This window comes from Brassica napus, chromosome A5 (genome assembly GCF_020379485.1).
Source record: "Brassica napus cultivar Da-Ae chromosome A5, Da-Ae, whole genome shotgun sequence".
NCBI lineage: Eukaryota > Viridiplantae > Streptophyta > Magnoliopsida > Brassicales > Brassicaceae > Brassica > Brassica napus.
In genome coordinates this window covers 19,179,121-19,240,068 of record NC_063438.1, presented here as the reverse complement: position 1 = coordinate 19,240,068, position 60,948 = coordinate 19,179,121, and the positions used below count along the sequence as shown (strand labels likewise).

Here is a 60,948-nt window from a genome sequence, read left to right as displayed (position 1 = left end):
GCATTGTAAATTGAAATTTGTAACGTGTGTACTTCCCATTCAGTTTCCAATGCATACCATTCCTTGTTGATTAGTTATTTATACGATATTATAATAGAATTGTTTATTTCCCTCGATAGCATTTATTGTTGGTAAGATATTGCATAATTCTAGTGTCATAATAGAATTGTTTATTAGTTTAGCAAAAAAAAAATAATAGAATTGTTTATTTCCACAGGAGATATTGCGGTTGGCCGAGGTGGAAAGTAAGATATGGATGGATGCACAGTTAACCGTGAATGACCCAAGGGAGAATTCCTATAATGGGAGTTTACAACAATCTGCGGATTTAGACCTCGAAGTTTCTAGAGTTTGTTATATTGACGGAACTTGGAAAGAGGAAGACATATTTACGGGACACGGTTGGTTTTGCAGAAAGAGTGGATCGACTGATGTCATGATGGGGGCAATGAATCTTCGTAGAAGTTTGTCACCCTTGCATGCCGAGTTTGAAGTACTAATCTGGGCAATGGAATGCATGAAGACCCTCCAATTTTCTGACGTAGTGTTTGCAACGGACTGTTCTCAGCTGGTGAAGATGGTGTCGACACCTGATGAATGGCCTGCCTTGTCTACACATATAGAAGAATTTAATCGCAGTAAGACTTTCTTCCCTCACTTCCAAATCAGACATATCCTTAGAGCACAAAATACCTTGGCGGACAAGCTTGCACGCGGTGCGAGGAGTTTTCCTTCAACTTTGCTTTATGTCAATTCAATCCCACCGGTTTGGCTTGCTAGATCGGTTGGAGTTTCTAGTTAGTTTTTAGTTGATGTTGTCAAAAAAAAAGCATTTATTGAGCACTCTGATGAGTGAACTAAATTTCACAACTGAGATGTCGATGGTTGGATGTTGATATCGTTACATGATTTTTTTGGAACATCAAAACATAAGCATGACAAAGTCAAATGATATGATGAACATTTTGTAATAATTTAGGTTTTGTATCTTAAATTCTTAACAAATCATTGTTGATATATTCTTAGCATATTCCATATCAAATATTAACAATAAATACATATTGAATATATATCTCAAGTTTTGAGAACCTTGTCCAGTATTTGAGAAATTACTGCATATAATTTTTAGATTTTGAAATGATTATTGAATATCTACTAATTATTTTCTTTTTAGAATAATTTGAGATATATAGTCCTACATCCATTTCGAAAAAGTGTCATTTTGACCTTTTTCACATAGATTAAAAAATAATTGAAATACATTTTAATTTTTATTAATCACATCTATTCAACAAATAGTATTTGAGATAAATAAAATTATTTATAAAATTAATATTAAGCTGAAAGTTGCATTAAAATTCTAAAATGAAAATTTTGTGTAACAAAAAAAAAGTTAGAATGACACTTCTTAAAAAATAGAGGAAGTATATATTAATATTCAGGTTTTAATTTTTAATACTTTAAGATACAAAGAAGTAGCTTAAAATTTAAGATTACTTTTAATTTTAATTTTTTTTGTTGGTATGACTGTGGTCAAATAATATGTGAAATCTGAAAAATGTGCAACAATAATTTTTTAAGGTTCGATTCTCCTTGAAACAAACTCATAGTTATATGGAAATTTTAGACTGAAAACTTGGATAGAAAAAAAAAACTAGTGTATGATCAACGGTGACAAGTAGTAGGCACCTGAGTGAGTAGACAACATATATAAACAGCCCGTTTTTAGGTAGTCGGTTCGATGGCGGCAGTAGCTAGTGCTTACTTGTTAGGGCTGCGTTTCAGGCGCTGTGTGGCGTTTCATACATTCCCGGCTTTGGTGGCATCGTGGTAAGTATTTGGAACAATCCCCTATTGCTCGTCTTGTGCTTCAAAGACAGTGACGGTTATAAGCTTTGTGGAGTTCATCGGAATCCAGCTACTCCGGAGGCGATATGGGAAGTCCTGGTATCCGAGGCAACGAGGAGAACCTCACCGTCCCGTGATCATCGTCAATGGTTGAGAACATAAACCGATTCCAAAGAATTTTGAAAAACGGTCTAGCGGAATGTGTCGGGTTTAGTGGGTGGAAGCTAGGTTGTAATATTTTGACTTTGGAGTTTTGTTCAAAGCGGGTTTGTAACCGGATGTGAATTCCTGATTATTCAGGTCGATTTTATATATATATATAATTATGTTTAAAAAAAAAAACAAAGGTAATTTAAAGAAAATAGAAGATGTTGTTAAAAAAGAGAGAATATTTTATTGTATCTTTTTCTTTTCTTTAACCTTTTTTTTTTGGTAATGCAAACAAAATTGAAGTAGTTATCCATATTATTAGTTTTCTTCTTCTTCTCCAAGACAGAGAAAGAAAAAATCTAAGGAATGTCAGTATGATGTACGTTACTTTATTAAAAGCAAAGATCAATTACGATCACGGACAAAAGTGAGTGAATATATATAAGTATTAAAGAGGGAGATAGCGAGGGAGAGCGTTTGTGGAAAACGTACAGAACAGAGAGACAAGTGTTTGGGGGGGTCAAACAGCAACTTCTGTTGGATTTGGTTTTGAACTAATACCCACGAGACAAATTCCCGCTTCTATCTCCTTTGAATATACCATTCCTTCTTCTTCAACCCTAAGAACAGAGAGAGACACAGAGAAGGAATAGAAGAGACACAGAGAAGGACTGTTCATGTGAGACTTATTGTTATAAAATGGATACTCCCCCAAAAAACGTAACTCAGATCGAGAATCCGATTTCTAAACTCAAACTCGAGGTTTTCCTCCTTTTCGTTCATCCTCTGTTCGTGTGATCGTTTTCTTGTTTATTTGAGGAAAGTGTGTGTGTGTGTTTTTATGGAATCTGTACAATACCCATCTTGCAATCAGTTTAATTATACTCAAAAGATTCAGTTTAACATTGTTTTGATTCCCACTCAATGTGAAATATTTCAACTTTCCTGTTTGGTGTTGTGTCTTTATGGAATACCAGAGGTTCACGCTTTATCGGATGGTCTACTTTATTCTCTGACCATTTCTTGTAACTGAGTTGATTTTTTTTTTTTTGTGTGTGTGTGTGTGGGGATGCAGAACTCGCCAGTGTTCAACTACATAAACAGTCTGTCTCCAATCAAACCTGTCCGATCATTATCAATCGCTCAAACCTTTGGCTCTCTAAGTTACTCATCTCCTCCTTCTGTCTTCGCTTCCCCTCACGTTTCCTCTCACAAAGGATCTCGTTTCAAAAGGTAAAATCCAAATCCTCTTCTGTTTTCCTTCTAAAATATTGTTTCTTCTTAGATGGAATGTGTTTGTGTGCAGTGATCATAACCATGTGCCTGCTTCCGTTGGAGAAGAAGAAGCTTTACATGAAACTGAATCGCCACAAATCCTACAAAATGAGTGCACTACTACTACACCTCCTAGAGGTGAAACGGATCTGCTGAAGATGTGTGACGGCAATGTTAAGCAGAAAAGTGAAACTCCGGATTGGGATGCTATGATTTCGGATTCTTCTGATATTCTGATTTTTGACCCACTGAATGATTCGGAGGCTTCTAGATGCTTCTTGGAGAGACCATCAGACTCCAAAACACGCTCATTGGGTGTTGCAAAGTCTACACTGGAGCCTGTTATTAATAGCAATGATGTGAGTATTAGTTTTGTGAAGGTTACTTTAGTAGTGGTTCTTGATTGATCATTTGTATGTGTGACAGGATCTTCGCCGTGGAGGGAGAAGACGGTGTCTTGACTTTGAGCAAACTTCGGTCGCATCTTCATCTAGATGTGTAGTACCTAGCACTGGTCTGCATTTTAACGCCATTGCATTGTCCTCTACGGACAACAATGCTGGTAACGAGTACCCACTATCCGGAAATACAGAAGTGGGTTTGCAAGGTTCTATCACTCCGGTTCTTAACTCGCAAGACAACGTGAGAGAAAATGAAACTAGAGAAGCTGCAGGACAAGGTGTAGAAGAAGGTCCAAAGTCTTTAGCTCTAGTAGAACTGAATGAGAGCAGCCCCAAGAAGAAAAGGCAAGTTTCTCCTTTACATATATTTTTGTGTAAGTCTTTATCAATATTTCTTAACCAGATGTTGGCATTACAATTCACCAGGCGCAAGTTTGGACAAGCCGGAGAAGGTGAGTCATCATGTAAACGGTGCAACTGCAAGAGATCCAAATGTTTGAAGCTGTAAGCTGAATATATTCCCAAATCCTTTATAATCTTTTGTCTTTAAGTTGAATCTTTTTTTTTGATGAGCCTCTTTTGATTTCTTTCTCTACAGTTACTGTGAGTGCTTTGCTGCTGGAGTTTATTGCATAGGGCCATGTTCATGTGTAGATTGCTTCAACAAACCTATCCATGAAGACATTGTCATGGCTACTCGCAAACAGATTGAATCCAGAAATCCACTTGCATTTGCTCCTAAAGTCATCAGAAACTCTGATTCCATCATGGAAGTTGGTGATGATGCAACAAGCAAGACTCCAGCTTCTGCACGACACAAACGTGGCTGCAACTGCAAGAAGTCAAACTGTCTGAAGAAATATTGTGAATGCTATCAGGTTTGTTTCTTTTCTCATCATTAAATTCCATCCACACATCTGTGTGAGATATTTTCTTTGTATTGATCCTGATTCATTTTTCTCTTGTTATTGTGTAGAGTGGAGTTGGTTGTTCCATAAATTGTAGATGTGAAGGATGTAAGAATGCATTTGGCAGAAAAGATGGTTAGTCTTTATTTTGTTCCATAATATTTCATAACCTTATGTATTGTATCTCAAGTCACTTGGTCTTTTAGGTTTGACATGTTTTACATATTTTTCAGTCTCTGCAGGGTCTTCATTTACTAGCATGGATAAAGAAAATGAAACATCTAGCAGAGGCAGAACAGAGAAACAACCTTCAACACCAATGCCGTTAAGGTAAGAAATAATCTCAAAACAATCAGTGTGCCATCATTTAGACTGCTGCTCTTGATTTGCTCTCTTGACCTTTTGTTTCTTATGCAGACAACCATTGGCTCAACTTCCCATCTCATCCAACAACATGCTGCTTACTCATCAACATCTTCATGGAGCTTCTGGATCTTCCTTACACATGAGCCAATCTTTCAGACGACAAGACATGAGTTTGATGTCTCATTCAAAGATTGGGACAATCACAGAGGAGAGGGCAGAGAATATTGAGAATCTAATCGAGTCTCCTATGACAAACATGATCAATGCGGTATCTCCCAACAGTAAAAGGGTTTCTCTGCCCATGGAGTTGAGTCCATGGAGAAGAAATGGTGGAAGGAAGCTGTTACTGTCAATTCCTACTTTTCCTTCTCTCACTCCACACCATTAAAATATTCTTTGATTTTTTTTGTCAGCCTTTAATTCTTTGATTTGATGGTGTCAACTTCTAGTTGGTACATACACAAACGTTTCTAGTATTCTAGTAGTAGCAACAGTTACTTTTTTTTTTCCAGTGGTTGTGTAATAAGAATGTTAAGACATTATAATACATCTTTTGGTTTAATAATTCTACTGTTTCAACATACCATGCAATTAGATAAAACAATAAAATAATAAATTTTAACAGATACTATATAAATTTATGATCCCAAAATATCACAAATTATATTTTAGTGATATTTTGTCCAATTATACATAAAAAGATATATATATACCAAAACGAAAAGTCAAACACAAAACTAACCATGATTTTTTTTTGAAACTTTCATTTGCCCTATTCATCTTAGAAGTTTGGATTATTCACAAAACAACGAATTTGAAGCTCTTAATGCACTGAAGTTTTAATTTTTACTCTTCATATTTCATTGCTTATGCACACAAACTACATCTCTTTCACTTTCTCTTTATATTCATCATTAAACCCAAGATTTTTGATTCTAAACTTTGTAAGGTTCAAACTCATGATTCTTGGTCATTAACAAGTGGATCTGTTTTGTGGTGAAGTTTTGTGTTATAGGAGAAACTAATCAAGTTATCTCACTGGTTGAAAGTATGAAATTGATTTTTTTTTTCAGATCTGTTCATCGAATGTCTTCTCGTCAATACATAAGTTAGTTTTGCAATTGACTTTATGTGTGTTTTTAAAGACGACTTCTCTGGAAGTCTTCCAACTTTTCTTTGTTAACAAAAAAATCTCGAAAATACCATAGAAGACTTCATGGTAAGTAGTCTAGGACACACAAGTTAGTTTTGCAATTGACATGACTGTGTCAGAAGTTTGACTTTCTCTAGATCACTTACACGGAAGTCTTGCGCCGGAAGACTTCCTTGTAAGTCTTGCGCCGGAAGACTTCCTTGTAAGTTTTCCGAACTTTTGGTGGAAGTCTTCTCACTGTCGGTGAAATTCGTCTCAGGTTACTTTTGCAATTGAAAAATAAAACTTAAATATTTAATTTTGATTAGACGACTTCCATGTAAGTCTTCCAGAAGACGACTTACACGGAAGTCTTCCAAAATTTTATACCGAGATTCTGGTCAAACTGTGGTTATCACAAAAGACTCACTGTGAAGTCGTCTAATTAAAATTAAATATTTAAGTTTTATTTTCCAGTTGCAAAAGTAACCTGAGACGACTTCCAGTCTAGTTAAATGTAATATTTAAATTTTATTTTTCTGGTGGAAGACTTCCATGTAAGTTTTCTAGAAAAATTCAAATTTCCGACATAGTTCGGTCAATTGCAAAACTAACATGTTTATCCAAGAAGACTTAACGGTAAGACTTCACTGGTATTTTTGAGATTTTTCCAAAAACAAAAATACACCAATATTTACAAAGGAAGACTTCCAAAAAAGTCTTCTCAAGAATGACCTAAATGGAAGACTTCCTGGAAGTCTTATGGCGGATGACTTTTGTGGAAGTCTTCTACGTAAATGTTTAAAAACTTTCATTTTCTCTAAAACTATAAAAACATTTTATTATTTTCTTGTTAATTCATGTATATTAATCGATATTGGGGCTCCTGAATGAAATTCATAACTTAATTGGTTTTTATTATAAGGCTATCAACATTCATGTTTATTAATGTTTCTAGCTACGAGAATACTTTCACGGAAGTCTTCTACGTTAGTTTTTGTAAACTTGTTAAGTAACTTTAAGATATTTTTTTTTAACTTTCAGAAGTGTTAAATAACTTCAAGATTATCAGGTTATATGGTTTAATATGTTTTCTTAGATCATAAGATATACCTTTTAATTTTCATGAGATTTAAATTTTAATTTTCACTTAAAATTTGAGTTTCATGCCTAAATTTTAATTTTCCGATTAAATTTCCCACTTATATTTAATTTTCCACTTAAAGTTTAAGTCTTCTGAGAAGTCTTCGGGAGAGAAGACTTCCCCAAAGACTTCCGAAGACTTCCCAAAAGACTTCTAGTGAAAGTGTTATATGTTTGAACTTATGTAATGTTTGATATTTTGTGAATTTGACTACGTTTTCTTAGAAGTATTCACCCTTAGTTTTAGTAAATTTGATTAATTTTTTTCGTTATTTTATGCTATTGAAGTTTAACTTCAATAAATTCAAGTATTTTTTTGGCAAGATAATTTTATAAACATGAACATATTTACTTAAAATTTCATTAATATCTCTTCAAATTTACAAAAATAAATCACAACTAAAAGAGTACACACATAAATCACGAAAATGTCATAATTAAAACTATTACACATGGAGTTAGAGATTATTCTTCGACAAAGATAAGTTTGGATTCCACTTGACATGGGAGACTCCGTCAGAAGACTTCCAGAAAGTCTTCTAGGGCATTATACCTTAGAAGCCTTCCGAAAATACTTTCAAAATCTGACTCAGATCTGAAAAACATGTATATCCAAAAACATTCAAATCACCTCAAAAAGAGAGAAAATGAGTGGAAAATTAGATAGATCTAACTTTATAGAACACACAAAATAGATATCTAACATGTATAGATCTACCTTTAAATGAGTGGAATATAAGAACCATGTAATAAAAAACCTGCAAGAACAAGATAAATTAGTAAGTTACAAAAAAAAAAAGATAAATTAGTGAGAAAGACATGAGATAAAAAAATAAAAAAATAATATACAGTTTGGTGTTTCCAAGTTCAAAGAGATTAGAGAGAGAGAGAGAGAGGTTAGAGAGTTTTAGTTTGGTAAAAAGGAAAGAGCTTTATGTAGCAAGAGGTTACCTAATGAAGAAAAATCAAATATGAAGATTTACCAAAACACTCAAATCTATTATTATAGAAGAGACATGAGAGAAGACTCCATCAAAACACTTCCATGAAGTCATAAGACTTCCAGGACGTCTTCTGGTGCATTATATTTTAGAAGACTTCCGAAAATATTTTTCAGAAGTCTTCCAGAGTTAGATCAGATATGAAAAACGTGCATATCCAAACCCAGATCTGAAAAAACTTGCATATCCAAAAACGTTTTAATGGCTTCAAAATAGAAAAAAAAGAGTGGAAGATTAGATAGATTTACCTTTATAAAACACAGAAAAATAGATTTTAAAAATTTATAGATTTACCTTTAAATGAGTGGAAGATAAGAATTATCTGATAAAAAATCTGCAAAAACAAGATAAATTAGTGAGAAAGACATGAGACAAAAAATGAAAAATTGAGTGTTTTTAAGTTCAAAGAGATTAAAAAGAGGTTGAAAAGTGTTAGTTTGGGAAAATGTAAGAGTTTTATGCAACAATAGGTTACCAAATGAAAGAAAATCAGACATAGAGATTTACCAAAACGCTCAGATCTGTTATGAAAGAGGAGACATGAACGAAGACTCCGTTAGAAGACGAGAAACATGTGATAAAAAAAATCTGCAAAAACAAGATAAATTAGTGAGATGAGACAAAAAATGAAAAATTCATATAAAGTTTGATGTTTTCAAGTTCAAAGAGATTACAGAGAGGTTGGAGAGTTTTAGTGAGAATCCTTACATTTTTGTTGCAACCATTTGTGAGGAAGATAGAGAATGTGTACATTTTCTTTATATACAAAGACAAAAATGTCTATTTAGATTAAATATTTTCGATTGAGAATATTTTCAGGGAAGTCTTCTATTAGACAACTTCTTGGAAGTGTTCTAGACTCTAAATTTATACCATAAACTGAAATAACTAACTAAATAGAGAAAAAAAAACCTTCACTAACCTTAAAATGAAGTGTTTAATATACACGAAACTAAACACATATATGTCAAATTTTAATTTCTAAATAATGTTAAACTTTCAAAATCTAACCCTAAAATACAAACAATATATATTACCAAACCTTAAACAAAAGAAATAATGTGACTCATTACATTCACCCATCTGTGTTGAAAACCTTTTAATTTTATTTTATATTAATTTATATTATTTACAAATGTTTATAATTACATGATTTTAATTTTTTTCCCATCAAAATATTTTTAATAAGATTTATAAATTATTTTTAAAATCTACAATATGAGAAGACTTCCTGGTAGTCTTCTCCGAGAAGAATTACAAACCCTCCAGAAGACTTGCAAGGGTTATATTCGTAAAACTAAATTCTGTTATTTTTGTTTGGTCATAAGGGACTGCTTGTAAGTTCATTAACATTTTAGATTAGTTTTGTATTTGATTCAAGTTGGGGTATACATTTGTGTTTAAAATCAAGTTATGGATCATATTGGGCAATTTTCTCGAAGAGATATCTGCCAAAATTCTAAAATCAGTGAATATATAAATCGTCAAATTAAAAATTATTTTGTATTTTATTAAATTTATTTTTTATAAAAATAATTAATTTAATAGAATATTAGATATTTGACGTCTGTTTTATTAATTATAGGAACATCATGTAAAAATAATGTTTTGTTTACAGTGTAATTTATGAAATGCATATATGAAATATTTTTCTAAAAAAATATTCATTAATGTCAATAATATCAAATATTTAATAAATTTATTTATAATATACTCTAATATCTTTTTAATATATATATATATATATATATAGTAAAATCTTATAATTTTCAATAAATTAGTTAAAACCTATTTCTACTACAAATAATATTTTTTATATTTTTAATTTATATTTTTATAATTAAAAAAACAATTTCTAATAAACTAAAACTTTGTTGCAGAAGTTTTTTTTTGCGATTAAAAAAGGCGGATCAGAATCTAAATGTTAAGTTGTAGATTTTACTGTAATTTAATTTTTATTTTAACCTTTTTAAATCGACTATAAAAATAATTAGAAACTAAAATATAAAGAATTAGATGGATAATTTCATTTTGAAAGAATTTGTTAGGTAGATAAAATATGTAATTTTTTTAAAATTTTATTCACTTTCTTCTCAAAAATTATCCAAACTTTTAAATCATGATTTTCAGATATAAAAAAATTAAATAAAATATTTGTTAGACGAACAAGCTTAAATATTTCTTTCATTATCTGAACCACCTACATGAATTTTGTTATTAACATTTTTTGGCTTATCAATACTATTAAAAGGGAAGGAGTCTAAAAAAATCTACCTATAAAAGTTGTTTGGACTCTTTTATTTAACTCATTATTTTTGGTCTTACCTTAAATTTATACTAATAATATGTTACCATATATTTTTCTAACAATAATTTAGTCAATTCTTTTATTTATTTAAATCTCACTCCAAAATCATAATCATTACTATTACTATATTTATCATTTTGATTTTTAATCGTAAAAGCATTGAAACTAATATTTTATATTATCAATTTTATCATATAATATATAATTTAAAGAAAGATAAATTACAAGACATATATGTGTACATTCTAACTTCATCTTTCGTTTATAATAAAGTAATCATATCATATATAAACTTTCCCACTAAAATCTCATATCATATACTAAACTTTCAACCGTCTATAGTTTGATAATATTTTCATATTTAAAAATGATTTTTCTGAATATTCATGTTACCTTCACAAAAATAAAGAAATTCATTGGTTCTATTAAAGCTAACCTGACTTCACGATATCAATATTGATTATTCAAGATTTTGAATTTGTTTAGATGTTATACTTTTATATACTTTTCACTTAAAACAAATCAATACTATTAAAAAGGAAAGAGTTTTAAAAAATCTAATATAAAAAAAGTTTTTGGAGTTATGTATAACTATTTATTATTTTTTGGATAATACATTAATCATTCTAAACATACAATATTTTATATATTTTTAACAGATCTTAATATTATTTCTTATGATACCTTTACTCAGAAAAATATTTCATCAACCATGTTTTTGTACAATAACGTTAAAAATCTATATCAAAAGGTTGTTGGACCTGATATAGACGTAATGGGTCCACATCTGTTCGGGTATTTAAGATCTTAAAATAATTTGAAATATATGAAAAATCTGAAAAATATCTGAAACACGAAAAGTATTTGAAACTTCAAACAAATACCAAAAAAAATCAAAAACCAAAAAAATTTAAAATTTTATTCAAAATCTGACACGATGAACTGAAAAATACCCAAAACTTTATTCAAATACCCAATTTTTTTTTTAATTTGAAAAATTTACCTGAAATCAAAACTCTAATCGTAAACCAAAAACTTAAAAACAATATCCATAATACCGGAAACATATTCGGAATATTCAAATATACCTAATAAACACATATTTATGATCGGGTCTAGGGTAGGACCCATATTCAAACAAAGACCTGCAGGTCAAAAAAACCCAATAGGTTATCTTCTCTGAACCTGAACTAAACCTATAATTTTGGGTCGGTTCGGTTTGTTTTTTGATCCGGATATAATTCTCATGTCGAAAAGAAACTTACGTAAAAGTGTACATATAAAATCTCAAATAAACTAATTTGTAGATTATATAACTGTTAAAAATTATGTTTTTCGATATAATAAAACTTTGTATTATAATATAATCCAACAATCCCGCGCTTGGAAAAGCGCGGGTCAAAATCTAGTTCTATAATCTAAAATACAACCGTCCTATGATTTTCAAAATTAGTTTTTGATTTTCTTGTTATTCTGACATTAAAAGTTGACAAATTCTTAATTTTAAATAGCTGAAAACATTTTTTTTCCAAAGGCAACTAAAATATTTATAAAATAGAGAAAAGAGTAGTACTAAAAACAAACACAAAAAAAAGTACAACAAAAGTATAGCAAGATCCTTGCCTTTCCTTCCAGTCTTCCACTCATAAGGACTGGGCCTGAGTGAGTGTAAAATAATGACGTCGTTTAGTGGACTTGAAGAGTGAGAAATCTGATTTGGACTTTCTAACATTCATTTTCCCACTACACTGTTTCGCACAGGCGCGGACACTGTTCCTTTTTCGTTGTTCGAAAAGCATCTAAGAAGAAGAACCCTAGCTCACCTCAAATCCCCCAATCACCCTTGTCTGCTTCGAGACAACGTTGATGTAAATTCACACTCTTGCTCGAAAAAAGAAAATGGACAACTCCCAGAAGAAGAAGATCGAAACCCCAACTCCAAAATCCAAATTCGAGGTTTTAATTTTACTTTATTTTTTTTTCTCAATAGCTTTTGCTCCTTTGACTCTAATTAGAGATATGCTTTCTGGGTTTTAAGCCTTTGGTAATCATGCAGGACTCTCCGGTGTTCAATTACATTAACAACCTCTCTCCCATTGAAGCCGTCAGATCAATCCCCACTGTTCAGACCTTTAACTCTCTCAGTTTCACTTCCCCTCCTCCTGTTTTCACCTCTCCTCACGCCTCTTTTCACAGAGAGTCCAGGTTCTTCAGATGGTAAACCCAACTTTCTCTTCTTCTTGTTGCTGTTGGTTTTGTGTTGTTGTGTAATTGTTTACTTTTATTTCGTTACAGTCATAACTCTGTTGACCGTTCAAAGGCTTTAGAGTCTCTAGATAGATCTGTTTCTACACAAGAAGTTGTCGTAGCGTCAGGTGAAGTAGATCTAAACAAAGAGGCTACTTTCGAAGACCAAGAAGATGAAACTTGTTGTGATCGTGTTGACTCTCCTGGCACTGGAGATATTGTCACCCAAGTGCTGTTGGACCCATCTGGTGGTGCTCCGCGAGGAGAAGACGATGGTTCTTCTTCTGAGGATGTCAGTGTGGGACTCCGGAAGATTCTTGATGCTCAGAAAGAGAGTGGCACTCCACGTTTGATGGCAGATGCAGATGAGCTTTTAGTATTTCGATCTCCTAATGACTCTGAGGCTTTTGGTTGTCTTGTGGATAAAATATCTAGCTCTGAGAGACGTTTCTGCGCTGGTGTCAAGCTAACTAAGCACCGTGATATCACCAAAGATGTTCCAGCCAATGATAATGAGCCTTTGGCTGTGGTTCCCAATCAGGTGAGTTCATGAATACATTTCAAAGCTAACTTGCATTCATGAGTGTTTTAATCAGTGTCCTTAAAATAGTTATTTTGTGTTGTGTTTGTTTGTCGTAGCTCGTCTCTAACTTGCACCGTGGTAGCATGAGAAGACGCTGTCTAGACTTTGAGGTGCTAGGGAAGCGGAAGAAGGATATACCTGATGATGATCAGCAAACTGTGGGTGACAATAAGGCGGAATCTTCCTCAAAATGCGTTGTACCTGGTATTGGTCTCCATCTAAACGCCATTGCTATGGCCTCAAGGGGCATTAAGATCAACACCATACATGAGGATTCAGCATCTGTAGAGATTCAAAAGAGTTTCTTAGGCTCTACCACTCCGGTTCAGTCCCAAGACATCATGCGAGAAACTTTGGACCAAGCAGAGAGTGAGCCTGGGAAAGGGTTAGCTGTAGAAGAAGAAACTCCCAAACCATTGGTGTTTGAAGAGTTGAATCAAGACAGCCTTCAGAAAAAGAAGCAAGTGTTTCTTCCTAAGAAAAGTTACATAAATCGATTTTTGTAAGTATTATTTTTCTTCTTTTTTTCTCATCTGTTGGCTTAAATACGCAGGCGTAAGGTTGAAGAACCTGGAGAGGGCGACTCATGTAAGCGATGCAACTGCAAAAAGTCAAAGTGTTTGAAGCTGTAATCTCCATACTCTTAGCTCCTCTTTAATCTTTGTTCAAAAAGTTCAAATTGGCTTCAGTAGCTAACTGTCGTTTCTTTTCTCTATGCAGTTACTGTGAATGCTTTGCTGCTGGGGTCTATTGCATAGAGCCATGTTCATGTGTAGATTGCTTCAACAGACCTATCCATGAAGACACTGTCTTGGCTACCCGCAAACAGATTGAATCCAGAAATCCACTTGCATTTGCTCCCAAAGTCATCAGAAACTCTGATTCCATCATGGAGACTAGTGTAAGAGCTCTCTATTCCATCTTCCTCTCTCTCTCTCTCTGTCCTCCATTTATCTGAGGGATGAAACTGTAATTTTGCGCAGGACGACGCAAGCAAAACTCCAGCCTCTGCACGACACAAACGAGGCTGCAACTGCAAGAAATCAAACTGTCTGAAGAAATACTGTGAATGTTTTCAGGTTAATCATTCATCATTGTAGTGCATGTTCATCTCTGTAGGTTATCATCTTCCAATGGTCTTATACTTTGTTTCTGATGATCTTATAGAGTGGAGTTGGATGTTCCATAAACTGTAGATGTGAAGGATGTAAGAATGCATTCGGCAAAAAAGATGGTTAGCTTTCTTTAGCACCATTTTCTCTGATAAATTAATCATCCCAAAGTCTTATGATTTGATATGATTACAATCTCAGCGTATTTACTTGCTATCATGGAGAGCAAACAAGAGGAAGATCTGTCCAAAATCCAACAAAACTCCGACCTGTCAAAAGAAGTCGAGCAGAATCACCCAAGTTCTGATCAACCTTCAACGCCGCTGCCACCGTACAGGTAACTATCAAAACTTCAAAGAATATACAAACAAGACAGCTTCTGATGTTTATGGTACCTTCTTTGCAGACATATGGTGGTTCATCAGCCATTTTTGTCGAAGAACAGGCTGCCTCCTACACAGTTTTTTCTTGGCGCGGGTTCTTCCTCTTTTAGAAAGCCAGACGGTGATTTAGCGCAGGCAAGGATTGAGAAGAAGCCTCTTGAAACTGTGACCCAAGACAAAACAGAGATTATGCCTGAGATTCTCAGCAATACCCCTATAACTACCGTCAAAGCCATCTCTCCCAACAGCAAGAGAGTCTCTCCTCCTCACATTGGCTCCTCTGAATCAGGGTCAATCCTAGGGAAGAGAACTAATGGCCGGAAACTGATTTTACGGTCCATTCCAGCTTTTCCTTCTCTTAACCCAAATCAGTGAAATAAAAGCCATTTGGTCAAGCTAAGGAAACCAACTATTTGTATCTTTTGTAATGTTCTCTAGATGATTTCAAACCTATCATTGTTTCATAATATAAGCAACATGTTCTTGTAATAGACTTTCTCTCTTAGCAGGTAATGTAATATCACATTCTAGTTTATGAAAAGCATTCAAAAATCGACTGAGATATGTTAAGTTCGAAACATTGGAGTCAAGCAGTTAAGCCAGAAGCTACAAGGTTACTAATTTGCTCTATTATTTCAGAAACCATGCCACAAAGTTCTTCTAGAGTCAGTTCGATGATCAAAGTGAAAAATAGAGAGTAAACTAGATGATGCTACGTTGTTATCCCATCTTACTCTTCCTTAGCTAAAGATCTCATGCAGACACAGAAACAGTTTTTCTTCTTTCTCGCTGTCCATTTCCCACCCTTGTGGATAATGTCTCTCAAGAGTATCACTGTCCTACTCACAGGTAGTTTAAGTAGTTTGTATTGTGATATATCTTGGGCTGATTTTCATGATTCAGATTCACCCAAAGCGTCAATCAAAACTAAGAAAAAATAAAAACAATCCATGAGTTGGATCTAGTGCTCAGCCGTTACAAAACGCTCAATCAAGTTTTGCATTTCCTGCTGCTTCTAGTGCTCCTCAACAATCTGTCACCTCCAACCAACCAGCCAAACATGTGAAGAAGGCTTCGTGTGGACGACCCTTGAAGATAAGAAAGATCGAGAACATCCCAAGTGGGAGTGGAACATTTTGGAGCCCCTTCACAGATCGATCTTTCGAAGTATTTGGAAGCAGAGTTTATGATCGGTCTGCCACTGATTCACAACCGCCACAATAAACAAAACTGAATAGTTGGTTTCTCTGTTTTTTTCTGTACTCTTACTTTATCTTAGGCTTTTTTTTTTTTACTATAATTCATCTTAAGTTGCTACCATATGAAACTAATGGAGTAGTTTGACTTTTTGTTGTTCTCTAACATACGAACTTTTAGATTTGCGTAGAAACCACTTCGTATCGTCTCATACGAAAAACTCTTGCTTAGATTTTTACTTTCTCAGCCGCCCTACAAACAGATTTGGAAATATTATATATTACTTTGTCGGTTAGAAACAATAAAGATATGAATGTTTTAAGCTATAGGACAGTTTTTAAGATTTTATTACATCGTAGGACAGTTTCAACTATTAGGGTAGTTTATTTTGGTTGTTTACCTTGATGTCCTCAACTAATACCAAACCAAAGTTACATTTCTAATTAATGGGACCTATCATTTTCTCTCTCCTGACTTTCTTCTCCATTAATCCCGTTTTTTCTTTCCTTTCTAACAGATGATTTCAGAAACTAAAGTTACATTTCTAGCTAATGGGACATATCATTTTCTCTCTCCTGACTTTCTTCTCCATTAATTCCGTTCTTTCTTTCCTTTCTAACAGATGATTTCAGAAACTAAAGTTACATTTCTAACTAAGGTGAATCACGTATTTGTCTCCTCTGCTTTTCATGTCTCTGGTTTTTTTTGGGTCAACTATATCTCTAGTTCTTACTGATTGATGAATCATGCTTTCTTTCTTCCTAAGTAATTAAAGGTGATTCATTTATCTTAACTTCACATAGTTATTTCAAAATTATCTATTCGTTGATTTGGATATTAAAACTTGTTTTTTTTCTGGGTTTTGGGCTCATAACTGTGGCTTTCTGAATGATGGCTTTTGGATTGATGAATCATGCTTTCTTTCTTCCTATGTAGATTTAGTGTACATGTAAACATCATAACTGTGGACAACATATGAATTTAATGTACATGTGTACAACATAGGTTTGTGGACACCGAAACAAAATAACCTAAAAACATGTCCACATATATGTAGATTTAGTGTACATGTAAACATCATATAGACAACATGTACATGTGTACAACCTACATTCGTGGACACCGAAACAAAATAATGTCTCTTTCTATATTTAGAAAACCATTTAAAATGTAGTTATACACTAAAGCACATATTTAATTGGTAGATTGTGATGGATACATTGATACTAAATAAAATCATGGGGTTGCGTGATGTGTACATATGAGGCTATACAACTTGGTTGTGTACACAATCTGAGGTGTACATGCAAGTGAATCAAAAGAATAGTAGTTGTATGTGAGATATGAACAACACATCAATGTTTGTGGTGAGTTTGTACACATGTGGGTGGAATGATAAATTTTTGTACACTGTCATCAGAAGACACATTTTGATATATCTTAAAAGATAGATTAAGAAACATATACAATAATTATGTTGCAAGTTTTTTTGAAAAAATAAGTCTAAAGATATAGTCTGTTAAAATATAAATAATTTTAATAAGACACATGTTTCATTAAAGCTAACGGAGTTAACTACAACGTCAATAAAATTTGTAATTTTGTTCACCCTAATAAAAGACAAATGCGGGAGTCACTTTTACAGTTTTTTAATAAAAATGATTTCAGTTTCAAGGTTTATTATGGAAGCATAATAGTTGGAAGTTTAAAATGGAAGTGCTTACCACTTTGAAGGTTTTTCATGGGATTTTCACTTTAGGGTTCAACTGGTGGCTATAGTTGAAGAAAGGAATAATAGGTTCCTCTTCATTCCCAACTTCTTTTACCAGTTATGAGGAACAATTTTTACTTTTAGGAATCAATAATTCCCCAACGTTCCTTTCTCTATAAAGAACAATAGACAAAAAAGTTCCTTACCAAATCTTATAAGGAACAATTATTCCTTCAACTTTTTTCCTTATAATTCCTTTAAATTTTTTTCCTACTAGTTCCTACCATTCCCAAAGTGGTCACCAGTTGAGATTACTAAAATTCATTAACGGTTTGTTAAGTCTTTTGGTTTTAGGCCTACAAGATACATCAAAATAGATTATTAAATATTGGACCTACATATATTTATAAGATATGATAACTTTAAATTTAATATAAATATTATAAGTTTATGTATTGGACCTACAAATATTATGAATCCTATATAAATTAACAAACATAACATCAAAATATCATTTTCTTAAATCTATGTATCAATACTCAAAATAGATCATTAGAATATTATGCATATTTTCAATACAAACCAGAATCCTATACCATACACCATAATGTAATATACACATTTGAATATCAATTTCGTGTATAATATTATTTAACGATCAAAATGAGTATATACACCAAAACTAAAAAAAATATTATTTACAATGTTATGTTGTACATAATATTGATATCGTAATTACAAGTGTTTAATATTTTAAAATTTATCATAAATTAAAAAAATTAAATTTTAAATCTAAAATAAAAATACAAAATTATAATAGATTATTAATAACGAAAATAAACTAATACTGTCATATCAATAAAGTTTTTATATTATCATTTTTATTATGACATTATAAAAATCTCATCAAAGTCTAAGGAATCACAAGTTTATGTAATATTAAAAAGTATATGAGTAATTTAATGAAAAACTTAAAAATATTTTCAGATATTTTGTATGTTTTATCCGATCAGTAGTGCCTGATCGCGGATTAATAGCAAATTTTTGGATTTTTACCGGGTTCTATCGGATTTTTAATTAATAATTTTCCATTAAATCCATACCGGATTATATACAAAGTATCGGGTGTACCGGTTCAACCACATATCTGGGTCGGATGTGAAAACACTTCTTAAAACTCAAACATTATTATAGAACAGATTTTAAATTATTTGTTTTCTAATAAACAATTATAAATTCATGTAAATTTTATCAAAATGGTTCAACAAAAAAATATCCTCGCTTACAAATATAGTAGCAGCTTGTAATTCGAGTAGACATAAAAATAGTGTTGATTGGTGGTTAGAACTATGATACAAATATATGACAAGAATTTGTTTTTAATTTAAAGTCACATCATTACTATATTTTAGTAATGAGAACACATTGTTTAATTTCAATATAAAATATCTATACTATTAAATCACACATATCTTCTTTAAATCTATTTCGAATATATACCATATTTTACCATATTTTGAAGAAAAAATAGATGACAAAAACATAAAAACTCAATTGTTATGATTCTAAATAAGAATAATTGTAGTCTATAAATCAGTCTTGGATCAATTAATGAAAACAAATCTGCGCTTAGAAAATGCAAATCAAAATCTAGTTAGTTTTTAATGAAGCTTACAAGCTAATATAAAAAATCGTTGACGGATGGTGGGATTTTGAAAACATGAACTTTCCACGCTTGTAGATGTTGTCCGGAAGACAAAGGGTTATGAAATTATCTATGAGAAGCTTCAGAGTGAAGGGTACACTGGTATCCTTAATCTTAATGTGATGGTGGGCTACTCTAATAGCTCAATTCCACACGTTCCACCTCATCTTGCGGAAATGTTCAAATCGCCTATGCTAAAAATCATTTGAGTAAGCTTTCTATGAATTTTTTTTATTTCTCAATTAGTTCTCATCTTTGTCAATATATTTGAGAGTCTCTTTATGTCTTTTCAGAAACTTTATGGACTAGAAATAATCAAGAATCTGATATTAAAATCATTAGCATGATATCCAAATGTAATTTAAAACATTTACCTCCCAAAAGACCATGTTAATTACCACAAACAATGTCTTCAAGAATGATATAGATCAATTGAGAGAGAAGTAACATGCTGTTTTATTATCACTTATGGAAACTGCAATAGAGGTAGAAGCTAGTGGTCATGAGACTTGTTCTGGAATGAAAATTTTCTTCATTATTTTTTGTGCACAAAATTTGAGTTTTTCTGGTTTGTTTTATTTACGCTGTTTCAATTGATTTTTAAACTGATTTTACAGTCCATTCTAACTTTTCCTTCTCTTAACCCAAATCAGTGAAATAAAAGTCATTTGGTCAAGTAAGGAAACCAAACTATTTGTATCTTTGTAAGGTTTTAGGAGGGTTATTGGGAAACTGATTCATGAAGATTCTATGGATTTGAAATATTGATAGATTTTAAAGGAATTAGAAAGTTTTCATGGACTTTAACAAATATGTGAATCCATATTTATAGAATCCATATAACTCTTATGGACTGTCATGGATTTTCATAGTTTCACATTAATTTTTGTTATTGTTTATGTAAAGTAATTATAATATTCTTCTAGAAAGTTTCCATATAACTAATATATGAATGATGTGCTGGAAGGTATATTAAAAGTTATTAGTGAGGTATATCAAAAAATTAATTTGTATGGTATTAGGCTTTCGAAAAACATGTTTCATGTATATGAAAAATCTGGGGTTTGTGATGTATTACATTGTCATGGTTTAATCTATTTTCTTATATAGTTATGCTTTTTTTACTTGACATAATATATATGTTTTATTTAGTGATACATAATAGTGTGACATATTTATTTGACAAATATTTTTTTTTTTTTTACAATTTTGTTATCCAAACTTTGAGATTATTATCTGCAACTCTAATATTTTGAAAGTAATGATTGATGAGTTAAATGTAAGGAATTATTGTTCACAAAAGTTAATAGAATTGCAAAGTCTAGAAATACTCAACTTTTGGAATAACCAAAGATTCTACAATGAATTACAAAATCATTACACCAATAACAAAAGATCTGATTAAGACTTTTAGAATCACTAAACCAATAACAATAGAATCTTTAAATTCTTCAAGTCTTTAAAAGTTACATTCCCCCCTCCCCCCAGATGATTTCATGCCTTCACCGTTCCATAATATTAGCAACATGTTATTGTAAGATACTTATCTTTTAGCAAGTAATGTAATATTACATTCCAATTAATGAAAATCATCCAAAAATAGTCTGAGATGTGCTAAGTTTGAAACAGACAGTTACATAGAAGCGACAAGGTTACTAATTTACTCTACTATTTCAGAAACCATGCCACAAAGTTTCTTCTAGAGTCAGTTCGATGATCAAAGTGAAAAATAGATAGTAAACTAGATGATGTTACATTATTATCCAACCCAACCCTACTCTTCCTTAGCTGAAGAAGATCTCATGCAGCCACAGAAACGGTTTTTCTTCTTCCTTGCTGTCCTTTTCCCACCTTTGTGGATAATGTCTCTCAAGAGTATCACTGTCCTACTCTCAGAGAACTTTGTCTTTCCTTTACTTTTGGCTGCTCCATCTTCAAGCTTTAGCACTGTTCTCTCAATGTTGTGCATTTCTTGCTCCATCAGCTCAATCTTCTCGGATCCAATTCTTGACTTCTCTATAACCACCTTTCTGTAGATATCTCTGGCGTCTCCAGTCTCCTCAATTTCCTTGGCAAGAATCTCGTTTGTGTTTTCAAGCTGAAGGATGGCGTCTTCTATTTCTTTCAGCTGCTTCCTCACTCTAGCAAATTCGGGATTAGTGAACTTGCCTGGTTTCTCGCTCAGATCCAGCTTGCTTTTCAGATCTCTCAGGATGACTCTAAGGCTTGCAAGTCTTCGAGAATCAGCCAAAAGTCTCTCCATGATCTTTGCGTTCTCCTCAGCGCTTTTAGATAACTCTAACTTGTCAACAACTTTCTCAGACTGTGATTCAATAGACGGATTCCTGCTTCTGCGGTGAAGACGGGGAAGGGTAGGCTTCTTTGAGTTCATCAGAGACTTGATGCTAGATTCTGGCTCAGCAGATTCTTCCCATAACTCAAGCATCTGGTCATTGGAGCCACGGCTAGTTCTCCGGCTTCTTCCATAGAACGGAGAGTCTGCAACATGATCAAGGGGAATGTCTTTCATCAATGAACCATTTCTCATCTCAGTTATTGCAGGTGATCTAGGCTGTCTGAATTCACCAGAGAATTTGTCCTCATGTTCAGTCTCTTCAAGCAGCCTGCGGTCTCTGCTTCTGTGGGAAGAGCTTCGTCTTCTCATTTTTCCAAGCCTCTTCTTTTCCCCAACAACTGCTTGCTCGATGATTTTAACTCTTGTTCTCATGTCCTGCAATAGCACAATTCCATTGTCTTGGTTGGTACTGCTATGCCCTTGAGAGACTTCTGTTTCTGAATCCTCATCATCCTGAGGAAATCGAAAGAGTTTAATTCATGAGGAATACAAACAAGGTCACCAATATAAGTCAATTACTAGAGGTAACATGTCACTTAGAAGGAACACAAATAGGTTTACCTCTCTGGAACGATCAGATGGCGCAGGGAGTTTCATCAACAATAGTGCATTTTTCTCTAGTGATTTAACATCTTCTGCAAGAGATGCTACCACGGGATCATAGGCAGACAGTTGAGTCTTCAGCACAGTCACTTCATATTCTAAGAATCCAACTGTTTCTTTCATCTGCTTTATCTCTGAGGTCTTTGAAACAGCTTCATCTTTGAGGTTTTCACAAACTCCAGTGAGTTCCTTAACTTTGTTCTCCAGCAAAACTTCACGGACAGCTGAGATCTGTAGATCAAAGTAGAAAGATGTTGCCTCCGCATCCCAAAGTCCGAACTCATTGCTTTTCTCCTGCAGCTCCGAACTCAGGAACTCCTCTCGAACTCGCTGTTCTTGGATCTCCTTGTGTAGCAACTCTACCTCAACCTCCAGATTCTCCTTCACATTGCTAAGCTTTTTAATCTCTTCATCCTGTCTCCCACTGCATTCAACCAGTTCAGAGATCCGCCTCTCCAAATTTCTCCTTAGTTGTTTTGATTCCTTACAGTCTTTCCTCAGCTCTTCAACTGCCTCGCACAGTTCCGCGTTTGCATTGTGTGTAGCCTTGAGCATCTCTTCGGCTTCCAGGAGCTCTATCGCCTTCTGTCTCATGATTTCCTCTTTATCTGTAATCTGATGTTCTAAGAGATCAGTTAGCTCGTTTGCTTCTTCGAGGCTTTCCTGTAACTTCTCCAGCTTGCTATTAAGGTCCTGACTGTCCACCTCTTTCCCTTTTAACTTCTCCTCCAATGTCTCAACCTTCTGCTTCAGCCCCCTATTAATATCTTGTAAACTTCTCAGGTTTTCAGCAAACGCTTCAGCCTTTTCAGACCCAAATGACTGGTAAACCACGGACATGTTGCTCAAGGAAACAGCTTCTTGAAGAATGGCATCGTTCTCTACCTCAAGTATACACATTTCACCTTTAAGCTCTGAGAATTTCAGCTCCAAAGTTTTGTTTTTGCCGAGAGCATTTGAGTAATCTTGATGCAAAGCCATGTATGACTCATGCAAACTCTCAAACTTTGAATGCTCCGTTTGCAGTTCAGCTCTTAGCTCCAGCTCCCGCTGCTCTCTGTCCATCAGTTCTGCTTTCAACTGGCGGTTCAATTCCAACAGCTCGAGCCTGTCCTTTTTCAGCATCCCATAGCGATGTACCATCGTCTCCAGATCTTTCTCTGCATTCTCTTTCTCTAATTCCACCTTCATGCCATCGGATTGGTGTTCACCAAGTAGAGATAAGAGAACAGAGTTCTCAATCACAAGCCGCTGCTTCTCATATTCAGAGATGGAAAGTGAACGTTTCAGTTCATTAATTCCACCCAAGATGCGTGAAACTGGAACTCTCTCTGTCGCAATCTTCTGGTCAGCTGCTTCAAGTTGAAGTGCCTTAAACACTTGATAGATTGCACCTCTGCAGTTATCAATCTCATGGAGCAAGAACTCTGTTTCCATCTGTTGCTCAAGATTCTCGCTTTCAAGCTCAGAAATGAGTTTCTCTGAGAACGTTGACGCCTCCGCATACTTCTGGCACTCAATCACGAGAGAAAAGTTCTTCTGCTCCAAGTCTTCTATAAACTTCTGCAAGATGAAGATCTCGACTTGTGCATTTACAGCTCTGTCAAGCTCTTCTTCAAACTCTTTTTGCCTGGAGCGACACTCTTCTCGAAGAAAGCTCACGTTACTCTGCAGCTCTGCCAATCTGGTGTCAGTTGATCTTTCGTAGCTAGCACGCTCTTGCTTCTCTGTGGCTAGCGCGACTCTTAACTCTTCCACTTGAAGATTTTTGAACTGTTTGTCCCTCTGTAGATCAGCATATCTTCCTTGCAGTTCAGTGAATTCCTTCTCCAAAACTCCTAGCTTCTCCTTAACACTGTTTAACTGAGAGATGAGAGATTCTCTTTCCTTTGTGAGCTCGGCCTTATCGTTTTTGAGCAACTGGAAGAATTCTTCAAAGCATTTTGACTTCTCCTTTACACCTTGAAGCTCAATGTTTGCACCAGAGAGGGATGTCTCCAATAACGAGTTTTTTTCCAAGAGCTTCTGCATATTCTCAGTCATGATTTGCAACTGAGAAAGCAAGTTAGATCTCTCGGCGATAAACTCAGATTTCTCTCTTCTTAGAGAGTCACACCGTTCTTGCAGATCCTTTGCCTTCTCCTTAGAACCATCTAGTTTAGTGTTTGATTCCAGAAGCAACTTCTCTAGACCAACATTCTTCCTTAGAATGTCATCCATCTCACACAGCTTCTCGGTAAGAGCATCTGTATCATCTCTTTGGAGGTTAAACAACTCAGTCAGTTTTGAGTTTTCGTCTTGTAGCTTCCTCACAGAGCAGGCAAGGGATTCAGGTTCCAATCCAGCGAGTTTCACTTGCTCCATTATTGCTTGATACCTTCTATTCAAGCTGTTGATTTCATCCTTCAGACGACAGATCTCTTCTTGGAGGGCACTGCTTTGGTTAATCTGTCTAGCTACTTCTTCCTCGAGTCTTCCTTTAACTTCCTTCAAGCTAGAAATCTCGCATTTCTGAGTCTCAAGGGAGATCATAGAAGAGTCACTTATGTTTCGATTTTCTTCTTTGACTGAGCTGATCTCGCCTTCCAAGCTATGATTACGAGTCTCTAACTCCCTCAGCATCTCAACCCTGCTTTGAAGTTCTGAAGCAAGAACCTTTTGCTCCTCTTGAGACTGAGAATGCAAAGCTTTCAAACTTCTAAGACTGGCTTCAATTTCCAAAAACCGAGAGTGCTCATCTTGGATCAAACCTTGAAACTTTTCAAGCTCGTTTTGCTTCTGGATAAGTTCTTGATCCTTAGCTGCTAATCTGTGTGTTAGACCATCTGCTTCTACCTTCAAAGTTTCATTTGAGCTCTCCAAAACAGTACATTGCTCCTCAACAGTCTTCAATTTTGCAGCTCCAGCCAGAACTTCACTACTCAGTCTTTTGGCATTTTCCTGAGCATGAGAGACTTCTCTTTCTAGCTTGGATATCGTTTCCAAACACTGCTGGTAACGAATAATCAAACCGTCCTTCACTTCATTCACCTTCAGAAGCTCATGTCTCAATGCTTTAATCTCATCTTCTGCCTTTGCAGACTGATTGCTAAACAGTTGAGCATTCTCCTCGGCCTCTTTCACCTTCTTCTCTAGAGTAGATATCATCTCAAGGCATTGATTGTACTGCGCTAAGCCAGCTTCCTTCTCAGAATGCAATCTACTTTGCTCTTCCTTGAGACTCTCTGCTTCTGTCTCTGCTTTAATCGCTCGGTTGGTGAGCCCCTTTATATCTTCTTGCGCAAGAGCAAATGATTCATCCAGATCTGCTATCTTTTCCATGGCTTGATTGTATCGAAGAAGCGCAGCATCCCTCTCGGCTTCAAGCTTCGCAAGGCCTTCTGCAAGTATCTTACTCTCAATCTCAGCTTTGCTAGCACGTTCACCAAGCCCATTAACATCCTTTTGAGCGTCTTTAAGGTCTTCTTCTAGTTTTGATAATTTGTTCAAGCTCAGCTGATACTGAAGATTCAAGGCTTCCTTCTCAGCTCCAAGCTCAACCAACGTCCTCTTCAAACTCTCAACTTCTGTTTCAGAACTTCCCACGCACTCACTCAGCTGACTTAACCCTCTTCTACTTGTGGTACTGTCAGAGTCATAAAAGGGCTGGAGTCCAGGTGGCATTTTATCAGGCGTGCGTGGCTCAGAGCAAGAGGAAGAAGCAGAATCCTCAATCATGTCGAAGGGCACTTGGTTAGGGAACGCCTCGGCCATGGTTTTGTGAGCGTGACGAAGCTCCACGGTCGCATGATCGTACCTCTCCGCTAATGCACGGTATGCTCTGTAGAATTCTTCAACAAGTTTCATCAGCTCTGGACGTTTCTTGTAGTACATCTCAGCCCGTCTCGCAAAAGAATCTGCATCCTCTTCGATGAGTTTAATCATAGCCTTGACTTTGGAATCCATATCTGCATCAAGAAAGAAAGTCCCATTCTTTTACAAAGGAACGCAACACCAGCAATATATAAAGAGAGATAAAAAGAAACCTGCAAGATTCTGTTGGATCCATTTAGAGTTTTTGGGGATGTGACTATCCCACCACCAGGAGTACAAGCGCCTCGACTCAGAATGCAACACGGTAGCCATGACCCCGGCTGCAACAAGGACAAAGAGTGGTCTAGACTTCACCCAAGGGTGGTCAAGTGCGAGGTAAGGGTTCCAGGCCAGAATCTACTAATTATCCTGCTAACTCAAAGAGTCCTTTTGTTAAGCTTTCTTCACCTACAAAACTGACACTGTAAGCACATCTACAATCAATATTGTTCAGAGTTTAAAGCAATGTTTTTTTTCTTTCTTATACTCAATTTAGAGGAATCATTAGAAGAACAAACCTCTGGAGATTGCTGGATCTCTACCTTTTGTGTGGTCTAATAGACGTTAAACACTGGAGAAAAAGAAAGAGAACTTTTTCAGACAAAACAAACCAAAATAACTTCCCAACACAAAATAGACAGGAATCTCTCTACAGTTACAACAATGTAAGTTACAAACAAAGTTAATCCAATTAAATCCTAAGAAATCAAGAAGTTGGACATGAACTACATTCAAACAAACAAAAAATAGTTTACTAGTGAACAAAACAAAAATAAGGATTAGAGCAGAGTCAAATCAAAATCTTTGAGTTTAAAAAGAAAAATATCTCACCAACTCTTTCGGAGCAAAGAAACTATACTTTACCAAAACTTGAGGAACATAAGACATTGCAAACCAAAAAAACAAAAGTGAATCGAGACACAAAAGAAATGTAGAAACTTGTCTGAGCTTTTCAGATAAAATTAATATAAAAGACGAAATGGGTTCCTACATTAAACTTCAAAAATGGGGTTTTGCTTCAACGAAATGACATACCGAGTGGATTGGATCCAAATGTACAAAATCAAAACGTTATCTTTACAAGTGAAGAAGTGTCAGAACAAAAGAGAAAAATGGGCAGAGGAGAAAGGATTTCTCCTAAAAGAAGAATGTAAAACCAGAGAGATGGAAAGAACATACCGAAGAAGAAGCAAGAGTTTGCGAAATGATGGTGAAAGTCATCCCATTGTCTTCTCTATTTCACACTCAACAGCTCTCTCTTTCTCTGTCTGCAATTATATTTTCTCTCTCTCTCTCAGATTTGTGCGACCAAAATAAAAGATGAGAATGATTTGACGCACACTGTAGTTTTTATCTTTTTGCTTTTCTTAATAAACATTTAGTTTTTTTTTTTTGGCAATGCTTTTATTTTGGAAAATGCAACGTTGAATATGTTTGCATTAATTACAGCGAATTAATTAGTTTATAGCAATAAGTTTATGTAATAATGCAATTAAGGGAAACTGATACTAATTGGTACGGCAGTTGTGATTTTTTTTTCAAAAAAAAATTCATTGCACAACTCCTTCATTTTTGAATTTCTGGTTTTTAAAATCTTTCTTAATCGTAGATTTGGGGATTGTGTCAAATATTGTTATTATTGCTTTCAAACTTCAAAGCTTAGAAAATTAGTATAGTTGTTGCGTCTACCAAGTACTGAATTATGTAAAATCGGATTGGTTTGTACCTCGTAGTTAGTGTAGGTTGAAATTAGATATGATTCATAGTAAATGACAAATCTGTCCTTTGCTCAAACAATGTTTTTTCTTGGGTTTTACAAAAGGTTGTTCCTTTAAACTGTCCACTTCTGCTGATTTTGACCGTATGGATTAAAAATAAAAATAAAATATTTAAAAAAAGTTTATACTCCCTCGTTTTAGGACTGTGCACATAGATTAAGAAACATTTAATTTCTAAACAAAAACATCATTAATTATTTATCTAACCATAATTTAACCAATAATAAAATAGAAACTATAATATCATTGGTCATCTAGCATTAATTAGTAATAAATTTTACATAGAAAATTGAAAACGTCAAATAATTTGGAACAAAAAAATTCTTCTAAAACATCATATATAAAAAAACGGAGGGAGTAGTTTTTTAGGAAAATATTATATTTAAGTAGTTTTTTACAACAGAATTATCTTTATATTAGGTGTTTTGTCCGCACATGCGGACATAAACTTCTTATGAATACTTATTAGTTTATGTTTTATTAATCTAAAACCATAAATAATATTATTTATGGTTATAAATAATTAAATCAAACATCAAAGTATTTATATATGTCAAATATTTTTTTTATCAAAATATATACTTACTATTGTGTTAATTTTTTTTAAACACTCATATCTTAGAAATAGTTTAGAAAATATCTTTATATAATTTGCTTGACTAATATTTAATTATCAATTGTTTTTTATCTTAACTTTTTAACTTTTATAATAAAATATTATTTTTAGATAGCAACACAATATTTATAAGAATAATCTTATTTTTTATAATTCTATTATATTATTTTATAATCAATTATTTAATGTAACATATAACATATAAACTTTATTTTAGGTAATAAAATTCATTTTTTAATTATATATAAAATTCAGTACAGATATTGTTTAAAATTCGTTTTTAACATAACATAGAAATTTAATATTATTAACATTCGTTTTTAACTATATACAAGATTAATTAAGGATAATTTTAAATTAATATATTAATAATTCAACTAATAAAAAATAATAAATCAATGATTTAGTTAAAACCTAATAAAAACATGACAAGTAACCAATATTACCTAAAATAATGGAGAACATGACAAATAAGCAAAAACATTTCATAAATAATAGTCTAGATATAATATGTTATTTTAATTGTTTGATGATTGAATTAGCTCATATTCCTTTTGATTTTTAATAGATGAAGTTTTGAAGATCTTCTTGTTTTCAAATTAGATGATGTTTCAGTTCTGAATATAAAATTATTGATTGTAATGCTATATAATATTTTATATTCTGCATATTTTTTATTGTTTGAATTATAGTTAGTTAAATAGTTAATGAAATTTTTATTAAATATATAAAATTAAGTGTTTAGTTAATTTATATGTACTAATGCAAAATGTCAAATAAAAATAAACAGGGAGAATGTTTATGAAGTTTTTCAGCTCTCCTTCAGCACAAGTTGATAGTCAGAACACAAGTTTATGGGTTGGGATAATTATTGTTGAATCTTATTAGTGTATATATATATATATATATATATACATATATATAATATGTAAATAAATCTTGGTTGGATCCATAAAAATATTTATAATACTTAAAATCATAAAGATATCGTTTGCTATTTCCCTACTTATTATATCATATATTTTTATTTTATAAATAGAAAGAGTACAATCATTCATTCAACAAGCTTTGTGTGAAAGTTTAAAGAAGAAAAGAAAAACAAGCTTTGTGTGGCCCATTGTGACATGTGTTCTCAATATACCATAACTAATAGTGATGCATATACCAAACAAATTAGAACATTTCAAACACACATCTCTTTCTGTATTAGCATGTCGATAATGATTATAGAATGCAAGTCTCCACTTAGTTTAATTTTTATGCCTTTATTAAATAAGAAGTACTACTAATAAATAGTTGAAAATCAAGCCACTTTATAAAAAGAGACACGTTGAAGAATTGTATAGTACGGTCTTGTTCACGTGTATTATCTTTTGATATTTCCTTAATTAATCTTATACTAGATTTTGATCTGCGCTGGGAAAGCGCAGATTTTTTAGATTATTATATAATACAAAGTTTTATTATATTGAAAATATATAATTTTTAACGGTTATATAATCTACGAATTAATTTATTTGAGATTTTATATGTACACTTTTACATAAGTTTTTTTTAGGCATGAGAATTATATCCGGATCAAAAAAACAAACTGAACCGACCCGAAAATATAGGTTTAGTTCAGGTCTAGAGAATATAATTTATTGGATTTTTTTGGACCCGCATGTATTTGTTTGAGTCCGGGTTCTACCCTTCATCCGATCATAAATATGTTGTGTTTATTAGGTATATTTGGATATTTCGAAAATATTTCCGGTATTATGGATATTTTTTTAAGTTTTTGGTTTACGATTATAGTTTTTGATTTCATGTAAATTTTCAAATTAAAAAAAATTGGGTATTTGGATAAAATTTTGGGTATTTTCAGTTTATCGTGTCAGATTTTGAATAAGATCTTGAATTTTTAGGTATTTGAATTTTTTGAGTATTTGTTTGGAGTTTCAAGTACTTTTCATATTTTGGATATTTTCAGATTTTTTAGATATTTTTGATTTTTCTTAGGATTCTAAATATCCGAACAGATGTGGACGATTATGTCAATATCAGGTTCAACAACATTTTGCTATAGATTTTTAACGTTATTGTACAAAAAACATGGTTGATGAAATATTTTTCTGAGTAAAGGTATCATAAAGAATAATATTAGGATCTGTTAAAAATATTTAAAATATTATATGGTTAGAATGATTAATAGTATTACCAAAATAATAATAAATAGTTATACATGACTCCAACAACTTTTTAATATTAGATTTTTAAAGTCTATTTTCCTTTTAATAGTATTGATTCGTTTTTAAGTGAACTATATAAAAGTATAATATCTAAACCAATAATTTTCAAAATGGTGAATAATCAATACTAATATCATGAAGTCAGGTTTGGCTTTAACAGAACCAATGAATTTCTATATTTTTTTGAAGGTAACATGACTATTTAAAAAACTCATTTTTAAATGTGAAAATGTCTACCAAACTATAAACGTTTGAAAGTTTACTATATGATATGAGATTTTAGTGGAAAAGTTATATATGATATGCTTACTTTATTATAAAGGAAAGAGGAAGTTAGAATGTACACATATATATCGTGTAACTTCTCTTGGTTTAAATCATATATTATATGATAAAAGTGATAGTATAAAACATTAGTTTCAATACTTTTATGATTAAAAATCAAAATAGTAAATATAGTAATACTAATGATTAGGATTTATGAGTAAGATTTGAATAAATAAAGGAATTGAATAGATGAGAAATATATGGTAATATATTGTTAGTCTAAATTTAAGGTAAGACAAAAAAAAATAATGAGTTAAATGAAATGGCCCAAACAACTTTCATAAGTAGATTTTTTAAAACTCCTTCCCTTTTAATAGGATTGACTAGATTTTGATCCGCGCTTCGAAAGCGCGAGGTTTTTTGAATTATAATCGAAGCGTTATTTTTTAATTATAGACAAAATTTGACATGAATTAGTATTTTGTGGCTGTTGTACATTATTATGTAACAAAATTGTATAATATTGAAGAAGTGAATTTGTTTAAAATTATATAATTTATGAATTAGTTTATTTGAGATTTTTATGTACATGTTTATATAATTATCTTTCTTAAACCTAGACATTTACTCGAATCTAAAAAAAATGATCGTGTCCGAGTCCAGGGAAATGTACATATTGGATATTTTTTGGACCAGTGGATCTTAGTTTGGACGGATCCTACCCAAAACCCGGTCTGATACCCAACGTACATGAAATGTTGTATGTATATTAGGTATATTTGTGTATTTTGGATATGTTTTTGATATTACAGATATTCTTTTTTTTTTAGTTAAGTTTTCAGTTATACTTTCAGATTTCATGTAAAAAATTTTAAAATATATTTTTGGTTTTATGGGTTATATTTCGGGAAGCATTTCAGATCTTTTTCGAGTACCTGAATATATTTTGGGTATTTGTTGAGTTTGTGGTTATTTTTCAAGTTTCAAATTATTTTAAGGTTTTCAGGTATTTCTAATCTTTACAGATCTTAATATCTGAACCAACCTAAATCTGATATGTACCCAAATATTAAATGTATGTTACATGTATTTGAATTATTATTCTGAACCAACCCGGACATGGAACCAACCTAAACCCTAATTAAAAGAATTCAAATATTTATTGTGTCTAAATGTTTATGATCCAAAAAATCCAGATAAAAAGCAGTTGACCTGAATATCTGAATATCCAGACCTACTCTCTCACTATATCTTGTTTATTTTATAAGAGTTACACTAGATTTTGACCCGCGCTTTCAAAGCGCGGGTTTATTTTTGTTTTTTTTTTCAATTGACAAATATTTAGTAAATGTCACATTTCATATATTTGTGTTTTATTTTATAAAAGACTTAAAAAATTTATCTTTATTTATCGTATTTCATTTTAAATGACTATTTATGTTAAAAAAATTAAACTTTATTTTTTTAATGAATTAAGTTGGTATAACTCTGATAAATTAATTTTATTATGGGGTTAATATTTTAATTAAAAAATTATATACTTTTAATAAAGATTTATATTTTTCAATAAAAAAATTCAATTATTTTTATGAATGCTTAAATTATATTAAGAAAAGAAAAAAATAATAATTAAGAATAGTTGAAAAAAATTATTTGAACTTGGACTCAATGGCCCAAAGGAAAAAAAAAAGTGAGAATTGAATCTGATTTTTTAATAGGCCCAAATGGCCCAAGAGAGATTTGATTTGGGCTGGATCCAAAAATAATAACCCAATATAGATTTGTTATTAATATTACTTAATTGCCCTTAATGAAACATGCAATGTTAGTGAAGAAAATATGCCCCTAAGGTAATTATGATAATAGGATCCTGCTTTAATAGTATAGATTTGTTAAATTGATATGGATTAAGATTTACTTAGTAGATTTTTTTAGCTAATTTAATAGAACATATTTGTATGTTTTCAATAGTTTTTAAACTTTCTTAATAATTATTTTTATTATAATAATTTTTATAAAAATTAAGTTGAGGTTATATATATATATATATATATATATATATATAATTTTGTTTTAACATATGATTTGCCAAACTATTTTTATTAAATTTGAGTTTGTAAATATTTGAAACTATATAATGTAAAATGATATAGTACAATATTTTTAATGATACAATATATATAAATATTGTAGATCCTGAGCATAAAGTTAATTTATAGAATAACTGTTTTATATAAAACAAATAATAATAATAATAATTTTAAAATAAATTTTTGAACCATGTTTTTAGTTGATGGATGATTGTATTATTAGACGTCCATCTTTCCTCATCATGGAAAGATTATATATATAAACAGTAAAATCTCTATAAATTAATAATGTTGGGACTTTGAAATTTTATTAATTTATAAATGTTTTCTTATTTAGATTTTTTATTTTAAGATATATTTATTATAAGAAAAGAAAAATATTTGATTTTAGTGTATAGTCATTAATTTTGTTTTTTGAAATTTGACATTTATATTAACTTTATTATTGTGTTACAAATAAAAATATTAACTTTATTATATTATTTAGTGTGTATAATAATATATATTGCATAGAACTTAAATGTGATTTTAAATATAATATTACTAAATCTCATCAAAAATATATTAAGTGTTAAGAAAATATAAAGATAATTTCATTGTGAATATAAAATAAATAATATAATAATAGGTTTTTACATATATAAAATATGTATACATATAAATTATTATTTTATAATTTAAATGGGATCTTATATTTAAATAGAATATTCAAAAAATATTATTTTATTATTTTATCGATTTACGTCAAATTTTAAACCGATTCAAGTTGGAACCAACGAAATTTATTAATTTATAGAGATTATTAATCTATCGAATATTAGTTTATAGAAGTTCTACTGTATATATATAGTACTAAATTAAATATGTAGTTTATTTTAATCAAGAATTATAAATAATAAAATAACACATATGGACATGCTGCATAGATGGGAATGCACAGAAGGGTGCAACAAACTCACGATATTAATTTGATTCCCATAATTTGATTCCTTTTGACTCTAACATTTTAGGAAAATCTCCATAACTTGATTCCCTCTAATTTCGGTAACAAACTAATGATATTAATAATTAATATCACGCATCTTGTTAGAGGAAAGAATAAAAATCGGTTAAATATATGGTATTGACTAATATATTGTACAAATATCCTACTATATAAAAGGGACTATTTTTAAAGCTTCTTAGGCATGCCACATAGGACAAAATATTTAGGACTATTTTTAAAGCTTCTTAGGCATGCCACATATGACAAAATATTTAGAACCTATCATTTAGACATGTCATCAAGGGTGTTTGTTTTATGGGCTTCGAACCATAACTTTATAAAAATATCGAACCCATTTATAGTTTCCCACATAAAGACCTAAATAAGCCTGTTTTAAGCTATTTCTCTCTATTTTGTCGTATCACCTTCACCAGTCAACGCTATTTTTGGCTTTGATTAGGTTCACCTCTGTATTCCTTCCCTCTCTCTAAACTTCTCCAATAAAAATCCATGGAACTCTTCAGCTCCCCCCTCTCTTCTCATTCTATCGATATCTCTGTAAATAATTGATGCCAGGATCGGGAATCAAACATCGCTTACTCGCTTATTGTGTCTCTCAACCGGCTAATCTTTTATTCAACTGTAGAAAATGTCTGCTTCCGATGCTATTTCTGTCCAGACAGATGTTACCAAGGCCAACTTTGACGATCTCCACGCTCTTGCAAATACGAACTTATAACTCCCCGGTAGAGTCTATTTCCTTTTTCAGTTTTAAATTCACCAATCCAATTGAATCGTAAAATACTTTTCACACTCTCAGATGTTGAACAAATATGTTTCATGTAAGGCTATGACCTCAACTAGGCGGCAGCAACGAATCGTTTGTCGTCCGTTTTTTCATTGAGCTGTAAGTTCATACTCGCCATTTCAAAGTTTCCATGCTTATCTCCATTTATTTCTTCTTTTCCTTAACTTATATTATCTCCAATTACAGTTTGGTCATGCTGTATTTGTCTTTGTGGGATGGCGCAGCCACAAGTTTTTGGGGGAATTTGTGCTCAGGCTATACTACTCACTCTGTCATGGTGGTCATCACGGTGAATCCTAAAATTTTTGGAGGTATTGGTGGGACAGAAGAGGTCCTCCCACGTGTTGAGATCTTCACAGTGCCTCTCCAAAGTCCAACGACTAGGTTATTATAACTCTGTCATCCTATATTGTGAATACTATACGACTTTAGAATTCTCCAACTAATGGTCATTTATTTCTCTCCGTTAAGACCCATAAGGCTTATTTTCTATGTAAGGCTAGGATCGTCGGTGTCCTCCAGCAAAATGGTTGGTCGACATAAGAGGTCGTCTGTCGCTTGCACTGGTTGCAGCAGGAGATTGGACAAATCCAAGACTTCACTACAGTGCAATAGATGTGTTTCACCAAACGTCACTGGAGTCATCAGGTACAGAATAATCATACTCACTCGAAGGTAGAACAATCCAAAAGTATCAACAAACGTCACCACTTCACGCACTTTTACCAGGTTCCATGTCGAGTAGCCTTTAGATGATGGCTACGAAAATGCTGTATTTGTGGTGTCTGACACGGAGATGACCAAACAGACCAAGAAAGATGCAGCCACAATGGCTCTTGAGGAGGTTAGCTTCCACCCCAGCACTCCATTCATCTTATATTTTTAAAATGGTTAAGGTTGCTCTCATTGACTCACTAAACTTAAACCTATTTTAATTTCACCCCCAACCACTGAACCTTCACCGTCTCTTCAATCACTGAAGATGTGGCTCTCAACACACATTCAGAGGTTGGCTAATATAAGTTTTAATTGAATTATTGTCTGGGGAGCTCTAAAACAAAATACATGCAAAACTGTTTTTCAGGTTGCAAGCAGCAGCAAAGCACCACAGGTGTACGACTAATCGGAACAACCACCAGCATCTGGCAACTTCACATGTGATGCATACACGAAAGAAATGGACGGTGAGGCAGCAAAACCACCAAGCTTTGGAGACGATGAGAACACCCGCAAGCGCCTGTGAGTAATATTTTTCAAGTCCAACAATGTCATTCCCACTTAACTTCTGTACCTTAAATAACTATTTTCCATGTTTTTTATTCTTCCATCTTTGGTTATTTTTTTGAATTATCTGCAAACTATCTTCTGTTTAACTGTTACTTGGTTCTAAAATAAAGTTTTTTTAATAAAGGGAACGTTGACGGCCATACCTTGGTCTATTTTAAGTGGTTGTATCTTAAATTAAATAACGCCAATACAATCAACATATAAGAATCTGATGCCGTCTTATTTTTAAAAGGACCACCACAATTTGACTAACATATTCGAGAGGTTTGGTGGCGAGGTATTCGGAGTACAACAACACACAAGCCCACTTCATCAAAGAGTTGAATACTTTCATGCTAAAAAATAAAAATCTTGGTTTCCATCGCTTCTCAAGAAAACAACCCAAAATATGTGCTCATCCTCTTAGTGAAATCTATTTCTGAATCTGAAGTTTGGTAATGTCTTTAAACTATCTCCTACTCGGTGAATAGTTACTTTTATTTTAAATAAAGAGGAACGTTGACGTGTCTTTCCGTATTTAGCAAAACAAACCTCTCCTTTATTTATGCTGGAATACATATTCAGAAAGTAAAACGGGTTAACTTCTACACAGCCTATCAAACTACGAAATGGCAACAAGCTAGGTTATGTCTTACAGCAAAACACGACAACTTTTAAATTAACTTATCAGTTCAGTGATTTTCTCAAATCGAAATTTTAAAGCCCAACTAATGCTCATAACTATTTTCACTCTAAGATTCATATAGATCGCATAATTAAACTATCATATATAATAGCCGACCTCATCAAGCTTTATAAACTTTTTTGTTATTTTTTTCTTTATAAACTTTCTTATTTCCTACAAGAAGCCATAATCAAAGTTTAAAAACAAACACTTAAAAACTAAGCATTGTAATTGAAGATATTAAACTATTTGATGGAAAATGAACATTTTCTTATACACATGGCAATGTTATCAATTACTTAGGTCTATTCCAAATTAAACCAAAATCCCCGCTTGCGCGGAGGCCAGCCACTAGTGCTATATAAAAGGGACTAAATCCCTAATTTCTAAGCCTTGCCACATGGACAAAATATTGTGAACCAACCAAAATACCATATCATCCGGACTGGGCTTGAGTTAAAAAAATAAGCTATTTTTGAAGCCCATTCGACCCATTTCGAAGCCCATTCTTGAGCCATTCTCTCATAAGCATAATTCCGTGTTCTAAATATCCCGTGTTAAATTTTTTTAAACACTCATATCTTAGAAATACTTTAGAAAATATCTTTATATAAATGTATTTTCTTGAATAATATTTAACTATAATTTCGCCTGAGACGGGGCTTCCTTAGAGTGGACAGAGACTGATCTTTTTGTATCTTTTTAACTTTTATAATAAAAATATTGTTTTCAGATAGCAACAAAATATATATAAGAATTATCTTATTTTTTAGAATCAATTCTTTAATATTAATATAGCATATAAATTTTATATGATTAAATAAAATTTGTTTTTAACTATATATAAAATTCATTAAGGGTATTGTTTTAATTAACACATTAGCGAATCAGTTAGAAATTAATAATAAATCAATAACCTATCTAAAAGTTTAAAACCTAATAAAATATGACAAATAAGAAAAACTAACTAAATTTTAATATAAAATAGAAATTTAATATTACTAAAATAAAATTCATTTTTAATATATATATAATATTAATTAAGGGTATTTTTTAAATTAATGAATTAGTGACTTAGCTTAAAATAAATAATAAATCAACGATTTAGCTAAAACCTAATAAAAACATGACAAATAAGCAGATTTACTAAAATTATGGATAATATAAAATATGATTTATTCTTTAATACAAAATTAAAATAAGAGTTTTGCTAAATCAAACATAAGTTTGCCGTATCGGTGTTACAAAAAAAACAATCATTAATCATTAATAGTGTCGTAGGAATTATGTATTTCTCATTAGCGAATAAAATTTAAGCAGAGTGTTGAAGGATAGCTCAACGTATAGACGAAATTATGGAGATTGATATGGGAGTTGAGGTAACGGACACAACTGTTCCTCCGCAAAGAAACGCTCCTGCTAGACATCCTGGATAAATGAAATAGACATATCTATACTTGGCTTTGTGTTAATGGATGGTGACTTTCCAATGATATTTGGAGCAAGGGCTGATATACACACACCAAATCACCACTGCAAGCGGAAGCTGAAAGTTTGCTATTGGCAATGCAAATGATACTGAAGTTTGGACACAAAGAGATAGTCTTTCAATCGACTGTGAACAACTGGTTATACTCATTCAAAAGGAGGAAGATTGGCATGCGCTGGACTCGGAGCTCGACGAAATACAGGCTGTATCCAAATAATTTTCTGAACTTTCTATTGCTTACCTAGATCTTTAAAATTCTGTACGAATAGCCTAGCAAAAGGTATCCGATCACGCGCATCTCGATCAGCTTTTGCAAAACCCTTTTGCACCAAGTTGGCTAGCCCCACAAGCTAGCATGAGGGTGCCAAAAAAAGAGAATAATGTTGAAAGTAAAACTAAATATCCCAATGAACAAATTTATCAAAAGTCCATATTTATGTGGATGTCTATATGGGACAAACAATTTTTTAAAACAATTATAGAATATAGTCACGAAAATCAATCCTAAAATATATAATTTAAGAAAACCTTTTAAACAAACCATCAAATTTTTCAATATTACACCAAATAAGAATATAAAGACCAACTATATTCTCTTCATGTATAATGTGTTGTGGTAAGATTCAAAAAAATTAACTTACTTTACAGTAAGGGAAAATTAGATTTTTTATTCCAAATTTACAATAAAAACATAACATTTTATAAAACTAAACAATTGACATAATAGTACAAAAATATGAAAAAAAATCAAAATACTATCTGCGCGTAGCGCGGACAAGGACCTAGTATAAGATAAGACAAATAAAAATTAAGTCTAATGAAAGAGTCCAAATAACCTTTATAAGTAGATTTATCAAGACTGCTTCCCTTCTAATAGAATAGATTCATATGTATTAGTCTATTTGCGGAGAAGTGGCCGATCAAATAAGCAAAGGTTTATCAAATTTTCAATTACTATAATTGCCTTTGCAAAGTGAATTTCTATCACATTTTGCTGCGTGTATGCTAATCAAAGGTGTAAATAGCTTTTCAACAAATTTCACTGGTCTCATACATGAACCAGAAAATAAAACAATATATGGCACTATTACACTACATACATTTGCTTATATATATATATATATTAGCATACGAATGACCATATCAAAATTTTGGGAATTTTTTTTAGAATCACATAAAAGATAATTTTTTATTATTCTTCTTTGTAGCAAAGCTGGATTTTTCTTTTTTCAACGACACAGTTGGACTATATTTTCTAAGATAATTTGTCATATATATGCTTAAAACAACGATATATCATTTGATTGCCACAAAATCTTAAACATGCCATGTTATTAAAATTAACGCCATGCCATTCAGTCTTAGAAGCCAATCCACAAACTTGATGTTGATATATACTCCATTTCGTCTTTTGTGTTCGATATACGTGGGAATGCAAAAATGTAATCGCTCAGAAAGAAAAATCTAACATAACATGTATCATCGGGCAATTGTCAATAATAGCACCTTTTGAAGTTTATGTCTCAAAAATAGCATTAGAAGGAGAAAGTCACAAAAATGACATTCATTAAAGAGTAAAATATCTATAATACCCTTGGTTTAAAATTAAATAAACAAACTAAAATAAATAAAAATAAAAAAAATAAAAAATAAAAATAAAAAAAATAAAATTTTTTTTTATAGTTTCAGATTATATGTTTTCAGATTCGAAATTTTTATAATTTTTTTTCAAAAAAAAAATTTGAAATTTTTTTTTATTTTTTTCAGATTTTATTTTTATAATTTAAAAATACTTTTTGAAACTGTTTTTAAAATTTTTATTTTTTATTTTATTATTTATTATTTATAAAATTTTAAACCCTAATTCCAAAACCCCACCCCTTAACTCTAAACCCTAAGGTTTGGATTAATTAACCCTAGGGGTATAAGTGTACATTACCTCTTTAATGAAACCTATTTTTGTGACTTTGAGTCTTGAGTGCTACTTTGGGAACAAAAACTTGGTTTAGTGCTATTCTAGTCTTTTTCTCTGTATCATCTGTGAAAACTAAAAATAAAAGAAAACAATAGCTATTAGAATTTGGATACACAAGAACAATTAATGTAGATTGATTGTTTATTCCACATATACGATATTCAGTAAAGGATCAATAAGATATTTTCCTGTTATTAAAGAAAAAAAATGTTCTAAAATACATTGTAGGTTTTTTTTCTATCTTCATTTGTGGACCAAACCTACCCCATGTATATATAAAGATGTAACCTAACCTAACTCTCTAAAATCGGATTTTCTTTTGCACGCACATTACAAGTCCACCAACAAACATCAAGACCAATATCTTCAAAATCACAAAAGGAGTAACTAAGGGGTCATGAAGATCTCATAAAACAAAAGGAAGAAAAAGAAAAAGGAGTCACCTGAAAGAATAAAAAGGTAAGATGTCTTCAAAGTGTCATATGTAAGAATCAGTGTTGTTTTCTTTTTTCTTTTTGGTTGGTTAAAGAATGCCCCCAACACTTGCAACTATACCATTCTGTAAAGTCCTCTTATTACAACATAAAAGAGGAAGGCAGAAAGATTATGTATATTCCATGGACCATATCACCATAAGGTTATGGGGCCATTGCTTTACCATCTTGTAATGATTATAAACATCCTCAGATGATATTACAATCCTAAAACCGATGGGCCCATTGCTTAAATATAGTCCTCTTATATGTATTTATTTATAATCAATTTATTGAAGCCACAAAAGAAGTTATTTGTGTCTGTAGGAGTTTATAATCGGTGGGTGAATGGTCAGTGTTTTACCGACGGTGAAGTGTCATGGTTTAATAATGGTCACCTTGTCGGTTTGGTAAAGACACATCAACTTCGCAGTTTGCACCAGTATTGTTTCCCCCCTTCTTCGTCCCGGTTTTGGGTTCAGAATCAATACCCAATAGCTTGGCTGGAGTTCTTGGCTTCCGTTGCCTAACCCAATTGTAATACTAAATTGCTTGGCCGGTTACTGCGCTTCCGTTGCTTAGCCGAAACCTCGTGAAAAAACAATCTATCTTTTGCGAATATCAATGTGAATGTCTTCTATGATCCTGTTCCACCAAACAAAGGTATGCCATATAACCTCCTACATTGGCATAGCTGATGATATTCTTTCTGGAGCTGTTTCTCAGGTAGATTCAGGTGATAAAAACGATTTTTAAAAGTCTTGGATGGAGACATTGAGACACAATCACTTACGTCTGGGGGAAAGAGCAAGAAAAAGAAAATGATAAGCAAAAAGATTAAGAACGATTATCATTTGGCACTAATTCCACAGAGCTTCTCAGATGAAGTTATTGAATTCAAAAAGTTTAGCAAAAGCTTTCACAGCCATTTGCTAAATTTATGTTTTCAGGATGCCATAATATATAAGGATAACAGTGCAATGTCATTCATACAAGGTTTCAATAGGGCACATCAGTTTAGTAATTTGGATGACACAACGGTGGCATGGGATTTCCATTAGAACTTTCGCTGGAATTGCCGAAGTAGACATCACAAGCATCAACAAGAAAAAAATTGAAAATTTTGAGTTGGAATTGTCATGGATTGGATAGTAATTATACTATAAGCTATTTGAGGGAAATACAGTTAAAACACAAAACATTTCTATTCTCTCTGAAACCAAGTAAGAGTTTGATTTTGTACAAAGCTCTCAGTTTCATTTTAGTACAATCAACTTCATAGAATAAATCTTCAGGGGAAATATGAGGCTTAGCTCTGTTCTATGATTCAAATTATAAGGTTAATATTATTTGCACATATAATAAACATTGATATAGAACATAATGAGAAGTTCATATTTTTATCATTTATCTATGGTGACACAATGCAAGAGTTAATGAACCAAGTGTAGAAGTACTCGACTCGATATCGCCTTGGATTGCACTCGTGTGTTCGACTCACTTAGTCTTCTATCTCACTTTACTCTCGTTTGTTTGTAGATCGCGACTCTACTCTCTCTCGAAAGAAGCAAGAAGAAAAGAAAAGTAAAAGCGATGACACAGAGCAAGTTTTTAGAGTTCCCCAGACCTTGGGTACATCTCCTTCAGGATCGGCACCTGGAATTCACTATCTCTCTGATTCTGTGTGATTACAAGAGCTTTTTTTGATTGACAACAATGGCTATCAGCCAGCGCCTTATATCAACAGAAGATAAGGACGTTAGGTTGTTACGCGGATGTGATCCTCTGCGACGCAGACTCTCACTTGCTCTTCTGATTTGGGCCTTCTTCAATCACCGAGGCCCAAGTGTTGGCCCAAGCGTATTCAGCCTTCTTGCCAATCTCACAATCTCCACCTTGGAAAGACGGCTGAAACGGCGAGCTCCGACCAAGCTACCACCGTGACGCTGTTACCGGGTCACCACTACCTTTGCCGATCCTGTTTTTCCTCCGGACTCTTTTGTCATTACTTCAAGTCCTCAACGAACATTCTTTCGTCACTACCGTCTCTTCTGTCTTCCGAGACACAACTCACCACCGTCGTCTTCTCAGTTCCAAAGACAACTGCTTCCTCCGTGAAACGTCAAGCTTCCAGAACACCTAGCTTAGCTAAGCACCCTTCAAATTTTTTTCCAGGTAAAGTCTTCGTTAACATATCAGCTGGATTCACTGACGTATGTATCTTGATAACTCTGACCTCCCAGTCTGCTATAACTTCTCTGATGAAGTTATACTTCGTCTTGATATGCTTCGTCTTCTCTCTGTACACGAAGTTACTTGCTAGATAGATTGCGCTTTGTGAATCACAGTGGATGTCTACCACATCATCACTGAGCTTCATTTCTTCACAAATACCTTTGAGCCAGAGACCTTCTCTAACTGCGTCTGAAAGAGCCATGTACTCTGCTTCCGTTGTTGATAGAGCTACCACCTTTTGTAGGGATGACCTCCAGCTGACGGTGTTCCCTCCAACAGTGAAGACATAACCGGTAATGGACCTGCTTTTGTCCAGATCAGAAGCATAATCTGAGTCACAATACCCTCTTACCCTCATGTCTTCTCTTTTCCTAAAGGTTAAGTTTACTCCCAACGCTCCTTTAACGTATCTCATAACCCATTTCACAGCTAACCAATGTTCTGTGCCAGGTTTGCTCATGAATCTACAGATGAGACCTACTGCATACGCCAGGTCTGGTCTCGAACCCACCATGGCATACATCAAGCTGCCAACTGCGCTTGAGTAAGGTACGTTCTCCATATCTCTACCTTGTTTTTCTTCATCTGCTTTGGATAGACTCTGTAGCTTGAACTGTGAACCGAGCGGTGTACTGACTGCTCTGCAGTCCATCATACCGAAAGTCTTTAGGACCTTTGTTAGATAATCGTTCTGAGATAAGACCAATGTGCCCTTTGACCTGTCTCTGTGGATATCCATTCCTAGTATTCTTCTTGCTGCGCCTAGGTCCTTCATCTTAAATTCCTGACTCAACTGATCTTTTAGCCTTCGCACTGTCCTCATCTCTTTGGCCGCTATTAACATGTCGTCTACGTAGAGTAGTAAGTAGACCACATCCTCTATGCTTGTGCCCTTCATATACACACACGGATCATATTCGCTTCTTCTGTAATTTTGCTCCACCATAAACGTATGGAATCTATGGTTCCATTCTCTAGGTGATTGTTTTAATCCGTATAGTGATTTTCTGAGTAAACACACCATCTTCTCTTGTCCTTTCTTAACGTATCCTTCAGGCTGCTCCATGTAGACTCGCTCCTTCAAAACCCCGTGTAAGAAAGCCGTCTTCACGTCTAGTTGTTCCAGTTCTAAGTCGTGATGAACTACCGCTGATAGAAGAAGCCTAATTGATACGTGTTTTACTACCGGTGCAAAAACTTCATTGTAGTCAATGCCCTCTATCTGTGCGTATCCCTTAGCCACTAACCTCCCTTTGTATCTTGGAGGTTGATCTGTGCCTGGAACTCCTGGCTTGAGCTTGAAGATCCATCTGTTTCCAATCACCTTGTGATTCTTCGGTCTCTCAACATATTCCCATGTTTCATTTTTATCGAGAGAGGTCATCTCCTCGTCTGCAGCTCCAGTCCACAGCTTCCATTCTTTACTCTTCATCGCATCGTGAAAACTCTTAGGTTCTTCAACTTCAACGTCTTCCGAGCTTGCCAAAGCATATGCTACAAAATCCCCATCTTCAAACTTCGACGGTGGTTTGATGGTCCTTCTTACCCTGTCTCTTGCAAGAACACAGTTTCTTAGATCATCTGTCTGACCTAAAGCGCTTGACGTCTCAGAGCCATCTTCTTCCACTGATTCGTGACCCTGAATTTCTTCTTCCTCAGTAGCTCCACCAGAATCTGAAGTCTCCCCTTCACAAATGTCTTCAAGAACGCTTTTGAAAGTAACTTTCTTCTTTGTGAAGCTTTCATTTTGTTCCTTCTTGGAGTTTGATTTTTCTGCTTCCAAGTCCTTGAACAGCTGATCTTCATTGAAAACGACATCCTTGCTGATGACTACCTTCTGTTCATCAATTAACCAGACTCTGTATCCTCTGGTTCCCTGAGCGTAGCCCATAAAGATTCCCTTCGCTGCTCTTGAGTTTGTTTTCTCCTTAACTTGATGTACATATGCCACACAGCCAAAACTTTTCAGGTGACTGTAGTCGGGGCTGCGACCTGACCACCTTTCTTCTGGTATATCAAACTGGATTGAGGCACTCGGTGAACGGTTTATTACGTATACTGCTGTTGAAGCCGCCTCTGCCCAGTAGCTCTCGTCAAGACCCGTCTCATTCAACATAGATCTGACCTTGTCCATGATGGTGCGATTCATTCTCTCGGAGATTCCGTTTTGTTGTGGCGTGTAGGGACACGTTTTGTGCCTCTTGATGCCAGATCCCTTGCATAACTGATCAAACTTCTGGTTGCAGAATTTCAAGCCGTTGTCAGTCCTAATGCACTTAATCTTCTTCCCCGTTTGATTTTCCACGAGCAATTTCCACTCTGCAAAATAATCAAACACTTCAGTCTTAGCTTTTAAAAAATATATCCATACTTTCTTTGAATAATCATCAGTAAAGGTTAAGAAATATTTAGCCCCTGATAAGCTTGAGACTGTGTTTGGTGATCCCCATAGATCTGAATGAAAGTAGTCTAGGACTCCTTCTGTTGTGTGTTTAGCCTTTGGAAACTTCTGTTTGTGAGCCTTTCCCATTACACACCCCTCGCAGAAGCCTAGCTCTCCTATCTCTTCCTTCTTCAGATAGCCTTTGCTGACTAGATGCCTCATCGAGCGAATGTTCATATGTGCTAGCCTTGTGTGCCATCTCTTGGTGAAGTCATTGCAGTCTTTTGCTGAATTTGCTTCTGGTCGCCTTATAGTTCCTTGGAGATAGTACAACCCGTTGTTGTACTTCCCAGTTAGGACCTTTCTACCCTCTTTGTAGAAATGAACCATGTAGCCTTTTCCAGCGTAGCTGCAACCTGATTGTTCTAGCTGACCATAGGATATCAAGTTTCTTCCCATCTCTGGCATGTACCGAACATTGCTCAGAGTAACTGACGTTCCATCCTCATTGTGGATGGTAACCTTCCCCATCCCTTTTACTGTGCAATGGGTGTTGTTACCCATCATGACCTTGTTACCTTCGAACTCCACCAGTTCTGTTAACAAGTATTTCCTCGGGGTAATGTGGAAAGTGCAGCCTGAGTCTAAGACCCATTCCTCGTCTGATACGATCAGACTTGCAGTTAATGCTATCGGGCCCGGAAGATTTGAAGCCACATTTGCGGAATTGTTTGGCTTGAATGACTGTGGGGTGTTCTTCTTCTCGGGACAATCTCTTTTCCAGTGACTGTCACTGCCACACACCCAGCAAGTCTTATCTGATCTTCCACCATTTTTGCCTCTTGACTTTGATCTGAAACTGCCCTTAGATCTGTTGTTCCACTGCTTGTTGTTTCCTGAGTCATTTCTGGACGATGATCTTCCCCTTGACTCTGTGAAGAGGCCTTCTGATTGTTTTCCTCTGGTGTTGACTCCCTTCTGCTTTAGCTCTAATTCTTTTGAGTATGCAGCTGTCATCACCTCATTTACAGTCAGAGTGTCTTTCCCAGTTCCATATTGTAACGTATGGACCAGTGGTTCATAGGCAGATGGTAGTCCTGATAGGAGTTGTATAGCCTGATCCTCGTCGGTTATCTCAATCTTGATGCTTGCTAGGTCAGCCACCAGCTTCAAGAACTGATCAAAGCTCTCCTCCATAGATTTCTCTTCTTCCATCTTGAAGCAAGAAAACTTCTTCTTAAGGTAGATTCTGTTTGGAAGAGACTTAGTTTGGTAGACCCTCTCCAATGCTTTCCACATTCCCAGTGCCGTGGTCTCATTCATGATCTTCCTTAGTATCACATCACTCAAGCAGATGCTTAGCAGGCTTCGAACTCTTAAGTCCTTCTCTGCCTTCTTTGGATCCTTCTTTACGTCAGCGTCCTCCTCTTGCTTTCCTTTATCCGTTTCTGATGAATCGGTTTCCTCCAGTACTGATAGCAAGCCTTGAATCTCTAGCTGAGCTTGCATCTTGAACTTCCATAACCCAAAGTCTCCTTTTCCATCGAACTTCTCGATCTCAAACTTTCCTCGTGTTGGATCCATCCCGTCCTTGGTGTGATTCTACGTTTCTTGTTACCTGCAGATAACCAAGAGTACAGTACCACAGCCAACAGAGAATATGCAACCGATCTATGAGAATTGAGATTCAATATTCAGATTAAACAGGAGATTAGACTTGAACTTACCTTTCTTATCGCGATGATCAAAATTTATCGCGATCCGATCCTTGTTGACTCCTCTTCCTGGAGAACCAGTAGGTTCTGAGTAGAGGTTTGATCCTATCTTCCTCGATCGAGAACTCCTTGATCCTCTAACCGGTGCTCTGATACCACTTGTAGAAGTACTCGACTCGATATCGCCTTGGATCGCACTTGTGTGTTCGACTCACTTAGTCTTCTATCTCACTTTACTCTCGTTTGTTTGTAGATCGCGACTCTACTCTCTCTCGAAAGAAGCAAGAAGAAAAGAAAAGTAAAAGCGATGACACATAGCAAGTTTTTAGAGTTCCCCAGACCTTGGGTACATCTCCTTCAGGATCGGCACCTGGAATTCACTATCTCTCTGATTCTGTGTGATTACAAGAGCTTTTTTCGATTGACAACAATGGCTATCAGCCAGCGCCTTATATCAACAGAAGATAAGGACGTTAGGTTGTTACGCGGATGTGATCCTATGCGACGCAGACTCTCACTTGCTCTTCTGATTTGGGCCTTCTTCAATCACCGAGGCCCAAGTGTTGGCCCAAGCGTATTCAGCCTTCTTGCCAATCTCACACCAAGTTTTGGGTGTTTGGGTAAAAAACGGACACGACAAAGTTAACATCCAAATATCCGTAAAAATCAAATGTTTTTACGAAAAATATTCTTCATAAAGATTTTACTTTTACGAAAAGTCTTGCGGTGAAATATTGCACTAATTTTGGTTCATTCATCGAAACTAAACACCCGTAGCCCAAGAACACGTTCATGAAACTTTGGAAAGGATGCAAACAAGGTCGCCACATAACGATCGACCCGCGAACGAGCCGGTCGCTACTTAACGACAGACCCACGAACGAGTCGGTCGCTACGTAGCGACCGACCAAGCCATCCAGTCGGTCGCTACATAGCGATCGACCCGCAAATGAGTCGGTCACTACGTAGCAACCGACCAAGCCATCTAGTCGGTCGCTACGTAGTGACCGACCAAGCCATCTAGTCGGTCGCTATGTAGCGACCATCCCGCGAACGAGTCGGTCGCTACGTAGCGACCGACCAAGCCTCTCGGTCGCTCACTACGTAGCGACCGACCCGCGACCGATCAAGCCTCTCGGTCGGTCGCTACGTAGCAACCGACCCGCGAACGAGTCGGTCGCTACGTAGCGACCGATCCATCGCGGACTCGGTCGCTACGTAGCGACTGAACTGTCTCGGACATCGATCAACGGGTACGATCCAAATCCGTGCATTCTCGTCATTCCTCAATGCTAGCTCTCACGTACCGCAACCATATCATTTCTCACTCCCATCGATTAGAGTTATTACTTAAACGTTACGACAAAGATCGCAGAAAGTTTATTCTTATCAATAAAAATCGTGATAAATGTTTCGAATCGAAAGACAGCCCAAAAGGTCTAAAACGCTATTAGAAACCCACTTACGATTTTTAAGGAAAAGCGTATAGATACTATGGCGGATAAATGTTAAGTTTACGCAGATAATCATGAAGATCTAGAAAAATAAAATATCTTCATTTTCGAGTTATGACAGCTTAAGGGCAGAAAGGAAAAGCTCAAACCGACCTTGGAGGGAGTATATAAGGAGTCCTAGGTGAGAGGCAAAGGAGATAAATTTTTCAGAGAAAACTTAGCACTTATAACATTTAGATATCCGGGACCTCTGGAAAATTAGAGTTTCCCTTACTTTCCTAATTTAAATGAAAATCGACAACGTGATTTTCGGTTCCCACAGTTTGGCGCTAGAAGGAGGGGGACTACGGATTACTCTAACTCATAGCCACAAAACGTCCAATCAGATATGACGATTGACGATGGAAAGAACATACGAGACTCGACCGATACGAACGTCATCTCTTCTAAGGGGAGAGAAATGGTCAACCAAACCAAACCTCGCAACGACCTCCTTGTCATCGAGTTGACGATTCAGAACATCGACGTCGTGAGAATCCTAATCGATACTGGAAGCTCGGCTAATATTGTTTTCAAAAACAACCTCGAAAGGATGAAGATTGACCCGCCCGAAAATACGGAAAATCCTAGCCCGCTAGTAAGACTCTCAAGGGAGACCACGTTGGCTCTCGGGTCAATTAACCTCATCGTCAAAGCTAGAACTATGCAAAAAATCGCAGAGTTCCTAGTTGTCGACATACCTGCGTCATACAACGTAATCATGGACACACCGTGGTTGAATCTTATGCAAGCAATTCCATCAACGTACCATCATTGCCTTAAATTCTCAACCCCTCACGGAATCGAAACAATCTGGGGAAACCCAAGGGTATAAAAAGTCTGCTTTGCCGCATAACTTAAACGAAAAAATCAGATTCCGAGGCCACTCCTAGCAAAAAATTGGCCTATGACAAAAAAGCCCAAGAACAAGACTCGGCAGAACTCTTCTGGCAATTGCGGAAAGCTGAGATTCTAGAAGAAAAGCACGAGCCGACCTGCGAACCCTAGGTATCAGTATGTCTTGACGAAGCATTCCTCGAACGATGCATCCAGATCGGAGCCAACCTCCATGAACCTTTAAGGACTAAGCTCATAACTTGTCTACAAAAGAATCTCCATGCGTTCGCCTGGGCTGCGGAGGATATGCTAGGGACTGACATCAACATAACTTGCCACGAGCTTCATATCGATCCAACCTTCAAACCAGTCAAATAGAAAAGACGAAATTTGGGACCGGAACGCGCCAATGCGCTCAACGACGAAGTCGAAAAACCGCTAAAAGTCGGATCGATAACAGAAGTAAGATATCCGGACTGGCTCGCCAATCCTGTAGTGGTCAAGAAGAAAAACGGAAAGTGGCGAGTCTGCGTTGACTTTACTGACGTCAACAAAGCATGTCCAAAGGATAGCTTCCCCTTACTGCACATCAATCGATTGGTCGAAGCAACAGCGGGAAACAAACTCTTATCCTTTATGGATGCCTTCTCGGGTTACAATCAAATTATGATGAACCCAGACGATCGCGAAAAAACTGCATTTATTTCAGATCGCGGAACTTATTGCTACAAAGTAATGTCTTTCGGCCTCAAAAATGCGGGCACAACTTATCAACGACTTGTGAACTGGATGTTCTCTGAACATCTCAGTAAAACTATGGAGGTCTACATCAACGACATGCTCGTCAAATCCCTCCATGCGGAAGACCATGTGTCTCATCTTGAGGAATGTTTCGCGCAACTAAACTTGCACAACATGAAGCTTAACCCGGCAAAATGCGGATTCACCGTAGTGTCGGGGGAATTCCTCGGTTACCTGGTCACGTACCGCATTATCGAAGCTAATCCAAAACAGATCGATGCACTGATCGAGATGGCTTCGCCCAAAAACAAGCGGGAAGTACAGAGATTAACCGGGAGAGTCGCAACACTTAACCGATTCATCTCGCAATCAACTGACAAATGCTTACCTTTCTACGATATCCTACGGGGGAAAAAAAATTCAAGTGGTCAGAAGAGTGCGAAAACGCTTTTCAACAGCTGAAACACTACTTGGGCACTCCTCCGGTTCTCGCAAAGCATGTCGAAGGAGAACCCTTGTTTTTATATATCGCGGTATCAGCAACAGCTGTAAGCGGCGTCCTGAACAGAGAAGAGCACAATGAACAGAAATCCATTTTTTACATAAGCAAGACTTTGTTGGATGTTGAGTCATGATATCCAATAATGTAAAAATTAGCATATGCGGTCGTAACATCGGCACGAAAGCTCAGACCGTATTTCCAATCCCACACGATCGTCATCCTCACGACCTTCCCTCTGCAGACGATCTTGCATAGTCCAAGCCAGTCGGGAAGATTAGCCAAATGGGCAGTCGAGTTAAGTGCGTATAATATAGAATACCGACCAAGAACGAGTGCAAAATCCCAAGTACTCGCAGACTTTTTGGTAGAGCTACCGACAGCAACCGTGATTAACGAGGAACCAAATTCAACATGGGTCCTTCACTTCGACGGATCGTCAGCTAAACTAGGATCGGGCATCGGAATTTGCTTCACGTCACCAACCAGTGAAATCCTAGAAAAATCGTTTAGACTAGAGTTTCACGCATCCAACAACGAGGCTGAGTACGAAGCGCTCATTGCAGGGCTACGATTAGCTCACGGATTGAAGATACGCAACATCCACGCCTATTGTGATTCTGATCTAGTTGCAAGTCAATATTGCGAAGAATACGAAGATAGGGATGAAAGAATATATGCATATCTCAAATTGGTCCAGAACTAGCTCAAGATTTCGACTGTTTCGCTCTCACGCGAATTCTCTGTTCCGAAAACGTCCAAGATGATGCTCTCGCGGCCTTGGCCTCGAGTTCTGACCTAGGTCTTAAAAGAGTGATTCCGCTCGAATTCATCGAACACACGAGTATCGGAGCACCAGTCATTATCAACCTCATCGGGGATCAAGACGACGATGGAGAGGAGATCACAGTACAGCCAGAAGAGATATCAGAACAATCCGACTACGTCTGTGACACAACATGGCTGGAAACGATTCGAGCCTACATCATCGATGGAAAATTACCTCCCAAAACATGGGCGGCCCGCAAAATCCGAACCCAAGCCGCGCGTTACGTAACGGTCGACGGGGAATATACAAATGAAAATTTTTTGGACTGCTCATGACATGTTTGGAAGGAGAAAAAGCGAGAAAAGTCATGGACGAAATCCATTCTGGATCCTGCGGAAACCATTCCGGTGGAAGGTTGCTTTATGTGAAAATCAAACGCCATATATACTATGGCCAACAATGATCGGAGAGTGTAAGAAATTCGCACGAAAATGCGAAAAAATGCCAAAGGCATGTTCCGACAACCAGCAGAAGTTTTTTCTTCCATCACATCACAATATCCTTTCATACACTGGGCCATGGACATCGTCGGACCCCTTCATAATTCGAATAAAAAAAGTTTTCTACTAGTCCTAACTGATTTCTTCTCAAAGTGGGTGGAGGCAGAATCATACGCAAGTATAAAAGATGTCCAAGTCAAAAATTTCGTATGGAAAAACATTATCTGTAGACATGGAATTCCTTACGAGATCGTGATTGACAACGGATCACAGTTCAATCTCCACTCGGTTCGAAGCATTCTGCAGAAAATGGAAGATACGATTAAACAAATCAACTCCTAGATATCCACAATGCAACGGTCAAGCAAATACAATCAATAAAACCGTTCTAGACGGACTTAAGAAACACCTAGACGCTAAAAAAGGCAGGTGGACGGAGGAACTTGAGGGAGTTCTCTGGTCACATCGCACGACCCCAAGACGAGCGACGGGAGAAACGCTTTTCGCCCTCGTGTACGGGACAGAGTTCATGATTCTTGCGGAAGTCGAATTTCCTGGGGTCCGAAGAAGATTTTTGCCTGGACGAGAAGAGCTCAACAACGCCACGCTCCTAGACAATCTCGACCTCATCAACGAGAACCGGGATTGAGCACTCGTATGAATTCAAAACTATTAACATGCAGTCATAAAATACTATAACTCCAACGTTCGAAATCGCCGATTCAACGAAGGAGATTTAATCAAAGTCTTCCAAAACACCGCCGAGCGAAACGCAGGAAAACTAGGAGCAAACTAGGAAGAATCCTATAAGATCATAAAATTCGTCCGACTAGGTTCCTACGAGATAGCCAACATGCAAGACATAAAAATTCCAAGAACTTGGAATGCAATGCATCTCAAAAAAATACAATTACTAAACAAATCACTTCGCAACCACTGAACCACGAGATGGCTTGATCTCCGAAAAGGGTACATAGGCAGTTTGTCGGAAGACAAATTCAGCCGTTCCCCCTTTCTAAAAAAAGAGGAAGTGGGTACGTATACGTATACTCATATACTCCTAAAGTTTAAAATATCTGACCATGTTTTCGATATTTTTGAAACTTTTCTACAAACCATGCAAGCACAATCATCTTCGATCCACAAGTTTTATTCGACACCTAGAAGAACTCGCAAATTCACAAGTCACTAGGGAAAAATCAACCTTTGGCATTGCGAGACGTCGCAAAAACACCTAAGAAACTATTTCCCGCCAGACATCGCATAGACAAAATCCTGGTCTCAAACACGTACTCTTTGCGAAGATCCAGACGGTAATGTCTACCTCCAAGTTCGTTGCTGGTCACGTTAAAATCTTAAAACGTTCTAAAAAGACAAAGCCATCTCACGAAGATGACCCTCATACATCTGACACAAGGATAATAGCGTTATAAAAGAAATTCAAAATTTGGTTAGCATTTCCAGGAGACTAAAAAATTGTCCTTGGAGAGATTCTCGATTCCTACCAAACAAGTCATATAAGCTGAGAACCTATCGCGGACTTTAAAAACGGTATGGAATCAGGTCAAAACTGGAACGGGATATGTAAGCCGAGTTAGTCATCGGACCCCCCCCCCCCCCCCCCCCCCCCTAAAACCAAAAGTAAACCTAGGTCTTGCCCTAAACCCAACACACTGGTCTTTAACATCTCAAGGTATGATATCAAAGATACGAGATCCTAAAACATGTCTCGTTGCTTATATTCAAACATCCTCAGAAATCCCACGAAGTTTGAACTTTGCGGAAAAACCTCGAAACAGACCACGAATATAACATTCCACTTGGGAGAAAGATATGAGATGACAACTCATAAAACTTCCTCCTACACCAACCAAATTACTCGCATAAAAACGCAAACTGAATATCCATTCATAAAAGCCGCAATGCGGCGAGGATTCAAAGCCACAAACGGCCAGTCCCAAAAAACATAAACACGGCCATACAAGGCCGGAACAAGTACTAATTCAAGATAAAGCCGAAACTTCCATCCGCGGCCGCCAGATCTCCCTTACAAGTAGACAACCTGGCTTCCTCGGCCTGTAAAGACAAAGGGTTTTCGCCATGGAGTGCCTGAACCACCGCCATCCCACCGTCGGTAGTCGCCAAGGCCAAATCCATGCTGCGAATGCACTCAAGGGAGCCTAGAAGGTTGGAGATCTTCGCAAAACGGGCCTAGAACTCAACACGGAGTGCATCCTTGGCCTCCTTGACCGCACGGCTCGCCGACCCTTCACCACTTTTGATCTGACACTGAAGTCGACGTACCTCCGAGGACTTGGTCTTCTTGGCCTTCTTCTCCTTAAGAAAAGAACTCGCCGTTTTTCCAAGGTCCCTCTCAAACTCTCCGATCTGAACCTTGAGCTTAGTTATCTTTGCGGAATGAGAATCCTCGAGAGCTTTCAGGATGGCTTCAGATTCAGACAGTCTGCCCTGCATCTCGGTCAAATCTCTCGCAAGATGACAAACCTCAGAACCGCATTCGCTGATCATCCCATCAGTCAGCAACACAAACTGCGAGATAAGGTAAAACAATTAGAGATGCAAAGCAAAACAGGGCTAACCAAGACCTCACGCTCTAAGAATAAAAACCCAAAGTGAAGAACAAACCTTCCCGCGGAATCCTGACGCCAGATTCAATCCTTCCTGCTGCAAAGATTCCCGGTCGTTGCCCCTGACAAACTTTCTCTTTCGGCCCTTTGGTTGAACAACCGGAGTAGCGCTAGGAGCATGCAACGCTAGGACAATCTCCTTCCTAGCTGGAGGAGGAAGGATTGACTCAGCAGCCTTTTCGTTGTCCTCAATGAGAATCGGAGTCGTAGACGATCCAGAAGGCTGCGCTAAAGCGTCTGGCACGAATGGAACACCCGTTTCAACTTGCGCTCCCGTACCTTGCAGAACCTGAACCTTGGGTTCGTGGGTCGGAGTGACGACCAGAACGGAAGAAGACGGGAGCTCGGCGTCAGTATGGGCAGTTTCCTTCTCAGCCTTACGATGAGCCATCTTCTCTCGGAAAGAGAGGAATCCGGCGACACAGGCTGGGCATTGTCCGAAAGGGTTGACTCTGGCGCCTGGGAGGAGGCCTCAGCCATCTCAGCATCATGACCCTTCATGTCGTTTTGGGAGGAAGACATCTTGAGAGCTAACATGAGAAAAGAAGCTAGAGAGAGCTTGGAAAGAGAGAAATGTGTGAAGGGAATGAAGGATGGCAGCTTACTACTTATAGAGGTAGGAGTTTAAGATTTTGATTTATTATATATATATATTTCTTCATCAATATTTTTCCGCTGAATTTTGGATATAAAGTCGTCCAATACGCCTATCTTGCCTAACTCGCCAAACCGCATGCTAGAATCTCATCTTAATCGATGATTCTAACGGGTTGGGGGGCTAACTGTTGGGGTCAAAAACGGACACGACAAAGTTAACATCCAAATATCCGTAAAAATCAACATGAACGTTTTTACGAAAAGTATTCTTCATAAAGATGACTTTTACGAAAAGTCTTGTGGTAAAATATTGCATTGATCTTGGTTCATGGATCGAAACTAAACACCCGTAGCCCAAGAACACGTTCATGAAACTTCAGAAAAGGATGCAAACAAGGTCGCCATATAACGAACAACCCGCGAACGAGCTGGTCGCTACGTAGCGACTGACCCACGAATGAGTCGGCCGCTACGAAGGGACCGACCAAATCACTCGGTCGGTCGCTACGTAGCGACCGACCAAGCCTCTCGGTCAGTCGCTATGTAGAGACCGACCCGCGTACGAGTCGGTCGCTACGTAGCGACCAACCAAGCCACTCGGTAGCGACCGACCCGTGAACAATTCGGTCACTACGTAGCGACCGACCAAGCCATCCGGTCGGTCGCTACGTAGCGACCGACCAAGCCTCTCGGTCGGTCGTTACGTAGCGACCGATCCACAATCGAGTCGGTCGCTACGTAGCGACAGACCAATCCATTTGTTTGGTCGCTACATAGCGACCGATCCATCGCGGACCCAGTCGCTACGTAGCGACCAAAATGTCTCGGACATCTATCAACGGGTACGATCCAAATCCGTGCATTTTAGTATGTTCCTCAATGGTAGCTCCCACAGACCGCAGCCATATCATTTCTCACTTCCATCGATTAGAGTTATTATTTAAACGTAACGATAAAGATCGCGGAAAGTTTTTTCTTATCAATAAAAATCGTGATAAACGTTTCGAATCGAAAGACACGATTAGAAACCCTCTTATGATTTTTTAAGGAAAAGCTCATAAATACTATGACGGTTTATACTTAGTCCGCAAGAAAGAATAAATGTCAAATTTCCGCAGATAAATGTTAAGTTTCTGCGGATAATCATGAAGATCGAGAAAAATGGAATATCTCCATTTTCGAGTTATGACGGCTTAAGGGTAGGAAGGGAAAAGCTCAAACCGACCTTGGAGGGAGTATATAAGGAGTCCTAGGCGAGAGGCAAAGGAGAAAACTTAACACTTAGAGCATTTAGATATCTGAGAAATTAGGGTTTTCCTTACTTTCCTAATTTAATCGGAAATCGACAGTGCGAATTTTGGTTCCCACAAGGCTTAACTCTGTTCTATGATTCAAATTATAAGGTTAATATAATTTACACGAATAATAAACATTGATACAGAACATAATGAGAACTTCATATTTCTATCATTTATCTATGGTGACACAATGCAAAGAGTTAATGGACCAGGTTTTGGGAAAGATTGACAAGAACATGTACAAATTGGGATGAACCATGGTTTGTTATTGGAGATCGCAATGAAATAACTAGTAATCATAAAAATATGATGGAACTCTGAGACATGCATATAATTTTATTGAATTATCATTTGATGGAGTTTCCAATCCTGAGAAATACATTTTCATGGAGTGGGCGAAGAGGGGGACATGTTATCAGATGTCGACTCGACTGGGCTTGAGGGAATAATGATTGACATAACTTATTTCTCTGTTTGTATGTCGAATATTTAGATATGGTTTTGGATCATTAGCTTCGAGAGAGGATACAATTATAAGGAAAAAAGCAGTTCTGGTTTGACAAAAGATAGATTGGTAACGAGGGTCTCATGTCAATATCAAGAGGATGAATTTTAAGGGATATAAGGCACGATACTAGAATAGTAGACAAAATACATAGATGGCAACATAAGATTTTGGTTTGGAGGAAAGCGGATTCACATATTAGGAAGAAGAAAATAAATATTCTACATAATGCTTTTAGAGAAGTACAAAATCAACACAATAATAACACAAGGTTCTCTCCAGAGATTGACACATCAGATTTTTAGATAACTATGAAAGTGACATGTCAATAAATGAAAAAAGTTAGAAAAACCAATCAAAATATTTTAAATTTACATATCATCTTACACGTCATTTTCAACAATTTGTTGTTTCGTCTACTGCGTCTGAATTTAACTCTCCAACAACTTATGTTCTTGAAGTCACAAATAACTCATCAGCCATGAATATGACTTATCGAGTTCTATCTTTACTACTTGGTCATTAGTTGTCTCATCATCAACTACGAGAAGGAAAACACATCCAAGTTTCGTAAGCTGGATTTTTGAATCAAAGTTAAGAAGTTACTTAAGGTTGGGTGTTGTTGCTCAGTTGTGTATCTACTGATTCTCGAGCTTTCATGGATTATTGTTCTAGCTTGGTTCTACACAGTTGGCATAAAGAAAAAATAATGAACTGTTTCTGCAGTCAACAAATGTATTTTCTAGCTTGGTTCTACACATATGGCATAAAAAAAAAACAAGTTATTTTTGCAGTTAACAGGTGTATCACGGCACATTGCTGGTAGAACTTTTCCTAGACAGAAAGTGTATCTCGTCACATATTGTTTTTAAGGAAAAAAATTGGTCGTAATAACATTAGTTATAGTTAGATACATGATACATCACACATGTTCTTCTTTTCTCCCCTTTTTGTTTCTTGGTCAAGCTTTAAACCGATAAACAATGTAAAATGCATATGCTGGAATTATTGTGTCTTAGTTTAAAATTAAAAGTTGAAAGGGGATAATATATCTAAACTTACTTTGCATTCAATGTCAGCCCAAGATAAATAAATTACTTAATGGTTTAAATGAAACTATCAACAATTTTTCAAACTATGGTTACCTTACAAAGGTATAAGGATTAGAAAAGAGAGGTGGCAGACCTAGAGCAAGAGGGGATGTGGCATTTGTTATTTTTCCACTAATAACAAGTTTTTTTTTAGAACACAAGTTTTGAGTTTATATAAATATATATAAACTCAGCATTTAGTTTTAACAAAATGGTGTAACCCCCAGCCAAAAATAATAATGGATCCGAAGGAACAAATATTTCTCTTTGGTCTTACAAAACGTTGGAAATGGTAGTAAACAAAAAAAATTTGGTGTTACAAAAAAAAAGTAGCGAGCAAATAGTAGAATAAATATAAAACATACATCAATACTATAATAAGTCGGGAGTATATCAGTTCTTTATAATAAATATAAAACATAATATAATATATATGAGATAAATTTAAAAGTAAAGTGGTATTTTCAATTTGAAACATGAAAGAGAAATATACATAAAAGCTAAGACCATATGCAAAATAATTAAAAATGTATTTTGATGTCATGTAAGCATATAAACTATATATTTAAGCTTTGATGTTATCCATTTTAAATAGTTATTTTTATATTTAATACCAGAGTTGATTATATTTATATCTTATTTAAATATAAATTTTATCTATTTTTCTTTTATCAAAGATATAATATATATTTTTAAACAATTGAAAGATCCAAAACATCCCGAGGCGGAGCCCGGGTTATTTTCTAGTGGTTTGACAAAATCATATGAGGAACTGAGGAAGTAATGGCGATCTTTCAGAAACTAAAAGAAGTTTATCATGACGAAAAGCAATATTGCAAACATAAGAGTAGGAATATGTGACATGTAAAGAGATAGTGATGTATATAAGTATTTGGAATATTTCTAAATATTTTGTTATTTATTTTATTAGTTATATTAATTTAGATAATTACCTTTTATTTGTATTTTATATATTTTAGTGATTTTTTTCTATTTTAATTAATATTAGGGTTTTCTAGATTTAAAGATTTTTTTATAAATAAACATTAAAACCTAAAATTGTAATACGACTTTGATAATTAATAAACTAGATTTTGCTTTATACCTTATACATTGTTCGATTTGATTAAATTTATCAAGTAGGAAGTTGATCTAAAGAAGCTATTGAAAGAAACTATTGATCGATCCAATAAAAGGTTTCTAATAACCCTAAAGTTTCTTTATCAGTCCAATCTATTTGTTCGCTGCATCAAATAGAAATACACAATTTTACCACACGCACTGACAAAAAAAACAAAGATGCATTCAGAATAAAAACGCCGTGTTGTATGATAAAGAGGATAATAATCAAGAGAAAAAATACTTAACTGATTCTTATTTATCTCATCATAGTTACTAAGTCGACTCTGAGTTATGCACACACGCTTCTAAAGACGTATAAAGACACAAAACCATTTTTTTTCCTTATTACGAGAATGCTATTTTCAGTATATTCTAATAACAAATTAAAAATAGAAAAATAAAGAGTGATTCGTCTATGGTATCTTGGATGAAAACGATATAGAAGACATAACTTTTCCCAGAAAGAGAGAACTGTAGTTAGTTATTACATGTGAAAACTTTGTCTCGCTTATGTTATGTGCGATTGTTTTTTTTCTTTAATCTCTCTCGCCCTTCTGGTCAAGGACCTCTCCAACATTGCCTCAAACAGCTTTTGGGATACGAAATCACAACTTGTTTCGTTGAATGAACGCCTAAGCAGAGCTCTGTGCTGATCTGAAGCTGAACCAAGTCATTGATGTCATGTTGAGATTTGTTTTGGTAAACTTTCTTTTGATGGTGCAGAGGCAGTGTCGCTTCAATAAGGTAATCAACATTGTGTACTTAATGGTTCTTATTTGGTTCGAAGGTTGCTGACATTTCACAAGAAAGGGCTAAAGAAATATAGTAAGCCGAGCACTAGGTATAAATACTCTACATTGACCAAAACTCAAGGAAACTTCAGGTTAAAAGTGACGGAAATTGCTCTTGTTGCTGACACTAGCTGGTAAATTGATGACATAATTGTCATGTTGTGATAGAAGATGATAGAAGAGAAGCTCTCGGTAATGAACCCTACAATGTCCAACTTCTTACCAAGTTCAGTGATATTAGAATCCGGTCAAGACGTCACTGGCAAATCCTTTGTTACAGAGGTAAACTACATAGCAAACTAATTTAAAAGCTCGGTCTCTAAATCAAAAATACAATTCACCTGAGACTTTGGTTTTCTTATAATGTGGGCAGGAGGAGCTGGCATGGTAATAATTAATTAACAAGTGAATTCCTTCATTTCAGGTTAGCACCATACGAATCGTGTGAATTAAGTCACACCTCTGTTGTTTTTCATTTTTTTCAGCCTTCTTGTCGCTGCAAATAAGTCTCAACCTTCAACTCTTCTCTCCTCTCCATACAAAGTGTAAACTTTATTTTCTACAAACTGACCTTTTCAAACAACTTTCGTATCGGGTAACCAAAAACAATAAACTCTATATAGGTAGGGCATATATCAATTCAGTATCAAAATCACTAAACATCAATCCGAACAAATCATCTTTTATTAAAGGCCACTGAGAAAAATAATACAAAACAATGTATTCTTCATCGTCGACTGTACCAAAACGCGTCATTTTGATCCATGTCTTGGCGATACA

General features: G+C 35.2%; 5 protein-coding genes and 1 long non-coding RNA gene across 21 annotated transcripts in view; 5 read left to right on the top strand and 1 right to left on the bottom strand.

Annotated features, from left to right (window-relative positions):
• The first annotated feature begins 256 nt into the window (after positions 1–256).
• On the top strand, positions 257–802 carry LOC106453832. The gene has a single exon (XM_013896035.1). The coding sequence runs from the start codon at positions 257–259 to the stop codon at positions 800–802; it is 546 nt and encodes a 181-aa protein (XP_013751489.1).
• A 1,593-nt stretch (positions 803–2,395) lies between these two features.
• Positions 2,396–6,224, top strand: LOC106455058 (protein tesmin/TSO1-like CXC 3). Its single transcript, XM_048779244.1, has 7 exons — positions 2,396–3,231; positions 3,305–3,632; positions 3,700–4,178; positions 4,273–4,552; positions 4,651–4,717; positions 4,816–4,912; positions 5,000–6,224. Exons 1-7 carry the CDS (start codon positions 3,068–3,070, stop codon positions 5,334–5,336), a joined length of 1,752 nt encoding a protein of 583 aa, XP_048635201.1. The 5' UTR covers positions 2,396–3,067; the 3' UTR covers positions 5,337–6,224.
• Positions 6,225–12,169: 5,945 nt separating this feature from the next.
• On the top strand, positions 12,170–15,390 carry LOC106451774 (CRC domain-containing protein TSO1-like). 2 transcript variants are annotated; one of them, XM_013893750.3, is made up of 10 exons: positions 12,170–12,488; positions 12,589–12,749; positions 12,828–13,320; positions 13,419–13,822; positions 13,916–13,990; positions 14,083–14,263; positions 14,346–14,441; positions 14,530–14,596; positions 14,676–14,811; positions 14,881–15,390. In XM_013893750.3, exons 1-10 carry the CDS (start codon positions 12,432–12,434, stop codon positions 15,230–15,232), a joined length of 2,022 nt encoding a protein of 673 aa, XP_013749204.1. In that variant the 5' UTR covers positions 12,170–12,431; the 3' UTR covers positions 15,233–15,390. The 2 variants fall into 2 exon arrangements, with proteins under 2 accessions (XP_013749204.1, XP_022575256.1); XM_022719535.2 differs by having other exon boundaries at positions 12,571–12,749.
• Positions 15,391–20,999: 5,609 nt separating this feature from the next.
• Positions 21,000–27,624, bottom strand: LOC106451775 (protein NETWORKED 1A-like). 6 transcript variants are annotated; one of them, XM_048779240.1, is made up of 5 exons: positions 27,461–27,624; positions 26,800–26,852; positions 26,455–26,703; positions 22,388–26,376; positions 21,000–22,279 (listed from the first exon to the last, which is right to left on the bottom strand). In XM_048779240.1, exons 3-5 carry the CDS (start codon positions 26,552–26,554, stop codon positions 21,245–21,247), a joined length of 5,124 nt encoding a protein of 1,707 aa, XP_048635197.1. In that variant the 5' UTR covers positions 26,555–26,703; positions 26,800–26,852; positions 27,461–27,624; the 3' UTR covers positions 21,000–21,244. The 6 variants fall into 6 exon arrangements, with proteins under 6 accessions (XP_048635197.1, XP_048635195.1, XP_048635196.1 ...); XM_048779238.1 differs by having other exon boundaries at positions 26,455–26,697; XM_048779239.1 differs by having other exon boundaries at positions 26,455–26,689.
• Positions 27,625–34,679: 7,055 nt separating this feature from the next.
• On the top strand, positions 34,680–36,483 carry LOC106440524. Of its 10 annotated transcripts, none has more exons than XR_007339424.1 (6): positions 34,680–34,994; positions 35,096–35,155; positions 35,243–35,440; positions 35,555–35,704; positions 35,786–36,064; positions 36,141–36,483. It is a non-coding gene; the product is annotated as an uncharacterized LOC106440524 (long non-coding RNA). The 10 variants fall into 10 exon arrangements; XR_007339425.1 differs by having other exon boundaries at positions 35,069–35,155; positions 35,281–35,440; XR_007339419.1 differs by having other exon boundaries at positions 35,069–35,155.
• Positions 36,484–60,721: 24,238 nt separating this feature from the next.
• The window catches only part of LOC106455061 (putative cysteine-rich repeat secretory protein 17), a 1,285-nt gene continuing 1,058 nt past the window's right edge, over positions 60,722–60,948 (top strand). Inside the window, exon 1 of the mRNA XM_013897111.3 lies at positions 60,722–60,948. This exon is cut by the window's right edge and continues 259 nt beyond it. Within this exon, the coding sequence (XP_013752565.1) occupies positions 60,887–60,948 (62 nt within the window). The 5' untranslated portion in view covers positions 60,722–60,886.

Coding starts and splice junctions, on each gene's coding strand:
- LOC106453832 (XM_013896035.1), top strand. CDS start 257: ATGGATGCACAGTTAACCGTGAATGACCCAAGGGAGAATTCCTATAAT.
- LOC106455058 (XM_048779244.1), top strand. CDS start 3,068: ATGCAGAACTCGCCAGTGTTCAACTACATAAACAGTCTGTCTCCAATC. Junction 3,232..3,304: donor AAAGGATCTCGTTTCAAAAG/GTAAAATCCAAA, acceptor GTTTGTGTGCAG/TGATCATAACCATGTGCCTG. Junction 4,718..4,815: donor TGCATTTGGCAGAAAAGATG/GTTAGTCTTTAT, acceptor CATATTTTTCAG/TCTCTGCAGGGTCTTCATTT.
- LOC106451774 (XM_022719535.2), top strand. CDS start 12,432: ATGGACAACTCCCAGAAGAAGAAGATCGAAACCCCAACTCCAAAATCC. Junction 13,823..13,915: donor GACAGCCTTCAGAAAAAGAA/GCAAGTGTTTCT, acceptor TTAAATACGCAG/GCGTAAGGTTGAAGAACCTG. Junction 14,597..14,675: donor TGCATTCGGCAAAAAAGATG/GTTAGCTTTCTT, acceptor TTACAATCTCAG/CGTATTTACTTGCTATCATG.
- LOC106451775 (XM_048779240.1), bottom strand. CDS start 26,554: ATGGCTACCGTGTTGCATTCTGAGTCGAGGCGCTTGTACTCCTGGTGG. Junction 26,377..26,454: donor GATCCAACAGAATCTTGCAG/GTTTCTTTTTAT, acceptor TTCTTGATGCAG/ATATGGATTCCAAAGTCAAG. Junction 22,280..22,387: donor CATCTGATCGTTCCAGAGAG/GTAAACCTATTT, acceptor CGATTTCCTCAG/GATGATGAGGATTCAGAAAC.